At 42.4% G+C, this 64026-nt stretch overlaps 1 protein-coding gene across 4 annotated transcripts; it reads left to right on the top strand.

Annotated features, from left to right (window-relative positions):
• The first annotated feature begins 8346 nt into the window (after positions 1–8346).
• On the top strand, positions 8347–54850 carry TRIT1 (tRNA isopentenyltransferase 1). 4 transcript variants are annotated; one of them, XM_041738855.1, is made up of 12 exons: positions 8347–8535; positions 29364–29504; positions 35073–35171; positions 35880–36025; positions 38872–39014; positions 40660–40771; positions 41149–41261; positions 41507–41584; positions 44628–44737; positions 45059–45176; positions 47987–48166; positions 54447–54850. In XM_041738855.1, the coding sequence occupies exons 1-11, from the start codon at positions 8362–8364 to the stop codon at positions 48136–48138; spliced, it is 1386 nt and encodes a 461-aa protein (XP_041594789.1). In that variant the 5' UTR covers positions 8347–8361; the 3' UTR covers positions 48139–48166; positions 54447–54850. The 4 variants fall into 4 exon arrangements, 2 of the variants coding, with proteins under 2 accessions (XP_041594789.1, XP_041594790.1); XM_041738856.1 differs by lacking the exon at positions 47987–48166; XR_005985300.1 differs by lacking the exons at positions 44628–44737; positions 47987–48166.
• The last annotated feature ends 9176 nt before the right edge of the window (positions 54851–64026 follow it).

Below are 64026 nucleotides of genomic sequence, written 5' to 3'. Positions count from 1 at the left end.
GAACAATTCCTACAAATTAGATTTGACTCAGAATAGTACACCTAAGGAACCACGAACCCGACTCAAGGACACACGTGTGGACAATAAGGGGCAGCTGCAAAGCCACCCTTAGTGTAGAAAAGAAAGGTTAAACAATAAAAGGCCAACGCGTGTGCTAATTCCCACCCCTGTGGAAAGCTATTTTGGGGGCACTGAGACAGGTTGAACTATTTTAGATGTGCTGAATTTGTCTAAAGTGCTCCCGGGATTAGGATATTCCAGAATACTCACTTTTGGAAGGAGGAGGAGAGGATGGGGATGACTTTATTGCTCTGGAAGGTGATAGGAGGGAGTGAGAAAGAAGTTCCTTTCTGAGGATAAGCTAGCCAGTTGGAAGATGATTGATGAGTGGGTGACTGGGGAGGGGAGGCGAGGTGTCTAAATGTGTCAGCGAAGATCCGCCGGGGTGTGAGCATTTCTACTTTAAGCCTGGTGGGCGGGATCCCTGGGTGGCCCAGCGGTTTGGCGCCTGCCTTTGGCCCAGGGCGCGATCCTGGAGACGCGGGATCGAATCCCACATCAGGCTCCCGGTGCATGGAGCCTGCTTCTCCCTCCGCCTGTGTCTCTGCCTCTCTCTCTCTCTGTGACTATCATAAATAAATAAAAATTAAAAAAAAAAAAAAAGCCTGGTGGGCAGCTCTTATTAATGTCTTTATTTGGAACTACTGCCAAAGGGATCAACTGTATTCACGTTTCCATTCTTTGGACCAGGAAATGTAAATATGTTCTTAAAGTCACTAATCAGGTGAGTTATTAAATAATTAGCCCCAGTGCCAGGGGCCCAGTAGGTGCCCAGGAAGTGTTGGATTGCCTTTAAACTTGTGAGAGGTGGTATGGATAAGTGGTCTCCCACACCCAGCAGATCTGAGTTCCAAATCTGGCTCCACATTTCCCAGCTGCACCTTTGCCACCACCTTGGGCAAATTATTACCTTCTCTGTAAAACAGCTCTAAATAATAGCTGGGGTGTTGTGGGGTTGTTATGAGCAATAGTAAGTGCTCAGTAAATGATTAGTGTAATTCAAACCATGTAGCAAGCCACACCTTGCTAATACAGATTAGTCATATTTGAAAAGTGATAGAAGCGGTTGGTGAAATAAGGAATCTTCTGAGCATGAGTACTTAGTCATCTGGGGAGCCCGAGCTAGGCACAGGGGGAATGGCGGGCATGACCTGAGCTTCTGGCTGGCCCACAGCATCCCATGACCCACAGTAGGCAGGAGCCGTGAGTCTGTGATGGTGTTGCACGGATGGGCCTTCCATGTGTCCTTACTGGGCAGTGTGGTAACGTCAAACTGAGCCAGAGTCAACTGATCCCAGTTAGCCAGTTAAACCCTCAAATGCCTGTTTTGTTCAGGCAGTGACTCTCAAACATGAGTGTGCATTGAGAATCTACCTGCCCCAACCTGATACAGTAGGTCAGAGCCAGGAATCTACAAGCAAGCAGGGAGGGGAATCCTGAGGTCACACTTAGAAGAACTTTGGAATGAGAAGTTGGGGCCAGGTCCTTTGGAGATTAAAAAAGAATAGCCACAGAAGGTGGTTTGATGGCTTAGTAAAATGGTTAAGAACGGGGATTTGGGGGATCCTTGGGTGGCCAGTGGTTGAGCATCTACCTTTGGCCCAGGGCGTGATCCTGGAGTCCTGGGATCGAGTCCCAAATCAGGCTCCCTGCATGGAGCCTGCTTCTCCCTCTGCCTGTGTCTCTGCCTCTCTCTGTGTGTCTTTCATGAATTTAAAAAAAAAAAAAAAAAAAAGAATGGGGACTTGGAGTTACTACCTGTGTGATGTTGGGCAAATTACTCAACCTCCCTGAGTCCTAGTAGTTTCCTTCCCTGAAATGGGTATAATATTAATACCTACCACATAGCACTGTTGTAAAGATTAAGCAGGTAATTATATGTAAAACACTTAGCATGGTGCCCGCCACAGTGTGAGAGCAGTGATATATGAAGCTAGGTTCCTCATGGAAGTTTATAAGCGTGTGAACACAATCACGAGATAAGACACTATATGTCTCAGGCAAGGGCTACAAGCCTCAAAGGGGAAGAGAGCACTTTGTTTGGAGTCATTAAGAAAGTTCTTGTTGGGGATAGTGTGACTGTAACTGGAACTAGAAGTCCCTGCAGCATCTAGCTAAGTGGAGAAGAGGAAGGTATTCTAGGCTGAGGGAATAGTTTGGGTGCGGGATGGGGGAACTGGGAAGGTTTGTATGGAATCTGGGAATGGGGAAGAATCCGGTTTGATGTGCTGTCTTCTGGGTGTCTCATTTTTTGCAAAACAGGAGTTAAGCTGGATTTCTAAGAGGACCTTTGGGTTGGCAAACATCCTTTGAAATAGGGAAGTCAGGGGAGGAAACTGACTGTGGTTTGGGACACCGTGAGGTTTGAGGTGATGGGGTCATACAAAACAGAGCACCCAACAGGAAGTTGAGGATGTGATACTAAAGCTTTAGGAAGGGGTTTGCAGTGAAGGTACAGATTTGAGACTCATGAGGATATAAAGATGATGAAGGCCCAACCGGCCATGCCATGAGAAAGGGAAGGGACCAGAGACACAGAGGACTTGAAAGTGCCAGGAAATCAGGACTGGAAAGGAGCTCTTCATGGCTCTGTATCTTACTGCCCCCTCTTCCCCCACTCTGACCTTATAGCCTTCAGGGCTTCGCTGTGGATGTGCAGGCCCTCTTAGCTGAGAAGACGGGAAGTGAGCTCCCTCTGAGAACATTCTGATGGACTCTGGAGAAAACCCTATAACTTTACTTTGGGCGTAACACAAACCATATAACATGATGAGCTCCACTCCCTTGAGAGGGGAGCTTCACTTGTTTTGAGCAATTCTGAGCTCCCAAATTTGAATCGACAAATCGCCAATGGAAACAGCAACCAATGAAAAAGTATTCTGATTACTCCCAGGCACTCTGCTAGGTCATATTTTGTCCCTCACCCAACTCATGTCTATCCAGAACCCATGAATGTGACATTTGGAAATAGGATATTTGCAGATGTCATCAAGATGATGTCATACTGGATTAAGGTGGATTCTAATCCAGTGACTGGTGTCCCAGGGAGGGAAAAATTTGGACAGAGGCACACACAGAGAAGATGGCCATTTGAAGACAGAGACAGAACTGGAGTCATTCTGCCACAAACCAAGGGATGCCAGCAACCACTCGAAGCCAGAAGAGGCACTCGAAGCATCCTTCCGTAGAGGGAAGCTTGGGACTGGGGCCCTGCCAAGCCCTGGATTTGGGGCTTCTGAGGTCCAGAACTGTGAGAGAATAAACTTCTGTTGTTTTAAGCCACACAGTTTGTGGTAATGTGTTATGGCAGCCCTAGGAGATCGATGCAGGCACCAAGTTTACCATGAGATAATCCCACAGGATATAGTTTATTTGGAATATGTAATTAGTATGGGGGTCAGGCTGCAAAGGCACCTAGGGTTGCATAAAAAGCTAGTGTTTGTCTTCAACTTTCTTCTCTTGCCTGGGAAACATGCTTCAGACCTCCCGTGGCATGTTTCTCCTCCTGTCCTATTAAACATCCTCTAGATTTCCATGTTGAACATTTGAGCTTTCTGGATGTTTCACTGTGGATGGCCCTTCCACTCTAATGGCTTTACCTTTAGCCTTCTCCCTATACTCCTTTTTTCTAAAAATATTTTAAACATTTTTAAAAAGATTTTATTTACTGGGGCACCTGGGTGGCTCAGTGGTTGAGCATCTGCTTTCGGCTCAGGTCATGATCCTGGGGTCCTGGGATCTAGTCCCGCATCGGGCTCCCCACAGGGGCCCTGCTTCTCCCTCTGTCTATGTCTCTGCCTCTCTCTGTGTGTCTCTCATGAATAAATAAAATCTAAAAAAAAAGATTTTATTTATTTATTTGACAGATATATAGAGAGAGCACAAGTTGGGGGAGCAGGAGAGGAAGAAGCAGGCTCCCTGCAGGGAACCCTGCGGAACTCGATCCCAGGACCCTGGAATCACAACTTGAGCCAAAGGCCGACGTTCAACCACTGAGCCACCCAGGCGCCCCTAAAATTTTTAAAAATAAATTATTTAAAATAGAGGACAGGAAATAATAGAATGAACACTGGGTCTTCACCCAGATATCACCTTTGCCTCTCTGCACTTCCCTCTTTCTCTTTTTTTGCCATGCTCCCATGCCTATTTCACCCCCTGTATTGTTCTCAATTTTTTTTTAAGATTTTATTTATTTATTCATGAGAGACACAGAGAGGCAAAGACACAGGCAGAGGGAGAAGCAGGCTCCATGCAGAGAGCCTGATGCAGGACTTGATCCCAGGATTCCAGGATCATGCCCTGGGCTGAAGGCAGATGCTTAACTGCTGAGCCCCCCAGGTGTCCCATGCTCTCAATTTTCTAAAGAAGGTGAGGCAGGTGCAGAGGTTGTCTAGCCTGACTATACATCCGTCCTACAGATAGACACCGTACAACACATGCACACACGGGGGATAATGATGAGGTGGCTGGCTGGGGACTTTAGTAGGGGAGACCAAGGATTATTACCCTCCAAGTAATTTGAATATCCCTAGTTCCTTATTCTTACATTTTAGATATGTTCTTCTGAAACTGAAGTTGTCTCAGCATTTTTGCCTTTTCAATTAGAATTTCTTTACCCCAAATAATCTATAAGCAGTGGAGTATGGGAAATGGGCTTCTTCATCTTCCACATCTAGATATACAATTTACTTTAAGTGAAAGACTCCCTTTCTTCTTGAGTTATCTTTCAGAATAGATTGAGCTGTTTGCTATTTGGCCTCACAAAAGGGGAAGTGGGGGGATCCCTGGGTGGCTCAGCGGTTTGGCGCCTGCCTTTGGCTCAGGGCATGATCCCGAAGACCCGGGCTCCCTGCATGGAGCCTGCTTCTGCCTTTGCCTGTGTCTCAGCCTCTTTGTGTGTGTGTGTGTGTGTGTGTGTGTGTGTGTGTTTCACGAATAAATAAATAAAATCTTAAAAAGGGGGGGGAGTGGGGTCAGGGCTAATATCTGGGCATGACTACAAATAGCTTTCTTTTCTTTTTTTTCTTATGATTTATTTATTTATTTGAGAGAGAGAGAGAGAGGGAGGGAAGGTAAAAGGGTCATGGAGAATCTCCAGCAGACTCCCTGCTGAACAAGGAACCTGATCTGGGGCTTGAACCCACAACCCTGAGATCATCACATAAGCTGAAATCAAGAGTGGGACACTCAACCAACTGAGTCACCCAGGGGCCTCCAAATAGCTTTCTCAACTCCTTTTGTCACCTTTTGTCTCCTTATTGCCCTGAAAAGCTTCCCATTTGAGAGCTTTATATTGTTTTAAAATAAATTCTTATTGATTCTTGATCATAGGCTTCCCATTTCCCAATTTTCCCTTGAATTTAAACTTACCAATTAGGATTTCAAGTTACAAATTATCTTGAATGGAACTATTAGTATAATTTAGAGTTCAGAAGACCATTAGGAGACAAACAGGTACAAATGAAATAGCCTAAAGGTATTTAAAATATATGGTCCCATTCTCTTTTGGCTGGATTGGTAGAATTCAAACAAATGGAAATGGTACGATGTTTTTCTCATTTCTCCTGATTTGTTTTGGACCATGGGCTCCATTCTGATTTAGGAGTCTTTCCTGCTCAGCATTTCAGTGATAATTCTCCCCATGGTCTATAGGATCCCTGTTCTCTTTGTTTCTATAGCAACAGTCCCGTGTTGCTTGGCTAGAAGCAATTTTCTGCTGCTGTGGTGAAGCCCCATTTTTTCATTCCTTTCTCCCCAGTTGCCTTGGTAACCAGCTTCTCCCTCTTTGGGTCTCTCAGTGGTAAATTCCACTCCCCTCTTTTTTGCTCTCTCTAGTAACAGTCACCTGGTCATGACTTGGACAGTGCTTTCCTATCTGTGAGTGAGCATACTCTGTCATGGTCAGATTGTCATCATGAAATTAGCTCCCTTTTGCTTTATTTGCATCATTTCTCCTGCCTGCCATCTTTCTAGTGGTTGTCATGGTAACCGTACCCTCTGAAAGTCTCCAGGCAAAGGCTCTACAGTTAACAACCATCATGTGAGAGTGTCTGCCAATATATGGCCACACATCTCGATTTTAAAACCAGCCCCAGGCGGGTACCACAAATTGGCGAGAACAGGCTTTTGATCAAAGCAGACTGGATTGAGAAAAGGAGGTACAGGGTACTCTGGGTTCTGATGTACTCCAAACAATACATGTGGCTACAAGGTTCAGGATGCAGAAGTGGCCATTATGCCAGCAGTGATCCAAGTGATTGAGAAATGTATTGGCAGTTATTCCAGGCAGGCCTACATATGCTCTAAACTTCCAGCGGTAATTCCTCTGGCCCAAGGGATCCTGGTGATATGACCTGAGAGCTGGGCACAGCCAAGTAATCTCAGAGAGAAATAAATTAACCCTTAAATTGGCTAACAAGGGGTTACTAGAATAGATGTTTGGGTACTTTTACACAGTACTGAAGATTTCTCTGCCCTTAGGCTGCTGTTCTTACCTCTTTAGTGAGGCAGATGGGGTGTTACCATTATAATAATACGTGTTCAACAAATGGTAGTTGTTCTGTGCTAGTGTATTGTAGCAGGTACTTTTTTTTTTTTTTTTAAGATTTTATTTATTCATGAGAGACACAGAGAAAGGCAGAGACACAGGCAGAGGGAGAAGCAGGCTCCATGCAGGGAACCTGATGTGGGACCCCGGGATCACGCCCTGAGCCAAAGGCAGATGCTCAACCACTGAGCCACCCAGGTGCCCTACAGGTACTTTTTTTGAATTTTATCCTTATGACGATCCTGAGAGGTATTAATGATAAAAGTGAGGCTAAGAGGTAACGTTAATTGTGTGAGGTCATGCAGCAGCTGATAAGTAGCAGAACTAGGATTTGAACCCAGGTCTCTGATTTCAAAGCCCCCCCCCCCCTTTTTTTTTTATGATAGTCACACACAGAGAGAGAGAGGCAGAGACATAGGCAGAGGGAGAAGCAGGCTCCATGCACTGGGAGCCCGACGCCGGACTTGATCCCGGGACTCAGGATTGCGCCCTGGGCCAAAGGCAGGCGCTAAACCAGTGCACCACCCAGGGATCCCTTCAAAGCCCTTTCTTTTTTTTTTTTTTTTTTTTTTTTTTTTAAATTTTTTATTTATTTATGATAGTCACAGAGAGAGAGAGAGAGGCAGAGACACAGGCAGAGGGAGAAGCAGGCTCCATGCACCGGGAGCCTGATGTGGGATTCGATCCCGGGTCTCCAGGATCGCGCCCTGGGCCAAAGGCAGGCGCCAAACCGCTGCGCCACCCAGGGATCCCTCAAAGCCCTTTCTTAAAGGTTGTGGGGTTTCCTGAATTTCAGGCCTCTGATCTGTACTTTAATCTGAGGGTTACCATTCCTTTATCCTTTCTGCCTTCCTTATTTTCCCTCTTATTTTGCGAGTTGTTTACTTTTCTCTGTTCTCAACCCATCTCTTGCATCCTTTCACTAAAGAGATGGAAGATTTTGTCCTGCCTTCTGATTACGTCTGGGTTTGCGTTTTGGGATAAAAACATTAGAGCGGCTGCCCTTGCCTGAGAACTGGGCAGATCTGATCCTGGAAAACACCACGCCTCTAGCTCACTGGCTCCAGCGCTAGGTAGGGAAACCATTCTCCTCTCCGTTTAACAATTATTGGGTGTCTTTTCCCCATCGGACGCTCTGCTAGGCACTGGAGATTCAGCAATGGCTGGGTAGAACCTGTTCCTTGCCTTTATGGAACTACCAGCCTGGGGCGGAAGTCAGACAATGCAATCAGTATATAATTTTATATTGTAATTAATGGCATGAAGAAAAGAATTGGGAGTGATTTGAGATAGAATTGCCGTTCCGCATTTAAGAGGAGATAGCTTAAAAATCATTTCCGGCAGCCCAGGTGGCTCAGCGGTGTAGCGCCGCCTTCAGCGCAGGGCGCGATCCTGGAGACCCCGGATCGAGTCCCGCATCGGGCTCCTCGCATGGAGCCTGCTTCCCCTCTGCCTGGGTCTCTGCCTCTCTCTCTGTGTCTCTCATGAATAAATAAATAAATTCTTAAGAAAGAATCGATCTTTTGAATACATTGATTATCAGTTGCTTAAAAAAGAGAGAGAGAGAGAGAGAGAGAGAGGTGACAGTTGAGGCTCTGACACCAGCTAGTCGGGAACCTCTCAAACTTGAAACCTAGGTCTCGCTCCCCTCACCTCACTTCTCCTCCCCTCCCCCACAGAGCCTTAGGGATGCGCCGGCGCACTACCGGTTGCCATGGGGACAGCTGCTCCGCGCAAGCGCAGATATCTTCAAGATGGCGGCGGCGGCGGCTGCACGAGCGGTTTCTGTGGGCTCTGGGCTCCGGGGCTTGCCGCGGACGCTGCCTCTCGTAGTGATTCTCGGGGCCACCGGCACGGGCAAATCCACCCTGGCGTTGCAGCTAGGCCAGCGGCTCGGCGGCGAAATCGTCAGCGCCGACTCCATGCAGGTATGACGGTGCGGCGAGCGCCGGGCCTGAGGAACGCGGAGGCCATTTGCGGGCGCCTCAGGTCGAGCGGATGCCCTGTGGCCTGGTGGGAGTGGGTGAACCCCGAGGCTTGTGGGGCGGAGTGGGTAAGTGAAGGGAACCCGTCATGACTGGAGATGCCCACCATGTGCCAGACGTAGTGCCCGGCGACCGAGTCAGCCCTCCTCCCCCTCACGCCTCACGACGTTGCTGTTGGTAGGTAACTGTCTCCGTTGACGGCTTGAGGGAATTCGCCTAGGCAGAGGGAACGGCGTTCCCCGTGGCGCAGAGCGAGTACGCGAGGAGGTGGCGCTTGAACCTACAAGGCTGACGGGCGTCCAGGAAATAACCTGTTGAATGAAAATCATTGCAGAGCTTTTGCTATTTAGGGTACTCGGCGACGTGGGTGTCAGTCGGGCCCCATCTGTGAGTGACTCGTGCGGGAAATGGAACAGGGTGCATGGATGTTCAGGAGACCTGCGTTCTAGTTCCGAATCTGCCGTCGGCCACGTGAGCTTAAACGCCTCTGTAAAGTGGGAAGGGGAATGCCACCTCCTTCACAGGGCTTGGGGCTCGATAGGTGAGAGCAGGAGTTTTCAAATGAAGAGCAGGGTCCTGAGGAAGGCCAGGGCCAGGCACTTGGTAAATGGTTTATTGAGATGTTTAACCTGTTGGCCGCTGGGAGTCAGGCCGCTTTGTCCTCTTCCTTGAGTTAGAGGGAAGCCGAGAAGGGAGTGTAGTACCCGCAGCACCTGGGTGCATTTGTGCTCGCGGTGAGAGTGGGTGACATTTTGGGTAAATCGTTGATGGAGGAACCCTATTTGTTGAAGATAGTTTGCAGTTAATGGCTTTTTACAGAGTATATAGGTGCTTAATATGAAATGCCTGGCCCTGAGTCCGGCACCTACCTGATGGGTATTAAAGCGAGGAGGGGCATTCCTTCTCACGCTACACCCTGTAAACCTCCGCGGCATGGTTTCTACCTTTATTAGCTTTTTTTTTTTTTAATTTTTTAATTTACAAAAATTTTTAAAGATTTTATTTATTCATGAGAGACAGAGAGTGAGAGATTGAGAGGCAGAGACAAAGGCAGAGGGAGAAGCAGGCTCCATGCAGGAAGCCCAATGTGGGACTTGATCCCAGGACTCCAGGATCATGCCCGGGCCCAAAGGCGGGTGCTAAACCACTGAGCCACCCAGGGATCCCTCTTTTTTTTTTTTTTTTTAAAGATTTTATTTATTTATTAATGAGACAGAGAGAGAGAGAGGCAGAGACACAGGCAGAGGGAGAAGCAGGCTCCATGCAGGGAGCCCGACGTGGGACTCGATCCTGGGACTCCAGGATCACGCCCTGGGCGGAAGGCAGGCACTAAACCGCTGAGCCACCCAGGCTGCCCTACAAGTCAGATTTTATAGCAAGCCATACAATTTCTGAGATGGGAGAAATCAGTGAAGACTGTTGTAGTCAGTCATGGAAAGCTCTCTGAAAAGGGACTTGAAAGATGGGTGAGAATTTTGGACGGATAAGAGAGAAGGAAAAGGCGTTATGTGAAAGGAACACAAATGAAGATTTAGAAGGTGAAGTGGGCATAGTGTGTATGTAGGGTAGTGAAAGAAGGGTGTTCATTAGGTATTGTAGATACTGTGGATGGAATCGGGGATGAGTAATGTGATGAAGACTGTAAGAAGCATTCCTTTGTGAACAGTATGCATAATGAATTGGATTTGAGAGTGGGTGTTAGGAATGCAGGGGAAGGGAAAGATGTAACTTTTTTTTTTTTTTTAAAGATTTTTATTTATTTATGAGAGAGAGAGGGGCAGAGACACAGGCAGAGGGAGAAGCAGGCTCCATGCAGGGAGCCTGATGTAGGACTCGATCCCGGGTCTCCAGGTTCCCGCCTGGACTGAAGGCGGCGCTAAACCGCTGAGCCACCTGGGCTGCCCCCGTAACTTTTTTTTTTTTTAAGACTTATTTATTTGAGAAAGAGAGCACACACTCTTGAGTGGGGGTGGGAGGGAGAGAGAAAATCTCAAGTAGACTCCTCACTGAGTGCGGAGCCCACTGTGGGGCTTGATCCCAGGACCCTGAGATCATGACGTGAGGTGAAATCGAGAGTCAGACACTTAAGTGACTGAGCCACCCAGGTGCCCCAAGATGTAATATTTTCGAAGGTATTATGTTAAAGTGGGTTGGTCACTGATTCCTGAAAGAATACACACAATGTGACTTATGGTGAGCCTGGACATCAGGAAGATTTTGTAGAGCACAGTGGGAGTGGCAGCAGGACATTCAAGGGGAAAGTCTACTGGGTGGGTGGAGAGTGCCACAGATGTGACCCTGCTTCAGGATTCTTGCACTTACTATCTCTGCCTGGTGGAACTTATTTAACCATGTGGCTCACTTTCTCTCTTTATTCACATGTCACCTTACTGAGGCCTTCTCCGATCATCCTATTTAAAATAACACACCACTATTCCCTGTTCCCCATTTTCCTCATATACCATATCCCCATTTTCCTCATCATCCATGTCAGGAGAGTGTTCTCAGTAAATCATCTTAGTTTTACATTTATTTTTAAGTAAGTTAGTGGGTTCTGATCATGAGTGTTGTATACAGTGTTGTAATAGCTATTATTCATTTCTCAGAAGTGTTTCTTTACTCGTAGTTTGTGTACTATAAGGTTGAGTTTGCTAGAGGTTTTGTTGGCTGTAAAATAGGTCATGTCAGTGGGACACTGTGCCATACTGGTGATGTGGTGGACCTTACTTAATATTTGATGAAAGATTTGTTGACTTGCCTTATTGAAATCTTGATCCAGGGTAGCCTGGGTGGCTCAGCGGTTTAGCGCCGCCTTAGCCCAGGGCATGATCCCAGTCCCGGGATCGAGTCCCACATTGGGCTCCTGCATGGAGCCTGCTTCTCCCTCTGCTTTAAAATCTTAAAAAAAAAAGAAAGAAAGAGAGAGAGAGAGAGAGAGAGAGAAAGGAAGGAAGGGAGGGAGGGAGGGAGGGAGGGAGGAAGGAAGGAAGGAAGGAAGGAAAAGAAATCTTGATCCATTCAGATTTTTCCTGTGGTTATGTAAGTACCTGGAATATGAGACTTAAAAAATTTTTTTTTTAAAGATTTTATTTATTTGTTCATGAGAGAGAGAGAGAGAGAGGCAGACACACAGGCAGAGGGAGAAGCAGGGGAGCCTGACTTGGGACCCAGGACTCCAGGATCACACCCTGGGCCCAAGGCAGAGGCTCAACCAGTGAGCTACCCAGGCACTCAGAGACTTAAATTTCTTTCATCTTAGGGATTCCTTGAGAATTAATGTAGGAAAACACTTTGAAGATTATTGAGCTTTCTGAACTGGCTATCGATTGTGTTTAGTTTTGATTATACCATGGCTATTTGACCTCTTGGTCTCCATTGGAAAACTTTGACCTTTGATTTTAGTTTTCAGTCCAAATAATGATATAAAGTACCTATGCCCCATTTATGTGGTTGTACACAGTTCTTCATTTCTACCTTTGCTTACATGCCTGTTAACCTGCTTTGCTTGTTTTTTATCCGAAGGAGCGAGATGGTGCTTTTCATTGACTTGAGGTTAACTCAGAATTTTTGGTAACCATGTGAACAAAATGACATTTAAAAAAAGAATTGAAGTATAGTGGATGACACACGTTATATTAGTTTCACGTGTACAAAATGACATTCTTAATGTTGTATTACCAGCTCCTTGAAACCATTTCGAATAAATACAGAGGCAGAATGATAATAATAACTTAAATTTGTATAGCAAATTTGTTTATAAAATAGTTACAGATGCTTTTTATTTTCACAACAACCTTGTAAGGTAGATATTGTCATTTCACAGGTAAGGAAACAGGCTTTGCAGTAAGGTCTTCCAGTAAGTAGCAAACCTGGAGTTGAATATAGGTGTTTACTTTCCATGCTTGCTGCCTTATCCCCACAAAGCCTTGCCCTTTAGATGGGGCAGGAGCAGTAGTGTTCAGGCATTAGAGAGTATTTCTTTTTTTTTTTTTTTTATTTTATTTTTTATTTTTTTATTTATGATAGTCACAGAGAGAGAGAGAGGCAGAGACACAGGCAGAGGGAGAAGCAGGCTCCATGCACCGGGAGCCTGACGTGGGATTCGATCCTGGGTCTCCAGGATCGCGCCCTGGGCCAAAGGCAGGCGCCAAACCGCTGCGCCACCCAGGGATCCCTAGAGAGTATTTCTTAATATGTATGACTCTTCTTTCACAGGAGTGCTACATTTTGAGTAGGATATAAAATGTATTTTAGGATTCGTATTGTGAATCATAGTGTGAATTCATAGTGATGTCTTCAAATGGAGTTTGAACTTAGTGGTGGCCACATGATGCATTGCTTAGGAGAATAAAACTTGCTGCAGCTAAGAGAAATAATTTAATGTCAGTAATTTAATGATACCTGGAGAGAATGTGTACTGAAACAAAGGGGAAACATGGCCTTGTGGAGAGCCTACTTGGAGCAGTAAACTTTGTTGTACAGCCACACAAAGAGTGACCAAATGCAAAGTGTGATAATTAGTTCTTTCAAGGTTCCAGGTCGATCTTTAAAAAAAAAAATATTTGCATTTTAATAATCCCTTTTGGAATGATGTCCAGAATTTTGTATTTCATAAGTGTACTAGTAACTCAAAAGGGATTCTAAAACACTGTTTTATTTTATTTTTTTAAATAAATTTATTTTTTATTGGTGTTCAATTTACCAACATACAGAATAACACCCAGTGCTCATCCCGTCAAGTGCCCCCCTCAGTGCCCGTCACCCATTCACCCCCACCCCCCGCCCTCCTCCCCTTCCACCACCCCTAGTTCATAAAACACTGTTTTAAATCTTAAATTGTCTTGCACTTTGTACTTGTTTTGTTATATCTTTGTCTTACCTTGACTGTAGGGTGATTTCAAGGCAAGCCCTGTTGAGGCAGTTCCCATCCAGGGAAAGTGATTATTTTTGTAAACATTGAATAAGTAAGTGCTTTAAATATTGAGGTAGCTTCTTTGAGGGAAAATCACAGTGGACTATTAAGGGTAGGATGTCTAGGGTGAATACATTGTCATGGAGCCTGATAGATAATGACTTGCTCTTGTAGCCATGTGGCATTAGAAGGTCCTGCCTGGCTTCTTGCTTCCCATTCTCAAGCACTTAATTTGTTGAGTGGGATATTAGAAACACTTTCTGAGGAATTACTTGTTTAGGGACTCTTGCTGGATTCTGCTTTGAATTTCTGCATGGCAGTTGTGACAAATGTGAGAAATTAAATACAAATATTTAACTTGAGTTTGGGGCACCTGTGTGGCTCAGTGGTTGAGTGTCCGCCTTCAGCTCAGGTCATGATCCTGGGGTCCTGGAATTGAGTCCCACATGGGCTCCCCAGAGGGAGCCTACTTCTCCCTCTGCCTATGTCTCTGCCTCTGTGTGTGTGTGTGTGTGTGTGTGTCTGTCTCATGAATAAATAAATACAATCTTTAAAAAAATAATAATTTTCTGAGTTCTTCCAAACCCCAATTTCACAAATTATAGAAACTAAATATTGTTAGCAGTAAGAGTCTAAATTTAAGGAGGGACAGGTAATGCAATCCCTGTTTTCCAGGATGGAAAAACTGAGGCCCAGAAGATTAAAGAGCATGCTGGAGATCACAGTGCAAGACACTGGTACACCTGGGAATTGGATCTGGGTCTTGTGACTCCTGTGTAGTGTCTGATATATTGCAGGAAGATGATACTGAAGGTCTTCTTTTCAGTCTGAGTCTTTTTCTTGGCATGTAAATTCAAGGTACAATGCATTGCCTTCAGTCACTGGATGAAACATTGTACTGAGAACCATGAAGGCACTTGCCAAAAGATGTACAATGACTGCCTGGAAATACAGACTGCCAACTATATGCCAAGAGAAAAATAAACAAAGTATTCTATTTGGGTTTATAGAGAGGAAGTATCTCTAATGCCTTAGTTTTTCAAGTCCTGTGGAGAAGCAGTAGTCATACATAGGAGCACAGTTCCCTTTGTGTTTGTCTAAACCTACAAGAGGAGAAGCAAATGATTTTTGGCAGTCTGGCTATGATCAGGCTATGTGTCATCTAATGGATGTGGAGTTCTGGGTTCTTTTTGTCTGCTTTGGGATATAATTTAGCAGCAGTATCTATTTATTTTATATATATATAAAGGTATCATTATATATATATATATATATATATATATATATATATATAAACCAAAGGACTGTTTGTTTGTCTGATAGTGCTCAAGGGAGATCTGGGATGCTTGGGGGAGGGATATGAAAGGAGAGATGGGAGAGTGGATTACAGTGGCTTACTAGGACATGAAATAAAAGTAATAAAAACCTTGTTAACCAGGAGAGATGGGAGCTATCTGGAGGCTATTTGCCGTGACTGACAGAGATCTTAAAAAAAAAAAAAAAAAAAAAAGACTGAGCCCGACAAGAGGCTAAGAAGGAAATCTCAAAATTTTTGACTCATATAAAAAATCTATGGGTTTTGGGATGCCTGGGTGGCTCAGTGGTTGAGCATCTGCCTTTGGCTCAGCGCGTGATTCTGAAGTCCCAGGATTGAGTCCTACGTCAGGCTCCCTCCATGGAGCCTGCTTCTCCCTCTGCCTGTGTCTCTGCCTCTCTCTCTGTGTCTCTCATGAATAAATAAAATATTTTAAAAAAACTATGAGTTTCTACATCTCTTAGTTCACCTCCATTGTCACTGAGTTTAGTTTTCCTTAGGCTATGGTATTAAGCCTGGGTGGGTTTTTCATATATATGTATATTCACTTTCTTGCAGCTGTGGAAAGAACTGTGGAATCAAACATCCTATGTTATGTGAGGAAAGAGAAGTCACTACTGGCCAAATGAGAAACCATAGGAGAGCACAGATGGGACTTGTAGGTTTAGGTGTGTGAGGAGAAGATGGTGCTCTGATGCTTCAGTGCCTGGGGCAGGGTGTTGAAACAGCTCTTCTTTAAAAGGAATATACTTGGGGGAGCCCAGGTGGCTCAGTGGTTTAGCACTGCCTTCAGCCCAGGGCGTGATCCTGGAGTTCCGGGATCGGGTCCCACGCCAGACTCCCTGCATGGAACCTGCTTCTCTCTCTGCCTCTCTCTCTCTCTCTCTCTCTCTCTCTCTCTCTGTGTGTGTGTGTGTGTGTGTGTCTCATGAATAAATAAATAAATAATCTTTAAAAAATAAAAAATAAAGGGAATATACGTTCAAGGGGTAAATGTTATTTGGGATATACAGGAATTGCCCTGTGTGATTTGTATGTACTTGTATGTGGCTTAACCAAATTGGTTTTGGTTTCTTGTGTAGTTTGAATTTTTTAGATAAATTTGAATCAAACTGGAGTCCTGTTTGCCTCATTACTTACCTTTTGGGCACTGGTTCTGCCCCCTTCCTCATTGTGGCATCCAGAGTTCAAGCTCTTAACCATTATACCATGAATAATCCTCGTCATCATCATAACAGCATAGAAAACAATAATAGGGGGATCCCTGGGTGGCACAGCGGTTTGGCGCCTGCCTTTGGCCCAGGGCGCGATCCTGGAGACCTGGGATCGAATCCCACATCAGGCTCCTGGTGCATGGAGCCTGCTTCTCCCTCTGCCTGTGTCTCTGCCTCTCTCTCTCTCTCTGTGACTATCATAAATAAATAAATAAATAAATAAATAAATAAATAAATATTAAAAAAAAAAAAAGAAAACAATAATAGTATATATGCCAGGTACTGTTCTAAAAGTTTGACACGTATTATCTCATTTAATCCCTTCACCATCGCCTTGTGAGGTAGGCACTATTATCTCAGCCCTACAGAAAATTAATTTCTTGAACCCTCACCTCTGTACTATTCTATGCTTTTTTCCTCCACCTCCTCTTATTTGTCCATTCATTCTGCATCCCAGTTTTTCCTCTGTACCACTGTATACATTTTATTTGGCAGAGGAGGAAGACTATTCCTGCCTGACAAAAGAATAGCATGAACAAAGTAATGGAAAAATAAAAGCGTATGGTGTGTTTTCAAGGAGTGACCAGCAATTTTCTGGTATAGAGGATACTTGAGGGACGGTAGTAGGAGGTGAAACTAAAAATAAAGGACCCTGTGAACAAACTGTAGAGGCCTTTGAAAGGAATGTGGTGTGTGTGTGTGTGTGTGTTAAATATGGGAGTGTTAGTAAATGTGTTTCATTGGGTAACTCTGGTTAGAGAATGGGTTAGAGAGGGATAAACAGCTTAGGATTCAGTTACATTGGCCTGGGTGAGAGGGGCTGGAGTTGAACTGTGGCTGAGAAGAAGAGGAACCATTTTGACATTTTGGAGACAGAATCAATAGGATTTTGGTTATTGAAATGGAAGTGGTTTTTTTTTTTTTAACTTTTTAAATTTATTTATTTATTTATTTATTTATTTATTTATTTATTTATTTATTTATTATAGTCACAGAGAGAGAGAGAGAGAGAGAGGCAGAGACACAGGCAGAGGGAGAAGCAGGCTCCATGCACCGGGAGCCCGACGTGGGATTCGATCCCGGGTCTCCAGGATCGTGCCCTGGGCCAAAGGCAGGTGCTAAACCACTGCGCCACCCAGGGATCCCGAAATGGAAGTTTTTATGAGAAAAAATGATAGAGAACAAAGCCTTTTGATGTTTAGAAAGAAAGACATGCTTCCTGAAAAAAATGCAAATTAACACAGAAAAGTACAAAGGAAATACCACCATAGTCTTAGCATCCAGAGATAAACATTTTAACATGTTGGTGTACATTCTTTCACACATTTGTCTGTGTATTTGTGCACATGTGTTTACGTGTTTTTTTTCCTCCGATTTTATTTTGGTAAAATACACATAAAATTTACCACCTTAACCATTTTTCAAAGTGAACTCTACAGCTGATGTTAGGCTCAAGTTCAGACCCTGAAATCAAGAGTTACATGCTGTACTGACTGAGCCAGCCAGGCCCTTCTATCTTAACCATTTTTAAGTGTACAGTTCAGTGGTATTAAATGCATTTGTAATGCCGTTGTAACCATCATCACCATCTACGTCCATAATTCTTTTTTTTTTTATGTCCATAATTCTTTTCATCTTGTAAAATTGAAACTCTATACTCATTAAACAATACCTCCCCATTCCTCCTTTCTCCCAGCCCTTGGTAACCACCATTCTACTTTCTATGTCTATGATTTTGACTGTTCTTAAGTACCTCACATAAGTAGAATCATACAATATCTCTCTCTTTTGTGACTGGCTTATTTTACTTAGCAAATGTCCTCAAGGTTCATCCATGTGTGTATGTTTTTACATAAATTGACTCATATTTCATATTATTATTTTTTTTACATTTCATATTATTCTGTATCCGCCCCCCCCCCCCAACAATATGTTATGGATAGCTTTATGTGTTAGTGTATGTACATCAGTGGTCTCAATCTGGGGTCATTTTGCCCCCCAGGGCACATTTGCAATTTCTGGAGACATTTTTGGTTGTAAAAACTGGGGAGGAGGTAACGTAGTAGTAATTGTTGAAGTATTATAGATTTACACAAGAGTTTCAAAGATAGTACAGAAAGTTCTTGTATATCCTTCACCTAGCTTCTAAAATTAGCATCTTAGGGATGCCTGGGTGGCTCAGCGGCTGAGTGTTTTCCTTTGTTTGGCTCAGGGCATGATCCCGGAGTCTCGGGATTGAGTCCCACATTGGGCTCATTGTGTGGAGGCTGCTTCTCCCTCTGCTTCTCTCTTTATCTCTCATGAATAAATAAATAAATAAGATCTTTAAAAAAATAAAATTAGGGATCCCTGGGTGGCGCAGTGGTTTAGCACCTGCCTTTGGCCCAGGGTGCGATCCTGGAGACCCAGGATCGAATCCCACGTCGGGCTCCCGGTGCATGGAGCCTGCTTCTCCCTCTGCCTGTGTCTCTGCCTCTCTCTCTCTCTCTGTGTGTGTGACTATCATAAATCAATAAACATTTAAAAAAATAAAATAAAATTAGCTTCTATCATCTTGGTACTTTTTTTTTTTTTTAATGATAGTCACAGAGAGAGAGAGAGAGAGAGAGAGAGGCAGAGACGCAGGCAGAGGGAGAAGCAGGCTCCATGCACCGGGAGCCCGACGTGGGATTCGATCCTGGGTCTCCAGGATCGCACCCTGGGCCAAAGGCAGGTGCTAAACCACTGCGCCACCCAGGGATCCCTGTATTGTAAGTTTTAATCCTTGGTGCAGTCTCATGTGTTGGAAGTATTTTTTCAGTTGGTCATCTGTCTTTTGATTTATATGACTTTTTTGCCATATAAATGTTTTATTTTTTTTAAAGATTTTTATTTATTCATGATAGAAACAGAAAGAGGCAGAGTCACAGAATGAGGGAGAAACAGGCTCCCCATAGGTAGCCGGATGGACTATTCCCTGACCAGGATCACACTCTGAGTCAGATGCTAAACCACCAAGCCATCCAGGTGTCCCAATATAAATGTTTTAAATTTGTATATTCTTATATAGGTTTTAGGAGTATAAAAATTTAATATTCTTTTAGAGAATGCTATAGGGGTGTCTGGCTGGCTCAGTTGGTAAAGCCTGTGACTCTTGATCTTGGGTTGTGACTTTGAGCCTCACGTTGGGTGTAGAACTTGCTTTAAAAGGTGAGAATGTAAAAAAAAAATGATGAGAATGATATAATAGATTTATAATTTATTGAACTATTGGAACTTACAGATGTGTGTAAAAAATGTTGTTGATGCTCTAGCATAAATGAAGGTATACCCAAGGCCTCTTTGCCTTTGCTGTGTCTGTTGCTCTTCCCTTGCAGTCCCCTATACATATGTAACTGCAGCTGAAGTATGGGATTCTGCATTGTCCAGGCTGGTAGCTACCCAGCTACCCAATCAGCAACTTTACTCTCCTTTTCTGGGGTTTACATCTTGCTAGTGCCTCACACAATACTTAGAACATTGGTTCTCACTCTCAAGTGCACATTCCAGTCACCTGGAGAGCATGAAAAAAACAGATTTATAGTATTCGGTAAGTGTCTGTTGATTAGAATTAGATGATTTGCCTAACTTTTCAGGTGCTGATATTCTTCCTAATTTACAGTCTTATTCCGAGGTCTTCATTTAGCCTCTTTAGCCTGGTAGACAGTTTTATTTACTGGGAAAACTGGGTTTTAGTCCTAGCTTTGCCACTAACTCACTGTATCTATAACCTGGGACAAGGTACTGTCCTCTCTGGGCTTTAGTTTCCTCTTTGGCTATATTAGGGAGGGGAACTGATTAGATTAGTTCAGGGATGGGCAGCTTTTTTCTATGAAGGTCCAGATAGTAGATATTTAGACTCTGTGGGTCATATGGTGTCTGTCTGTCACAGTGTCTAAAGCTCCTTTTAGTTCTGGCATTTTGTGGTTCTCTTCTTTCAAACCCTAGCAAGGGGTCTCACCTAGAAGAACCAAGGAAAGTCTTGTTTAACTACCACCAGTTAAATATAGGTAATACCAAGCCTTATATAGTGCTTACAGTTTGCCTGCTACTCTTCTAAATATTTCACCTATATTAACTCTAATCTTCAGAATAACCCAGTGAGGAGTGTAGGTGCTATTATCATCCCCATTTTATAGATTAGAAAATGAGACACCACGAAAAATTAAATACTTAATTAACTGCAAAATGAAGTTGGATAGTAGAGCCAGAATTTGAACCCAGGCATAGCTCCATTATACTTTATTACCTCTCCCTAACTTAGACATAGACCTCTAAATAATATATACTCTATCATAAGGATCTTAAGTAAAATATTATTGAAGCCCTCAAAAGTGGGCCAATATCGAGGCTATAAAAGTGGCCATGAGAGGAACTTTATTAATAATTTTATTTTCTTAAAAGTGGCCATGAGAGGAACTTTATTAATAATTTTATTTTCTTAAAAGAGCCCTTTTGTTTCTGTCCCAGCATTATAGTCACATGGCATTGTCTTTTTAGTTATTTTTAGTATTCCTATCATTTACTTTTCAGAACCATGAGGGGGTTCACTGAATGGAAGCAGTCTTCTCCTCGGTTTCTGGAATTTAATTTCACCTTAATAGTTTATTACTTCAAGCAAGCAAACAGACCAGAGTCAAATGGGGATAAAAATTCTACTGGTAAGAGACAGCAGAAACAGCTTGTGCTATAAGCAGAGTATCCAGGCTTTAGTTGTATCTCTACTGCCAGTCAGTTATATGTCTAGGGAAGCTTTCTGAGCCTCCATATTCTCAAGTATAAAATTTCAGGTGATTGGACTAGGTGGATGATCTCTGAATTTCCTTAAATCCATGCTTCACCAGAGTTTACAGGTGGACTTCTAAGCAGCCACTGCAGAGGCTCTCCATTGCAGAGTTTCTCAGGCTTTAACTTAAAAGTTATGTGCCATTTTTTTTTAAAGATTTTATTCATTTATTAATAAGAGACACAGGGAGCGAGAAAGAGAGAGGCAGAGACACAGGCAGAGGCAGAAGCAAGCTCCATGAAGGGAGCCTGATGTGGGCCTCCATCCCGGGTCTCCAGGATCAGGCCCTGGGATGAAGGCAGTGCTAAACCGCTGAGCCACCCTGGCTGCCCCTTTATGTGCCAGTTTTGCATTCTCTACCCTGATCTGTCTGTATTTATTTAGATGTAAAAATTTTTCAAATTCTTTTTACCATTTAGTTAGATTGATGCTCTCCAGGAATGCATACTTACTATGTATGCACCTCTTAGTTTGAGAAGCATGGCTTTATATTAAGATTCTAGTCCCTTTTCCTTTTTTTTTTTTTTAAGATTTTATTTTTAAGTAATCTCTACACCCTACATGGGACTCGAACTTACAACCTTGGAATCAAGAGTCCCCATGCTCCATTGACTAAGCCAGCCAGGTGTTCCCCCCACCCACCTTTTTTTCTTATATACAGATAGCCATTGGAAGAAGAAAAGTCATGATCTGCACTGCAAATTCCAAAGCACTCCTCTCACCAGACTGACTGAAGGCTTCTCCCACTTTCTGAGCATCTTAGTCTGTCTGATTTAGTCAGCATGTCTGCAGTTGAACTTCTGCCAAACAAAGCTAAAAGGAGTAGTTGCCTGATATAATGTTCCTGTAGCTTGCTCATTCTTTCTTAATAAAGTGTAAAATTTTTTAAAAGTCATCTTTTTATTAAGAAAGAAAAGTTAGGCAAGAGGTTGACCTTTTCCCTACTCTTTCATTTCTCTTCAGTTGAATAATCAAATTCAGACTCCTTTAATCAGAAAGGAAAATCAACTTTCTGGTGTGTGCCAACATCCTTTAAAATTTTTTTTTCCTTTTAGCTTCCATGCCAAAGTCTTTTTTTCTGAAGTTTGGACTGTTAGAATTAAAGAGGATGTTGGGAATGAGGAACTTGAGGTTCCAGGAAAGAAAGCTCACTTCCCCAAAGTCACAGAGCTGATGTGTATAGAACAGAGATTAGCAACATGGTGGGAAGAGAACAATATGAAGTCAGAAGATGTGGATTCAAAGTTTGCCTCTGCCGCTAACTTGCTGTGTGACTTTGGTCAGGTTACCTAACATGTCTAAGTTTTCATTCCCTCATTGTTAAAGTGGAAGCCAACATAACTTCATAGGGTGTGAAATTTTTAAAGATTTTATTTATTCATGAGAGAGAGAGAGGGAGGGGGGGCAGAGACACAGGCAGAGGGAGAAGCAGCCTCCATGCAGGGAGCCTGCTGAGCTGCCCGGGTGTGGACATAAATTGGAGGACTTATACTGTAAGGATAGAAAGATCAGTGAGGAATCCGATGGAATGAGCAGTCTGGTTGGGAAGTCATAAAGCCTTCAATTGGTGTGATGATAGTGAGCATTTTAGGAACTATTTTGCATAAAAGTGGAGAGATTGGAAATGTGGGGAGAGAGATGGATACAGAGGTACTAGGATCACTTCGAGGGTTTTGGTTTGATTATCTCATGGTTCACTCAAGTATGGCTGGGACAATAAGGAGTTCAGTTTTGGATATATCAGGTTACAGGTGTCTGGGGTGATGTTGCTGCTGCTGCTAAGGATGATAGCTAACGTTTATTGACTGCTTCCAAAAGGCAGGCCCTGTTCCATATGCTTTGCATGTATTAATTATTTAATTCTCACCGTAACCTTTTGAGGTTAGCTTTAAGATTATCCTCACTTTATAAGTAAGAAATCTGAGGCACAGAGAGGTTAAATAACTTGTCCAAGGTTACATAGCCAGTAATAGTGGAGCCAGGACTTAAATCCAGGCAACCTGGCTCCAGAGTCCTTACTGTTAACAACTTCACAATATTATATATTCACAATATTATCAATCATCTCATTGATGATGAAAATGTCCACTAGGCAGTTAAATATACAGGTCTGGCATCAAGAGAGAACTAGATTGCAGATATGGATTTTAGGAGTTAGCACAAAAATGGTTATAGAAGCCATGAGTGTCAGACAGTTCACAGTATAGGAATGACAGGTAGATGCCCTAAAGACAGCCATTTCTCAATATTGTTACCATGACAGATATTGCTAACAGATCAGGGGTTGGCTTCAGTAAGGAAACTGAAGGGGCCAGTGAGATTGGAAGAAAAGTGGGAGAGATTGCTGCCATTGAAACTCCAAAGGAGAATGGATTATGGAGAGAGACTAGTAGTATCATATTGTTGCTTTTTCATCATGTGTTTTGAAAGTTTAGTAGAAAAGTGTTAATTTGGCAGCCAGGGTTCATTAGTGATCTCAGAGAGTGGTATCCATGGAGCAGTACAGGGGCAGCCAGCAGAGAAGGTAGGGTGATTGTACTGATTCATAATCCATGATTGTGGTTTTCAAAGCATATGTAATCCATAGAGGCAAGAAAGTGATTGAAGGACTTCAGGATCTAATTTGGATTAGGAAGGAAATGAAGTCCAAAGAAAGAAGGAAAGAAAAACAAACAAGGGGGAGGAGCAGCTTTTCCTCATGCTTGTAGACAGCACTGTTGGGGAATTAATCTGCACTCAGAGCTCCATGATCTGCCTAGTGCTCAGGATCTTGCTGATGAACATATTCAGTAGGACTACCCTACAGAATGACAGCCTAAAGGGATGGAGACTTAAATGAGTAGGACCTTTAGCAGTACACTTAAAGATTTTGGGGAGTTTCTCCAAGGTAAAATTTCTTTGGATCAGGGTTTATCCTCAGGACCATTGACATTTTTGAGCTGGATAATTTTTTTGTTGTGTGTGTGTATGGGGGGAGGGGGAAGTTGTCCTTGCATTGTAGTATGTTTAGCAGCATCCCTGACCTACCCACTAGATAACAGCAGCACGTCCACTCCCGCAGTTGTGACAGCCAAAAATATTTCTAGACATTGCCAAATGTCCCCTAGGGGACAATTTACTTTCAGTTGATAACACACCTCTCGATTCTGCTGGTTTTCCTCTAGGTCTCTGCTGTAAATTTCACTCACCTTCATTAGCGCCTCTGGGCACTTTAGCTTTGTTGGTTTGGAGAGTTCGGGTTATTTTAGTTTTGTGGCCTTTTCCCAAGACATTTTCAATCTGGAAATAAACTCTGAATAGAAGTGAGACAGAAGCATATTTCCTTCTGGTACAGATAAATACCTAGAACATTCATTAAATGGTTAGTGCTTATGAGATTTATAGAAGATGGTTACAGTCAAACTTTAATGTCTCAGAAACTTTTATACTGTTTATCTCTTTATAGTATAGTTATTTGTATCTGTATCTCTTGCTAGCCTGGACTCCTTGAGGACAGGGACCCTTTTTAAATCTTTGCATGCCCTGGGGATCCCTGGGTGGCGCAGCAGTTTGGCGCCTGCCTTTGGCCCAGGGCTCGATCCTGGAGACCCGGGATCGAATCCCACGTCAGGCTCCCGGTGCTTGGAGCCTGCTTCTCCCTCTGCCTATGTCTCTGCCTCTCTCTCTCTCTCTCTCTCTCTCTGACTATCATAAATAAATTAAAAAAAAAAAAATTAAAAAAAAAAATCTTTGCATGCCCTAACATCTTGCAGAATACCTGGCACATAGTAGACTCTCAATAAATGTTTGCTAAGATAAGTCAATTATGTTGATAATTGGCTAAGTAGGTTAAACTTGTAATTTTTCAGAGTATTTCAGTTATCAGACCTCACAAAGAGACCAGAACTCCCTTAGTATTGACAAAATCTGAATTGTACAGAGAGAAGCATTTTATCCAGTCATTTCTATGTACACAGATCATAGGTGTCCTCTGGGAGAATAGGAAATGGAACAGAGTGACATGCTGCCTTTGGAAGGTAACAGATCCTTTAAGCTCTTCCTAGCACCCAGGGCTGTCTATTCTATAGGTAGAGTCTCACTGCAACTATAATTGAAGGCTGGAGAATAGGTGAAATATAAGGCAATCAGCTACAAACCTAACTTACTCTGGTAGGATGATGTTTTCTGGGCAGGTAATAAAATAAGCACAGTTGTGGGATTTATAATATAAATATCTGTATGGGCCAAATGTGACATTTACAAAATTGATTGGTTTCTAAATTTGATTAGATATTTATCCTTAGTGCAGATGTGTAAAATGTGTTGTGTTTTTGCTTTTTGGCTGGGTGGTATGATTTTAATTGGTAAATAATGTATGTCTTAAAATGCATAATTCTTGGGGCTTCTTGCTGGTTCAGTTGGTGGAGGGTACAACTCTCGATCTTGGAAATAGAGGTTCAAGTCCCATGTTGGGTGTAGAGATTACTTAAAAATAAAATCTTTAAAAATGCATAATTCGTAACTGTACAATTCAGTAAGTTATCAAAAAAGTGAAAATCCCTGTGTAACCAAAACTCAGTTCAAGAAATAGAACATTACCAGTCTTCTCAATAATTTTAAAAGTTATGGTATGATCTAGCAATTCCACTTCTAGGTACGTATTTAAAAGAATTGAAAATTTCAAATTTTTGAAAATTTCACTTCATTGCTAATATTCACTGGTTTGTCATTCTACCAAAAAATCTGTCATCCAAGTTTTTTGTTATTGTAAAATATACATGACATAAAATTTACTATTTTGCCATATGTTAAGCATATTCACATTGTTCTGCAAACTTCATCACCCTCCATCTTCAGAACTTTTTCAGCCCAAACTGAAATTCTGTACCCATTTTACTTTATTATTATTTATTATTACTATTGTTATTATTTTTTAAAGATTTTATTCATTTATTTGACAGAGCACAAGCAGGAGGGACAGCAAAGGGAGAGGGCTCAGATTGTGACCTGAGCAGGTGCCTGCATCCACATTTTTTAAAAGAAACTTTTTGTTAGGGAAATTTTCCAACATATAAAAAAGTAGAGTGAATACCAGTTGAACTGCTGTGTGTCTCACCTCCCTTCAGCAGTTAAGAACACTTGGCCAATCTTGTTTCAGTTATTAGTCTGCCCCTCCTACCCTGTTACTGGAACCCAGATCCCAGTCATGATATACTTTTTTTTTTCCTGTTGTTAAAAGCAGCAAATAAACTTAAAATTTTTTTTAAAAATTTATTTATTTATTTATTTATTTGAGAGCGAGAGAGAGTATGTGCAAGCAGGGGAGGGGCAAAGGAAGAGGGAAGGATAGAATCCTCAAGCAGAGGGGCACCGGGGTGGCTCAGTTGGCTAAGTGTCTGCCTTTCGCTCAGGTCATCATCCCAGGGTCCTTGGATCGAGCCACTGTGGGTTCCCTGCTCAGTGGTGAGCCTGCTTCTCCCTCTGCCCCTCCCCCTGCTCGTGCTTTCTCTCAAATAATAAGTAAAATCTTTTTAAAAATGTAAAAAATGAAATTAAAAAAAATCCTCAAGCAGAATCCCTACAGAGTCCAGAGCCCAAAGCAGGGCTCGATCCCAGGACCCTGAGATCATGACCTGAGCCAAAATTCAGAGTCGGTCACTCAATCAGCTGAACCAGCCAGGTGCCCCAGTGATCATAATTCTCATGTCATTATTAACAAATATCTTTTCAGCATCATTCTTTCTCTCATGCAATGCAGATATAGATGTACTTTACATATGCCCTTCATCTACCCTTGCCTTCTTGCTTGTTAAAAATTTATTCATGGGTAAAATGAAAAAATACACAGTAGCTGTGGTCACAAGTTGCACAGTTATTTGTAAGCTCAACTGTAACTGTTGAAAGAAGTCATATTAGAATGGAAGACTGAAGCAACATCGTTATAGATGTAACTTTGGATCAGCTCTAATTTCTTTTTTTAAAAAAACGTATACTTTCATTCATATGTACCTCAATATGTTGTATACCTCAAAGTTAAGGACTCCTTTTTTTTAAAAAAAACATAACCATAAAGCTGATACCTAAAAATAATCCTTTTATCATCAGATATCCAGTTAGTATCACCTATGTCTTTGTGCCCAGTTTCTTTTAATCTAGTGGTACAGGAAATGAAAAGTTGACAAAGATGACACTCAAAGATGACAATTTACACTGGTAACCAAGATGTACTTTGTGTGATTTACAGTTTTTAGTTTGTTAACTCTATAAGCAAGACATCTACTTTCCTTAAATCACTAATACTCTTTTCTTTCTGATATTTGTTGACGTTTATATATACCATAAACAGTACAACAGACCACTTCCTTTAATAAATATGGTGAGCCTCGTTCTGGGGTTGCCTTTAGTATTTGTTGATGTTTTTGTTTAAACAAAAGATAAAAATAAAAAATAAATAAAATAAACTTACCATTTCAAGGAGTTCTAGAACAGGGACATCTGGGTGGCTCAGCAGTTGAACGCCTGCCTTTGGACCAGGTCGTGACCCTGGAGTCTCAGGATCAAGTCCCACATCGGGCTCCCTGCATGGAGCCTGCTTCTACCTCTGCCTGTGTCTCTGCCTCTCTCTCTGTGTGTCTCATGAATAAATAAATAAAATCTTTAAATAAATAAATAAATAAAAGCTTAAAATTTTTTTTAAAAAACATACACATAAAGGCAGGACTCAGGATGAAAATTTATATGTTTACATTTTGGCTTTTTTGGAGGTGGGGGTGATAATTGTGCATTTACAGCTATGCCTTTCCTTAACATTAATCTCTGTTAAAAATGAGAATCCATTTACAAGGTTCAGAAAGTCTCTACTGACAAAATCAGGTTGTTGTTTAAGTTCTTTAACTAACATTGATTAGGTCATTTGGAATTCAACAGAGCCAACTAAAGTTTGTGGGGAAGAGGGAGAAGAACACAGAACACAGAGTTATTAACTCCTGTCCCTCCTATAGTTTTCTTAATTCATGCAGAAGACTGCTGTGTACAGTATATGCTGTGGCACCTTCTGATGTCAGAAGGACATCTTGTTCAAGATACACAGAAAAGCACACCCGATGATTTAAGATTCCATCAATATTCAGGTGTAAGAATGGATGTCTGTTGTGAGTTAATGGCAGAGCTGGTTCTTTCCTATGGCTCTTTATATTTCTTCTGTGCGGGGGTTTTACTAATTAACATTTTTTTTGTTCCTTGAAGATAGTGTATATCCTTGTTGGGTAAACAACCTCAGTAGTTAAGAGCATAGAAGCTTCAGAGTGCTAGTGACACTAAACTTCTCATTTCTCTTGCATTGTGATAGTAATAGTAGTGGTTGTAATATAGGTAGTAATATAATGACCCTGTATATCATATGCAAAGTGTTAGGGAAAAACCAAGTGCTTTTACGTGTATTAACTCACTTAATCCACACAACAACCCCATGAGATGATACTGTTATCCTCATTTTACTGATGAGGGATTGAGGCAGAGAGAGGTTAGTAACTGACTACTCCACAAGTAAAAATAACTGGTGAGTGGCAGAGCTAGGAATTGATCTGAGGCAGCCTGGCGCCAGCGTCCTTCCTCCTAAACCATTATACTGTACTGTACTTAATCGACACCCATGTAAGTAAAGGGAAATGTGAGATAAAAAATGCTTTTAACATCTTTGTGGGCTCTATGGAACTTATTATTTGTTCATTCAATGCTCCCTGTAGAATCAGTGATTACAGAGAGAACATTTAATCTCAAAGCATTCATCCCTATTTTCAAACTAGTATTTTCAGATCTGTTCTCCATCTGAGACCTTGCATTTAGAAAAAGTACATTTGAACTTTTTAGTTGAATTGGCAGATCAAGAGCTTACAGACAGGATATTGCCTTTGAGTATTTAGACTGTATGTGCTGACCCCCTGAAGCAGTAATTTGGTTAGATCACAATGTTTCCATTAGAGTACAGCAGTATTAGGGGTTCTGACTTCAAAGTGTGTCTGTGTGTGTTTTATATGTATCTTTGTAAATAGGCCACTTCTCTACAAATGGAGCCAAGATTCTAAAAATCTTTCAGAGCCATTTAAATCCAAGAAATATCTAAGCATTTGAAGTAGAACTATGAGCCATGCAAATGTTACCTTTCTGGAGACTTGTGATAAGTAAAATAAATAAAACAACCTGCCCATTTTTAAATGCTTGCAGAACCTAAAGAACGTCCAGTTAATCCTGCGGAATTAGTTCTTACTTGACCATTGATTTACATACACTTTTTATCTTTAAGTCTAAGCTAATAGCCACTGTTTGATAAGAAAGCCAGTGTTCTGTTTTCTTTTGCTTCCTTTATCTTGGGTGTTTGTAGGTCTGCTATTCTCTCAACACATATGCTTAGAAACACATCTGTTCTGGTGCTTTGGGTCAGTCCCGTGTTTGGCTAGAGGGAGGAACAGATCACCATTGCTACTTATGAAGTTTGCGTTTTATGGAGGCAGGTGACTTTCTCATGCTAATTTTCTTTCCCTTCCCTAGGTTTATGAAGGCCTAGACATCATCACGAACAAGGTTTCTGCCCAAGAGCAGAGAATGTGCCAGCACCACATGATCAGCTTTGTGGATCCTCTCGTGACAAATTACACAGTTGTGGACTTCAGGAACAAAGCAACTGCTCTAATATCCTTATGAAAGAGCAACTAGATTTGGTGGGTACAAGGCAGCGCAAGCCAAGAGAGAAGTTTTCTTTTCAGTGAGTTTCTTAAAACCAGGGGCACCCAAGACGTAACAACCAATAGATAGCATCCCCATCAGAACTATATGGATCAAAAATAGAATGCTCTTGCTTCTCAGAGTCATCAGACTGCAGGATCAGCTATCCCTTAGGTGCTTATTAGAAATGCTGAATTTGGGCCTCACTCCAGAACTACTGAATCAGAATCTACATTTCACAAGAGTCCCAGGTGATTCATATACATATTACAATTTCAGAAGCAGTTTTAGTGAAGACAGCACTGATTTAGGAATTAGAAAATCTGTTCTCTAGTTCCAGAACCTTTGGAACAAGTGAATTTTATTGAGTAGAGCATTTACCCCACCCAGTTCCAGTTTCTCATCCTTTAAATGGGGATGCAAAATCAATTTATAGATATAATGGAGTTACTTACATTTAGAATTGAATAGGGATTGTTGGGTGAGGACTGCAAAACAATAAAAAAAAATTTTTTTCCTATGATCAGTGATCTTTGATTGATTAATTAGGCTCTATACCCAGCATGGAGCCCAACATGAGACTTGAACTCACAACCCTGTATTCAAGACCTGAGCTGAGATCAAGAGTCCGATGCTTAACCAGCTGAGCCACCCAAGGTGCCCCTTGTTTATTTTAAAATTAATTCCAGTACAGTTAACATATAGTGTTACATAGTTTCAACACCAATAAATTTTGAAAAAAGAATACTATAAGGGAGACTGTCCTTATATTTTAAGTGTCCAGACTTCCAGGTGGGGTGCCTGGCTGGCTCTATTGGTAGAGCATGCAACTCTTAATTTCCAGGTTGTGAGTTCAAGCCCCACATTGGGTTAGAGATTACTTAAAAAAAAAAAAAAAAATTGGACTGCCAGATATTAAAATATAAGGAAAATTCATAATAGTTATAATAACATGGAACTTAATACTAGACAAATATATGACACAGAACAGAAAACTCAGGTACAAATTCAAATGGATATATATATTTACCTAATGATCAAGGTGGCATTTGAGGAACGCCTGGGTGGCTCAGCGGTTGAGCATCTGCTTTGGCTCAGGGCATGATCCTGGAGTCCTGGGATCGAATCTCACATTGGGCTTCCTGCTTGGAGCCTGCTTCTTCCTCTGCCTGTGTCTCTGCCTCTCTCTCTCTATGTGTCTCTCATGAATAAATAAATAAAATATTTTTTAAAAAGATGGCATTTGAAACAGTAGAGAAATAATATAGTAGTTAATAATTATTCCTGGAATAGCTAATTTTTTTGGAAAAAATAAAATCACAATCTCATATATAACATTGCAGATGGGTCTCAGAGTTAAATACATGTATTTTTAATGAAACTTTGAAACAAATGGGATAATATAGAATTGAGTAGTTATATGATTTTAGAGTAGGGAAAAGTTTTTTTGGGGGAAAAAGGGTTTTTAAATGGATTTTTAAACTCAGTTTTTCTTTATTTTACTATGTTAAAATACAGAATTTACCACTTAACTATTTTATTTTATATTTTATTTTTTCAAGATTTTCTTTTTTTTTTTAAGATTTATTTATTTATTTATTCATGATAGAGAGAGAGAGAGAGGCAGAGACACAGGCAGAGGGAGAAGTAGGCTCTCCGCCGGGAGCCTGACGTGGGACTCGATCCTGGGACTCCAGGATCATGCCCTGGGCCAAAGGCAGGCGCTAAACCGCTGAACTACCCAGGGATCCCCTATTTTTTCAAGATTTTATTTATTTATTCATGAGAGACAGAGAGCGAGAGAGAGAGGCAAAGACACAGGCAGAGGGAGAAGCAGGTTCCATGCAGGAAGCCCGACGTGGGACTCGATCCTGGGTCTCCAGGATTAGGCCCTGGGCCGAAGGCAGCGCTAAACCACTGAGCCACCCAGGCTGCCCACCACTTAACCATTTTAAAGTGTACATTTCAGTTGTGTTGAATACATTCACATTGTAGTGCAACCATCACCACCATCCATCCATATAACCTTTTTTTTTTTTTTTTTAAAGATTTATTTATTAGAGCACAAGTGGGAGGGGCAAAGGGAGAGATATGAAGAATCTCAAGCAGACTCCCTGCCTGATGTGGGGCTCCATCCTAGGACCCTGAGATCATGACCTGAGTCAAAACCAAGTGTCAGGTACTCAACCAACTATACCACCCAGGTACCACCACCTCCTTTTTTAAAGGAAAGTAGCTAGCTTTGAGTATGTATGAATTAAGAATTTGTGTTGGCAAGAATGTGTGTCTACCCTAGAGTAACCTTGCCACGAGTATAACTGGAGATAGATGGTAGATCTCATTCATAGCACCATTGCTCTTAATGGCAAAAACAAACACCTAGATTCTTACTTACAGAAGAATGTATAAAATTTGCTTTGTTCATATAAGTGGTTTTTCAGCAGTGAAAGTGAATATATTGTAGCTGCATGCAGCAATTGATGTGGGACAATTTCAGAAACATTATAAAATATGAGAAATTCTAGAAGGATGCATATACATTCATACCATTTATTATAAAAGTTAAAAAGCAAGCAAAACTAACCAATGTATTTTTTAGGGGGTTATATATACATAAGGAATAACATAAAGAAAAGCAAGGGAATGATAACAAGAAAACCAAACAATTCAGGATAGCAAATCTCAGGTTTCCCTGCAGAGAGGGGAAGTGTAGGGGGTTGGAATGGGAATGAATACACAAGAAGCTTCAAAAGAATTAATAATATTCCTTTTTTTACCTTGAGTTCATGAGTATTTATTATTAGACTTCATAATGTATGGATGTTCTTTTGTGTATATTAAATATTTTATAATTTTTAAATATTTTTTTTTAAATTTTTTTAAATTTATTTATGATAGTCACAGAGAGAGAGAGAGAGGCAGAGACACAGGCAGAGGGAGAAGCAGGCTCCATGCACCGGGAGCCTGACGTGGGATTCGATCTCGGGTCTCCAGGATCGCGCCCTGGGCCAAAGGCAGGCGCCAAACCACTGCGCCACCCAGGGATCCCTATTTTATAATTTTTAAAAAATTAGCCCACTATAAACAAAATTAAAAAACAGACTATAAGCCAGAGGAAAAATACTTGTAACCTAGGAAAAGTGAATAGTTCATATCCTTAATATATGAAGAACTCGTATGAATCAGTATGAAAAATTCTTAAAGGGCTTGAGTAATAATTCACAAAGGAAGAAATATAAATGATGGTAAATGGAGAAAAGGGTTTTATCCTTGCTGTTTTATCTGCCATGCAGATCAAAATAGTGAGATCATATTTTTTTGCCTATCAAATAGGCAGATATTAAAATGTAGATAATTCTTGCCCTACCTGCTATACGAGACAGTTGTATCAGATGAAATAATATATATGAATGCCCTTGGCAAATTAAAACATAACACTGAATGTATGTTGTTGCTTTAAGACAGTTTGGTTATTCAGAAAGAACTTAGAGAAAGTGGAGTTTTCAGAGGGCAGCTGGGGATGACTTAATCATCACTTACAGGATCGGATATTTTGGAGTTTAGGTAAGAATCTAAAATCAGAATGTCAAAACTGAAAGTACCTTAAGAAATATCCAGTTAACCTTGTTTTGACAGGCTAGGTAAGGTATTAGATACTAAGGCCCAGAGAGAAGGATTTTGTCCAGTTGTTTCATGGCTTGGGCAAACAAGTTAAACCTTTTCCCACCAAATATCTCCTATCCCATTCTCCTTCTCTCTTTTTCACTCTCTCTCTTTGGCATCTCACCATTTCCCCCTTCCCTTTTTACTTTCTTTGGTCCTTCTCCCTTTGTCACTCATAGTATATACTTGAATGTTTATTATAATTACTGTAATTGTGTATGCTCCTTATACTTAATAGGGGGAATATAGTATTTCCCCCCCCTCTCTTTTTTTATTTTTATCTTTTTAAAGATTTTATTTATTTATTTATTCATGAGAGAGAGAGAGAGGCAGAGACACAGGCAGAGGGAGAAGCAGGCTCCATGCAGGGAGCCTGATGTGGCACTCGATCCCAGATCCTGGGATCATGCCCTGAGCCAAAGGCAGATGCTCAACCGCTGAGCCACCCAGGCGTCCCTCTCTCTCTTTTTTAAAGATTTTATTTATTTGGGAGAGACAGAGAGAGAGCACAAGTGTGGGGGAGAGAGAGAAGCAGGCTTCCCAGTGAGCAGGAAGCCTGACAAGGGGCCAATCCCAGGACCCAGGGATCACGACCTGAGCTGAAGGCAGATGCTCAACCAACTGAGCCACCCAGATACCCCAGTATTTCTCTTTTTAAAAAACAAATAGAAAGGGATACCTGGGTGGCTCAGCGGTTGAGTCCAGGTTGAGTCTTTGGTCCAGGGCGTGATCCTGGAGTTCTGGGATGGAGTCCCACATTGGGCTCCTTGCATGGAGCCTGCTTCTCCCTCTGCCTATGTCTCTGTCTTCTCTGTCTCTCATGAATAAATAAATACAATTTTTAAAACAAAACAAAACAAAAGGGAAACAATGTTTCTTCTTTAAGATCCTTGATTTGTAATAGCTTTCTTCCCACCCCACCCAGCCTCTCTGGGGTTAGTGGGCTTCTGATAGAAAAGAGGTCATCTATCTCTGGGCGCACAGACAGGCTGGCAAGGGGAAGAAAGGTATAAATGAGTCAGTCTTTGTCTAGGTCGAAAGTCTCTTTTTATCAATTATCCTCAGAAGCAAAGCCCTCCATAAAGCAGATAATTATCTGTTCACCAGAGATTCTAAAGAGAAGAATTTAAAGTAGTGGGGATATAAAAACAATAGTGGCTCAAGTAAATTCAGTGCTTACTCAATTGAAAGCAAATATTTCGGGCATCATGGTAGGGGATTTATATGCCTCGTCACATTTAATGCTCCTTAGACTTCAAGAGAATTTTACAGGTGAGAAAACTGAAGCTCAGGCTGAATAACTTGTCAGAGTTGGAGCTGGTAATTGAGATCTATTTGTCTTCAGAAGCTGTGCTTCCCAGTTTGCTGGTGGAGTCTCAAGTGGGGCTGAAATGTGCAGTATTACCATGTAATGGTGGGGACTGACTGAGTCTAGGAATCGTGGTGTAGGGAAACCAGCTTGTATTCTATTGTAGAAGGCAGTCACAGAATGGATGTCACCTTGGTGGCTTCCTGAGCAGCTCACACTTGTTTCTCTGAGAGCCCTTGGGCTTGTGCTCATTAAACTGATTTGGAATACCAAGCAAGCTTTGAATTGTAGCAGCGAGGCCTAGAAACTTCTAGAACTGAAAGGAATTACCATCATGCATTTGTATGTGGTTTATGCAAGTCCCTCCAGAACTAATGGGAAATGTTTCTGGGAACTCATGGGAGAGGGTGAAGACTGGTATCAGTTCATCTTGGTTTCCACCCTTTCTTCTCTGTTCTCCAGACGAATAAATGAGTGTGGTTTCTTGCTAATATCCTCCTTCCCAAGTGAGTCAGGATGCTCTTCTTGATATTAAATATTGTGATGTCTTTCTTAACATTCACATTGAAGATATATTTGCCCGAGACAAAATTCCTATTGTCGTGGGAGGAACCAATTACTACATTGAGTCTCTGCTCTGGAAAGTTCTTGTCAATACTAAGGTATGTTTAGTTCCTTTATAAGTCACTGAGGAAATGGGTTCCTCTTTCTTGCCAGCTAATTTTAGTGGGAGGAAAGTTGACTCTTGTCTATTTCTTAAACTCAGCAACTGTAATTTTCTTACTTAATATTCTGAAGCAAATGCCACCTCCATATGTGAATTGTGCTCCTCCAGGGTGGCCTGAGGGCAGGGGCTGTGTGTGGGAAAAATGCTCCCCTGTGAATTAATTAGCATCTCCATGTAAGTTAACAGTACATCAGTCTGACTCAGCATTTCCTGGCTGTAACAATCTGTACATCAGTGAGATGCCCAACACTAACCTTTCGTATGGAGATGCTATTGCCTAGGGGGAGGCTTTGCAAACTGTATTGTGCAGGCAATCCTGATCCAGTCTGGTCACTTACTGAGAAGACTGGGCTCCTAGATATGTTCATACAGATGTGTTAGCCCTGGTTCCTGTTTGTACTTCTGACAAGGAAGCAGGTAACTGAGTACTTCGCTCAGCAGTAAGTCCTTTGTGTGCTGTGGTCTCACAACACTACCACGGTGTATTGGAATTTTCTATCATCTGTCTCTCACTATATGGCAAGACCTTCTGATTTCTCTCTGTTCTGTATTTCTAACTCCCAGCAAAGCACCTGGCATATATACTGTTGCAATGCTTGTTGAACCGTTGAATTAAATTTACTTCTAAATCTTCTTTTAATAGCCCCAGGAGATGGGCACTGAGAAAGTGATTGACCGGAAAGTAGAGCTTGAAAAGGAGGATGGCCATGCACTCCACAAACGCCTAAGCCAAGTGGACCCAGAAATGGCTGCCAAGCTGCACCCGCATGATAAGCGCAAAGTAGCCAGGTAAGAAAGCCTGGGCCTACTGAGCCGAGTCCCTCTGGAGTTGGGGAGCCAGTTTTTCAGTGCAACTGGGTAATGAGAGGGGTTTGGTAATAGCAGGAATTGGAGATTGGTGTGTTCCCAGCCCAGAGGTCATGAGGCCCTGAGGTACTGCCTCAGTCCAACTCTCTCAATAAATAATTGCATCCAACTTTGTTGTTCATTTAAAATGTATAATACAATAGAGTTTTCCCTAGGGCCTAGGTAATTGTGCTTCATTTTCTATTTGATCTTTGCTTGTATAACAGTTTTCATATAAATTTTTTCTGGCATGCAGTTGGTTTACATTGTGATTTGAGTTTCATAATTGATGGTATAATGCTGAGTTCTGTCCCAGCAGCTTTCCCGCTGGGAAGTAGATTTTATGAACCTGTCTCGTAGACCTGCTCACCTTCACATATGGAGGTTTTCTTGAAGAGGTGGTGAATGAACTCATAAGGTCATGTTTTCTTAGTTTTTTTTTTTTTTTTTTTTAAGATTTTATTTATTTATTCATGAGAGGCACAGAGACACAGGCAGAGGGAGAAGCAGGCTTCCTGCGGGAGCCTGATGCAGGACTCAATCCCGGGACTCAGAGATTATGCCTTGAGCCAAAGGCGTGAAGACACTCAACCACTGAGCCAATCCCTCTTAGGTTGCTTTGAAATCACAGTCTTGTGTGTTAGGTTTATTTTTCTGCAGTGTTGGGAGTGATACCATATCTGGCAAAGTAGAGGGTCTAATGAAGGATGGTTGATTATGCAGATTAAATATTATAGAACCACCTGGTATTGATAGGGATTGTGAAATAGTCCACTTAAATGAATGTTCTAGATTAGTGTTTCTTAATCCTTTTTCATTATCCCCCACCACCCTACATGTACCCAGTGCCTTTTTAGAAATTTTTTCCTAATTGTACTTCCCTCCCTCCCTGTTCTCCATGAAGTTTAGTACTAAAGAATAATATTTCTTTGGGTATGATTGCCCTCAGAGGGTCATACCACTGTAATATCTAAGTTTTTTTGCCCCCTTGAAAGCAGTATCACCCCGGGTGATAATGCATGTTCTAGATAAATGAAGTTTATACCTTCAGTATCTAAACATTTATTTTAAAACATTTTAATAGGGATCCCTGGGTGGCGCAGCGGTTTGGCGCCTGCCTTTGGCCCAGGGCGCGATCCTGGAGACCCGGGATCGAATCCCACATCGGGCTCCCGGTGCATGGAGCCTGCTTCTCCCTCTGCCTGTGTCTCTGCCTCTCTCTCTCTCTCTGACTATCATAAAAAAAAATAAATAAATAAATAAAAATAAAAATAAATAAAAATAAAAAAAAAATAAAAATAAAAAAAATAAAACATTTTAATAGGGCAGCCCCGGTGGCGCAGCGGTTTGGCGACCCCTGCAGCCCAGGGCGTGATCCTGGGGACCCTGGATCGAGTCCCACGTTAGGCTCTCTGTATGATGCCTGCTTCTCCCTCTGCCTGTGTCTCTGCCTCTCTCTGTGTCTCTCATGAATGAATAAATAAAATCTTTAAAATAAATAAATAAAATAAATTAAAAAAAATTTTTAATAGAGATCTTTCAAAAATTTTTAGAAAACAGAAACTTAATGATGAACATTCATTTTTATATTGTTTTATGATGTGATTCTAGAGCTTGGTCTTTATTATCCTCTCCTTTTATTAATGAGTTCTTTTTTATCACCTCTCCTCATTTTGCTACTTCTAAACTAGTAATGAGCCAAGAATTGTGTCCTAGTAAGAGTCAGTAGGTTCTTTTTTTTTTTTTTTTTTTTTTTAAGATTCTATTTATTCATGAGAGACACAGAGGCAGAGGGAGAAGCAGGCTCGATGCAAGGAGCCCAATGTGGGACATGATCCGGGATCTGGATCACGCCCTCAACCAAAGGCATATGATCAACTGCTGAGCCACCCAGGAACCCCAAGTCAGTAGGTTCGGAGCAAGAGATCTAGTCTCTTCTTTAGAGAGGACTGGAGGACTTTGTTCATCTTTCTTTTAGTTTGAGACTATATCCTAACCTCCAGATAAATGAGATTATCTATTACAATTTTTCCTCACAGGTCCTCTTTGAGTGAGCATTGGTACAGAAACATAGGGGGCCTCTACTCTTGTGTTAGGGATTCAGGAAGTAGAATTGGGTCAGGGAGGGAAAGATCACTTTCAAGCTGATAAGTTGCCAACACTCAAGAGTGGTGTAGTGTAGGTATGAGAGTTATATTACCTGCATAATCTAATAGAGGCAGACAGAGTGGATGGTGGCTGAAGAATAAGTATCTGAGTTCTTTCTTCAGTGGTCTTTGTGCTAGTAGAGTACCAAATCAGTCAGAAGTGCTCTTCATTAATTCTAGACCTATGTTAAAAAAAAAAAAAAAAGCTGGATATACAACAGCTTGATGAGCTGGATATACAACATACTTTTGTACTGTGGGAAAGGCGTTCCAGCAAGACTGGACTTGCTGGCTTGTAACAGTCTCCCAAATAAGCTCTTTTACTGCTTACCTGAAGGTGAGTGTGTCCCATTCTGTTTGTGTAGAAGAAGCCTGTTGTTTCTGAACCTGAGTTCAGAAAAATTAATATATGTTTACAAGAATAGTATTAGTCTTACTTTATCTAAAATTTTCTTTGGAACTGTTTTCTGGGTAGCTATAGGATTGGAGTGACTCCAGGCCTTCATGGCTTTGGGGGCTTATCAGTGAAAATGAGAAAGAGGTGTTTGTAATAAATAACCTTTCTCCTTGTCTCATTTGAGAATGAATATTTTCTAATGGTTTTTATGGGTATGCCCCCCCCCCCCCCCTTAAATGGCTTAGGAGCTTGCAGGTGTTTGAAGAAACAGGAATCTCTCATAGTGAATTTCTTCATCGTCAACATGCGGAGGAAGGTGGTGGTCCCCTCGGAGGCCCTCTGAAGTTCCCTAATCTTTGCATCCTCTGGCTTCATGCTGACCAGACAGGTAAAAGCCCTTTGATGCCTTAGAGTCCATCTGAGATAGAGCTTGTTATAATATGTGATTATATGTATATAAATACGCATAAGATGCCCAGAACCACAAGTGGCTCATAATAAGCACTAAACAAGTGTTAGCTATTAATTTTATAATTCTTGTTCTTCATTAACTTAGTAAGGCACAGTGCCCTTCCCCTAGGTATCTGTCTGGAAAGGGAAGAAGGGTAGCCCTGGCACTAGGATAAGATACCAAGGGTGGGATAACATGAAATGGGTAGGGTGGGTAAGAGACTGCCATCCAGGGAAGGTCTGAAGAGAAAGAGAAGGAAGGCTTTGTGGAAGGAGGTCTGCCTCCCTGGATTGATGAGATGGAGGCTGCATCACTGATTATTCTAGAAGCAGCAGGCCTCAGAAATGGATATGATGGTTAATTAGCTAGCCTGATGATATTTTTTGGGTTTTTTTTTTTGTAAAGTATGGTAATGCCCTGTGATAGTACTAACTTCTTCATCCAGCTAACATTTAGTAAGCATCTCTAATAAAGTGCTAGATATGCTGCATAGTCCTTGGATTTCAGAGATGAATATGAGACAGTGCCTGGTTTTTAGGAGCTCCTAGTCTAGTGGGGCAGCAAAGATAGATACTACTTTGTGATAAATTCTGGGCCAAAAAGTGCTGTAAGGCCACAGAGAAAGGATGATGAGCATTCTCTTGAGGGCAGTCAGAGACCCACTTAAGACAAATTAGTTAACCTTCTTGTGCCCCAATTTTCTTTTCTGTAAAATGGAATTAATGATAATAATATATATATATGGATTGAGGATTAGATGAATTATAACATACAAAGTGCTCAGTTGTGCGTAACACGTGGTGAGTCCTTAATAAATACAAACTTTCTAGGAAGATAGGAAAAAAGGTTACTGTTACTGCAGGCTGAGAAGTAGTGATGGCAGATAATGTAGAATATGGTTGAAATGGTGAAAATTTACTGTTAAATTAATCTCAGGTACAAGTTTATAGAAAAAGTTAATTTTTTAAATGAAATTTCTGTAAATAAAAACATGTATTGCAATTTAGCATAAAATAATGGAATCTGATTCATAATAAAGCTGACCACTACCTTTGATCATAGTAAAGTTTTTGACCACCACATCTGAATGATTATGACCCCTGATTCTGCTTTGCTCCTTTGTTTGGTTCAGTAGTTCAAGAGGTACCTAGGGTGGCTTTGTATTAAAGTTTCTTATTCCTGTCCAAGGTGTCATCTGACAGTTCTTAAATATAAAAGAACACAAAGTTAAAGTAACAAATATGATGGGAAAAAATAAAGGTAAAGCAGGGGTCTCAGCTGCCTCTAAAGTAAACAATGAATATACGTTCCATAATAAAATATTTGTCCTTCTTAGTTGCTATAATTGTATGCTTTCTCTTTATGTAATAAGACATGTGCTTCATTTTGGCTGTTTTGTATTGAAGTTTGGTCTTAAGTATGACAAATATAATATGAATTATTCTATAATCCTTGGACTTTAAATGCCTTCTTCCATTTGAATAAATGCTCCTCTTTGTGGCAGCCTGTCCATTCATTCACTGTGTAAGTGTCTAGGGCACCTATGACAGACTAGATTGTTGATGGGCTAATGTGATTGAAGTTCTAGATGAGCGCTTGGATAAGAGGGTGGATGACATGCTAGCTGCTGGGCTCTTGGATGAACTAAGAGATTTTCACCGACGCTATAATCAGAAGAAAGTTGCAGAAAATAGGTGAGGATTTGGCCGTTTCTTCAACCTGCTCTCCCTCCCTTGCATATGACCCAAAGGCCATAAATAGAGTACTGGCTTTGGACCTACTTGTTTATTAGCCTTTGTCCTTGGCGTTGGCAAGGCTTGTTGCAAGGAGGTCTGGTGTACTTGTTACAGTTGCACTTTTCTAATCTGTCAGACATTCCCAGGAGTTCATTTTCAAGGGGACTAACCAGGGAACTGTTGGGGTGGGGGGGTGGAGGAAGAATTTAGAGACAGTAGTTACTCAGGATCTCAGTTTCTCATCTATGAGATGAAATGGCTTAGCTAGATCCTCTCTAAGGCCCCTGCTAGCTCTCAGATGCAGTGGCTCATCGCTGATGCTCTCCTATTCCCAGCCAGGACTATCAACATGGTATCTTCCAATCCATTGGCTTCAAGGAATTTCACGAGTACCTGGTCACTGAAGGAAAATGCACACCAGAGACTAGTAACCAGCTCCTAAAGAAAGGTGTGAATTCCTCCATCTAACCTAGACTTGGACATCCTTGGGTGGCAGAGTACCTACTGGTATGATCTGAGAAAGAGCTGAGACCAAAGAGTCCCAAGTGGCCTTCAGCTCAGAATTGAGATTTTTGTTTACCAAGTGTACTCCAGGGTGCTGCTATGGCTGATTTTCTCTTTTCCTGGGCTGGGAGGGCTTGCCTTTTGCCTGGGTCAGAACTTGGAGGTTACTAGATCTACTTTGTCTTTCAGGTATCGAGTCTTTGAAACAAGTGACTAAGAGATATGCCCGGAAGCAAAACCGATGGGTTAAAAACCGGTTTTTGAGCAGTAAGTCTCATGTTTTTCCTTACCCCTGGGTTTGTTTCCAGTAGAGTATAGATTGTCCTCAACTCACCGCAAAAAGGAACTTTAGTTTCTGGACCTGTCCTGAGCTTTGGGGACCTGATCTGGGAGAGGGTCTACTGCATAAATGACCATGCTTTTTTGTAATGTGTCAGAAAACAAATGAAATCTTTCCAATGAGAAGTTGAACACATGGGTGTTGGCTACAAACACATAAGAACATAACAGCAGCATCGTCCTAGGGTCGGTGTTCAAGGTTGATTTTAGCTTCAGATTTTGTACCTTGAGTGCAGTCAGATTTCTGTAGGTAAGCTTTCCTAATTAAAGTGGTTCTGGGGTACCCGACTGGCTCAGTTGGAAGAGCATGTGACTCCTAATCTCAGTGTTGTGAGTTTGGGCCCCATGTTGGGTGTAGAGATTTCTTTTTTTTTTTTTATTTTTTTTATTTTTTTTTATTTTTTATTTTTTTTATTTTTTTATTTTTTTAGGGTGTAGAGATTTCTAACAACAAAAGAAAGCTTAAAGAAAGAAAATCGTTCTTAGGATACATGAGCAGTATAAAAAGCCAAACCTTCACCAGTTCTCTCAGTGTTGCCTTCACATTTTGGTATGTGGTGCTTCAGAGTTGCTGCAGGTTTGCCTTCAATTGAACAGCACTTTTATTTTTATTTTTTTTTATTTTTTTTTTTATGATAGTCACAGAGAGAGAGAGAGAGAGAGGCAGAGACACAGGCAGAGGGAGAAGCAGGCTCCATGCACTGGGAGCCCGATGTGGGATTCGATCCCGGGTCTCCAGGATCGCGCCCTGGGCCAAAGGCAGGCGCCAAACCACTGTGCCACCCAGGGATCCCTGAACAGCACTTTTAAGCAACAGGGAAAGAAATTCTCCTTCACTTGACCCTGTTCTGTGTCCTTGACATTAAATTTGGTGCCATACATATATTACTAAGCCTGTGAGATAGGTGCTATTCTTTCATTTTTGCAGATAAGGCAATGGAGGCTTCAAGGCATTAAAAATCTTGCCAAATATCTGCCAGCTGAATAAGCAGTATTGAAAGCAGGCCTGTCCCCCTACCCACTCCCCCCGCCCCCCGCAATGTATTCTATAGCATGCTTCTTGTTTCCTGTAGCTATAATTTCAGCTAGACAGCATTGGTATTGGGCCTTGGGTAAGGAATTTTCTGGTTATGAGCTAAAAGATTAATTTAAAGGAGATTAAATGAAACACCAACTTTATCTTATAGGCACTCTTTAAATATGTTTCTGAATCTTCCCGTTTGCCTTTTGCTGTTAGACTTCTGCTTTCAGTTATAGATCAGGACAGCTGAGGCCTCCACTGTCTGCTCTTCAGGGTCTCTGAATAGAAACACCTCAATCCATGTTGTGACCACGGATTGTTGCATTTCTCTCTCCTGCTCTCACTCTCTGCCAGACCTCTCCAGAGTAGTTCTGGCACCAAGAGGCTCTTTATACTTCTTTCTACTTACCCTGCTTTCTCTGCATGTCCTGTCAGATAGGAGAATTCTCTACTTCAGCTAAAATCAAAATTGAATCGCATCAACTGAAATTCACTATAGATTTCTAATGCAGCTTCTCTTCTCTCCAGGGCTAACAATTAGTCTGCAACAAAAGCTGTTTTTTGTAATGATTTGAAACTTCCTCCTGTGGTAAAGCCACAATAACTCCCCCATCTCTGAGTCAGGAGGGATTGATGGCACAGTGCATCATCTGCCCATTCCTCATTCATGTGTATGCCGGCACAGTCCTGGTGCTAGAGTGAAAGGCACAGCTGCCTCGTAAACCAGGAGCCGTGTGTGATTGGCCAGGGCTAGTCTGCTGGGACATGGTTCTGGCAAGAAGCCAGGGGGACTTCCCCGCCCCAACTTGGCCTTGGACCCAAGCCAGAAATAGCAGCTGGGAGCCGAGAACTTGTTGAAAGGTGCTTAGACAGGGCACAGAAGCCCAACAAAGGACTCAGAGGGGAAAGGAAAATATAGAGTGGCCTGGAAACAGGTGCAGAGCTTAGCCAAGGCCAGGTGTGCTGTGGATGCTGCCTGCACCCTCCCAGTCTCACCTTTCCGTGTGGTGGCAGGTGCGGCCCAGTCCATTTTATGAAAAATCTTACTTGTGGTTGGCACAATCAAAAGGCCAGCACCTGCCAGCCGTTGGCATCCTAAGGACTTTGATGTTTTTGTCCCTGGGGAGATGCTTTTTTGTCTTTAGGCAACTGACTTGACCTAGCTGTGGAAGGCAATTTAGTGTGTCCATAGACAGGGGAGGCTACCACCAGAGACCAAACAGGGTTGGCTCCAGGGGACAGAATGCCTGTAGCTGTACTCTAGGCTGTCTCTAGTCGTCTCTCCATTCAGAAGTATTTACCAAAAAATGTTTCTTGAATACTCCTCTAGATCTTGTTCCTAAAAGAAGGGGCTCAACTAGTTTTAATTTCATGGCTTCTTTCTTAAAGTTCTCAGATTTAGTGGCTCATTGACTGATACTCTTCTGTTCCCAGTCCCTGATCATGGGTATGGTATCAACAAATTTCATGAGGGCCGTGCTGCTGAAGGGATATATACAAACCTGAGACTAGTGTCTGCTCCTAAAGAAAGCTGCGAACTCTCTTGCCAGAAGAGCAGTATCACTGTTAAGATCATAGGCAACTTAGAACAGGCATTTACTTAGAGCTGTTAGTTTATTTACTCCTATGGTATGCTATCTTCATATGGTTGCGCATGCAGTAGTCACTAGAGCTGTTACTCTGTTCTGTTTTTTTTGACCGATCTGGAAGATCCTGTCTCTGGAAGTCTTTGGATTATACAGCTAGACTTGTTGGCTACAGATGTGAACCTTCTAGGTCATTCTTGGATTGTATGTAGTTTTTTGGTTCATGTTTCTGGTTAGAATGAATGGCATGATCAGAATGTTTATTCTTTGGCCCCATATATTTCCTTTGAGGATTTTGGAGTCCTGGGAGCAGAATGGATTGGGTCTTTGAGGCTGACCTCTCACAACTTCTCTTTGTCATTAGGACCTGGTCCCAGAGTCCCCCCAGTATATGGCTTAGAAGTGTCTGATGTCTCGAAGTGGGAAGAGTGTGTTCTTGAACCTGCTCTTGAAATCGTGCAAAGTTTCATCCAGGTGATTATTAATCACAGTGCTGTGTGTTGTCTGGCTTTCAGAGAGTTTTCCTTAGCTGGCACCTTTGTTGGCATGTCAGGGAACCAAGCTTTCTTTTCCATGGAATAGAGCAGAAGAGCTGGCTGCCCTTAGATCCCTGGAGGCTGTGTTTCTACTTTCACATTTAGAAAGGTTGTTGCTAAAATCTGTCCGTAGTCCACCAGAACAGGGATGAGAAAAAGGAATCTTGGGAAAATCCCACTCCCCTTAATATCAGAGAATGAGATCCAAATCTCTTTTGAGTTGATTGCTTCTCTCCCCTCCCCCTCCTTGTTCTTTCAGGGCCACCAGCCTGCAGCTGCTCCAGTAAAGATGCCATGCAATGAGACAGAGAACAGGAGAAGTCATCACATGTGTGACCTCTGTGATCGAATCATCATTGGGGACCGTGAATGGGCAGGTAGGATCTGGGGAGGGGCACGGAGACATTTGTGAGGGTGACTCACAGTGACTTTGTGAAATTTAAGGTCTTTGGTAGGTTAAATGCTGGAGTCTGCTTACTTGTAAAGGGATGGCCAGATTCCTCCAAGAGCCCCTAAGTACTCACATTTCATGGCAACTTTCCCATTTTGAAGAGTTATCTTTATATTCTGAATTGCAAAGGAAGATCATCTGCCTTCCAATTTCAGCTAGAGTAGATATTTTATACTGACAGGTCTGTAGTTAAGTTTCCAGAGCCCCTTTGACTTTCCTGATCCTACCTTATAGGAGTTTCTTGGCCCCTCATGTTTAGAACTCAGTGCGGGTGAGGTGGGATTGTAAGGGAAACTAGCCAACTCACCTAAGAGACCAGAGAAGCAGAAACAGCTGAGAGGGGAGGAGGACGTGCAATTACTCCTCCTGAGTACATTCTTTGAAAGTGGGGGTCTCTGATAATCTTTAATGTAATATATCGAAATGGTGGTGATTGCTAAAGTTGTAATAAAAAGCATTAAGAGAACCTGTGAGAGCAGGAGCCACTGGGTGGCTCAGTCGGTTAAGCATCTGACTCTTGGTTTCAGTTCAGGTTATGATCTCAGGGTCTTGGGATCCAGCAAGCAAAACCCCACCCCACCTCCACCCCCTCGTATTGAACTCAGCACTCAGAGGGAAGTCTGCTTGGGAATTCTCTCCCTCTGCCTGCCCTACCCCCCACATACGTACACACACTCTCTCTTTCAAATAAATAAATCTTTAAAAAGAGAGAGAGAAGCTGTGAAAGCAAGACTTATATAGAGAAAGTGGTCAGAGGGTGATGTCTTTAAAGGTACTCCTAAATAAATAAATAAATAAATAAATAAATAAATAAATAAATAAATAAATAAATAAAGGTACTCCTGACCAACCAGCATGGGCACTGACCTAAGGCTCTCTGTCTTTTAGAGCCTGGGTCTGCTCTGCCATAGTCACACTGCACTCCCCTGTCAGCTTCTTTTTTCTTTCTTTCTTTTTTTTTTTTTAAGATTTTTTTAATTTATCCATGAGAGACACACAGAGAGAGAAAGGCACAGGCAGAGGGAGAAGCAGGCTCCATGCAGGGAGCCCGATGCGGGACTCGATCCTGGACCACTCTAGGACCACACCCTGGGCCGAAGGCAGGCGCCAAACCCCTGAGGCACCCAGGGATCCCCCCTGTCAGATTCTTGTAGTCCTCTGGTCAAAGCCCAGAAAGGGCCAGGGCCTCCAAGTCTTGAGTTTACACTGTATTTGGAGACTTCTTAAAAGGTCACTCCTTTTGAGCACAGTAGGGCTTGTAGGATACCCAGTAGCTGGAATCGTTCTGTTCAGAGTACTGCCTTTCATGAGATTCTCCTAGAAATAGAATTTTTTCCACATACCAACCAATAGAACGATTAGTTCTATTAACTGGTAACACTGGCAAAATGAACTCCATTGTCAGAGACTGGGAATGGCTGTGATTTGCCTTAACGGCAGAAGAAGCCTCGATTGTCACTGGTTTATAATGATGAAAGGGGAAGAGAAAGAGAGTGTCTGATTGTTTTTTCTAAAGGAAACTTAGTGGTTCGATTTGTCGAATGTCCTTCAGGGATAGCCTTAAAGAAACAACATTTGTGAGCCTTTGTGAGCTTAGCTTGTGTGAGCCCTTCTATAGTGCCATCTGTCAGGTCCCTGCTCCCATCTCCTGCTGCCGTGGAGAGCCAGGCCAGAAGCCCTTTTTTTTTTTTTTTTGCCTTAGGCTCTAGCTGGAGAATAAAGCTGACTTTTTCCCCCCCCAAGTAAACTTTTCTTCTAACCTCTTTTTTTAAAATTCTTTTTGCTGTGAAACCCTTAAAATGATGGTTTTTTAAAAATTCTTTTTGCTGTGAAACCCTTAAAATGTTGTTGTTTTTTTAAATATATATCAAAGATCATTTAATCTAGTCATCTCTCTCTTTAGAGGCTTCCAAAGAAAATTTCCTTGAAAAAGAATAAGTGAAAAGAGGCTAATATGAGTTGGTCAGAGGGTGGGAACACTCTTTGGGGTGAGAGGTCAGAAATCGTTATTAGGCAGCAGTGGCCTTTCAGCTTTACTGATTCTGTGGACACTCGAAAAGGACCAACAGAGAAGAATGCTTCCTGTTATCTGCCTGGAGCATTGTGTGCTTGAAGAATGTGAACCTTGTGAGTTAGTCATTCAAATGGCTTATCTAGCCTAGGCATAGGGGATGTTGGATCAGGAGGGGCCACCTGTGTGAGCGGGGAAGAAGAGGAAAGGACAGCTCTGGGTTTGATGTGGGACAGAGCATCTGTCTGGCAATATAGACAAGGATTTGGGTTTGTAACTTTTTAGTTGAGTGAGTTGAAAGGTAATCTCTCTGAAACAGCTCTGTTGTGTTACAAAAATGGAGTCTGGAGCTCTGATTCTGGAAAATTTGGTCTCTTTTGAGCTATAGATGAGCCAAAGTACTTACCTACTGTGTGTACTTGGACAGAATCTAAGTCCTCAGTGAACTTCAGTTTCCTTCTGTATAAAAATGAGCTGAATAATACTGTCCTGCAAGATTGCTGTGAGGATTAGTGATGTAAAGCACCCAGCAGGGTACACTTAATGCATGGTAGCTTGCTGGCCATGTAACTTATCCTTCTTTTAAAAATGCTAAGCAGCTATACCAGTACATGTGTTGGTCCTGTTATTATTTTTTTTAAAAAGGATTATATAGTTAATTTTTATGCTTCTAGGATTGATTCTAGAAAGTTCTAATGAGTTGTTTTTGTTTTGTTTTGTCTTAGCACACATAAAATCCAAATCCCACTTGCACCGACTAAAGAAGAGAAGAAGATTGGACTCAGATGCTGTCACTACCATAGAAAGTCGTGAGAAAGAGCTTAAAGAGAAAGGATCCCTAGGACAGAATGAGAAAGAGCTGGAATCTAGTGTTTAAAGAGACATGTCTAGTAGCCTTTGCACAGGTAGAGACCCAGTTTAGGAGGGAGGGTTATGTCTATGTCCCTATCTGGACTGGGGAGTGCTCTGCAGAAAGCGCCCACCATTTTCTGCCTTCAGTGGTGTAGTTTTAATGTTCTCTGTCATGGAAATAGCAGGGCTTATTAGCTCCTTGTTTGGCTGATGTGCCTGTTAATGATGATTTGGGGAAGGAATTTTTTTCTTTTAACCTTAAAGTTCTATTTTTGAAAGAAGCACAGATTGTACTTTTTAATACTTGTGAAGATCTTTTTGGTGGGGATCCCTGGGTGGCGCAGCGGTTTGGCGCCTGCCTTTGGCCCAGGGCGCGATCCTGGAGACCCGGGATCGAATCCCACATCGGGCTCCCGGTGCATGGAGCCTGCTTCTCCCTCTGCCTGTGTCTCTGCCTGTCTCTCTCTCTCTCTGTGACTATAATACATAAATTAAAAAAAAAAAAAAAATCTTTAAAAAAAAAAAAAAAGATCTTTTTGGTAATGAGTATCTGAATTCCCTATAGTCTTTAAAAAAGAAGTTTTATGTCCCTGACTCTGGCTAAAAATATCTCATTTACGATGACTGAAGTATTATGGGCCACAAATCGGGAGTTCTGGATTTGGGTGAATGGCAGGAAAGGACCAGCCCCAGTGAGAAGATTAAGTGAACTCAACCACTAGTTCTTGGAATTCCACTGAGAAGGAGAGAAGAACGTGGTCATGACATGGCACTTGAAAACTAAACACTTTGACATTTTGTTGAGTTCTTCCTGTGTGATAATTACTCTCACTGCTGTCTTTACATTAAGTTAGGAGCCTATATTTTTATTGAAAGTTAAATTTAAAAAAAAGTTTCCAAGAGTCTCTTTATTTTTTTAATTTTTTTATTTTATTTTTATTTTTTAAGATTTTTTTATTTACAACAGACAGAGAGAGAGGCAGAGACACAGACAGATGGAGAAGCAGGCTCTGTGCAGGGAGCCTGATGTGGGACTCGATCCCGGGTCTCCAGGATCAGGCCCTGGGCCAAAAGCGGCGCTAAACTGCTAGGCCACCAGGGCTGCCCCTGAGTCTCCTTAGTCCTTAAAACACTGTATATTCCATGTCTAGTTTATACACTGTAGGCTCTGTTGTCAACATACAGCCTTGGGGCACTTGGGTGGCTCATTCGTTTAAGCATCCTACTCTTGATCTCAGCTTAGGTCTTTTTTTTTTTTTAAGATTTTATTTATTTATTCATGAGAGACAGTGAGAGAGAGAGGCAGAGACACAGGCAGAGAGAGAAGCAGGCTCCATACAGACAGCCTGATGTGGAACTTGATCCCGGGACTCCAGGATCACACCCTGGGCCAAAGGCAGGCACTAAACCACTGAACCACCCAGGGATCCCCTCAGCTTAGGTCTTAGTCTTAGGGTCATGAGTTCAAGCTGTGCATTGGGCTCCATGCTGGGTGTGGAGCCTACTTAAACACACACACACACACACACACACACACACACACACAAAACAAAAACATCATAGTTTTTTCTGAAGCTTAACATTCTTCATATGATCATGCTGTCCATTCATTATTTAGAAAATGTTTACTAAGTACTTCTTATATTCCTGGAATACATAGGTTATTGGAGATGTGTGATTTCCAGCAATAGAGTATATGTATGTATGCATTTAGCGTAAAATTAAGTATTTTTATGTTTACAGTTCAGGATCAATTACATCCATAGTGCTTTGTGACCATCACCTCTATTTCCAACACTTTTTCATCACCCCAAACACAGTGTATCCATTAAGCCATAACCCCACTCAAGTAGTATTTTATTTGTTCAGAATCTACTAGGTAAGAGGCTAGAGGGAATACAGAGATAAAATGAGATGCTGTTCTTGTTTTCAGGGAGCTTTGTTCATACTCTACAAATAGCCAGTCTAGGGAAGAATATCTAAAGGTCGTAAGAGGTGGGTAGCATGGTACTTTAGAGGGGAGGGCAGGGGAGGGAGAGGATCATGGAAGAAGGAGCATTTCTCCTGGGCCTTTAAATATTTTATTTATTTATTCATGAGAGACTCAGAGAGAATGGCAGGGACATAGGCAGAGGGAGAAGCAGACTCCCTGCAGTAAGCCCCATGTGAGACTCGATCCCAGGACCCCGGGATCACGACCTGAGCCGAAGGCAGATGCTCAACTGCTGAGCCACCAGGCGCCCTCTCTCCTGGACCTTTAAAAGCAATTCTTGGTTAGCTCTGTGTAGGAGGAGAGGGTAAAGAACTATCAAACTCGGTTGTCCTTTTTTAAACAGTGTGCATTTCATAGCTTTACCTTTTTTTTTCCTTCTAACATTTTTTTAAAGTTTAATTTTAAAAAAGTTTAATTTTTTTCCACTAGTTCACATAGTTCAAAAATCAAAATAATACAAAAAGACATTCACTGAGGGGCATCTAGGTGGCTCCCTCGCTCTCAAAAATATTTCTTTCTTCCAATGATTTTACTTATTTGAGAGAGAGATCATGAGTGGGAGACGGGGGCAGAGGCAGAGGGTGAAGCACACTCCCCACCCAGCAAGGAGCCTGGCACAGGCTCCATCCCAGGACCCTAAGATCATGACCTGAGTGGAGGGCCAAAGCCCAATCAACTAGCCACCCAGGCACCTCTAAATAAAATATTTTTTAAAAAGGGCAGCTCAGCGATTTAGCGCCGCCTTCTGCCCAGGGCCTGGAGACCCGGAATCAAGCCCCGCGTCAGGCTCCCTGCATGGAGCCTGCTTCTCCCTCTGCTTGTGTCTTTGCCTCTCTGTTTGTTTGTCTCTCATGAATGAATAAATCTTGGGGAAAAAAAAAAAAAGATGTTCATTGAGAAATCTCACTCCCATCCCTATCCCCTCCTCTCGAAATAATTATTTACTAGTTTTTTAGAACTAATTGTTTTTAGTGCAAAAATGAACAAATTTTCCATTACCCAAAATATAGCATTTAGCACATACAGTCTTTAATATGTCCCCTTACCTTGTGACAGGTAAACCTGGTTAGCAATATCTGGAGGTGCATGATTTCTCCTGCCACGTCTGTCAGGTCTCTTGTTTTGGGCCTTACCCATCTACCCTAGACTTCCCCAGTTAACCTCAACAGGGTTCATTTACCTTGTATACTGAACTTCATTCAGATGCCAGGGTTGAGGCCAAAGCCAGTCTGACAAATTCAGCCAGCAGATACCTTAGAACTTAACACGTTCTTGGTGCATTGCTAGACTCAGCGGATACAGTGGTGATCCAGAAAGTTCACACTGATTAAATAATTACAGAATTAAAAAAAATAAAGTATTAACAGAATTATAGCTGTTTTAATGGCTGCAAATAAAGGACATTGCTGTAAGAGCAAGTAACCCAAGGACCTGCCCCCCATGTTGGTGTATGGGAGTGTGTGCATGAGTTGGGGGAGGGCATACGTGGCATGGCACAGCATGACGCCAGGGCGGGAGTTAGGAGCCAAATCTGCAGATATGGAACCACATGACCTGGAAAACTTGGTTTCTCAATATGACTGCAGTGGCCTCTCCTCCCTCCTTCCCCACTCGTATGTCCTGGACCCCTTGAGTTTTATTGACCTTTACCCTTTTTTAACGACTTTGGATTTCAAGAATAAATTTTTCTAAAGTCAAGTCTCTATCCACCCCAAGTTGTTCCTTTTTTTTTTTTTTTTTAATTTTTTATTTATTTATGATAGTCACAGAGAGAGAGAGAGAGAGAGAGAGAGGCAGAGACATAGGCAGAGGGAGAAGCAGGCTCCATGCACCGGGAGCCCGATGTGGGACTCGATCCCGGGTCTCCAGGATCGCGCCCTGGGCCAAAGGCAGGCGCCAAACCGCTGCACCACCCAGGGATCCCCCCCAAGTTGTTCCTAATATTAAACATAACACAGATTTCCCAATCAGGGTTTGTCTGTTTGTTTATTATTATTATTAACTACTTCAGGAGCTAACAGAGCATAAAGTTACATCTTCCCACTGGAAGTGGGGATGAATACTTAACTGTGAGTCAAACAAGCGCTTTGTACTGTTCTTTTCCTTCCCACCTACTCCTGGGAGGGAGATGCTGTTCCTCTTCCCGCTAACCGGCGGGGAAAGGGCTCCACACAGGAGGACCACAGCTAGTGAGCAGCCGCCTGGAGTTGAGGCACTATGAAGCTGGGTGTAATTTTAGGAGGAGCCTTAGTCTCTGAAACGCTCTTCACTCCAGCCACTAAATATATTTTAAAGCAATAAAGTTTTGGTGGAGAAGCAGGAAAAACTAGTTTTAATAACCCTACCTCAAAAAGCCTTTAATCCTTTCATCTGAAATACCTGGAGCAGCACCTTCTCTTTGAACCCACTGCTATCTCTATGGCAATTGGAAATCAGGAATTTCCTGAAAGAGACAAGCCAAGCGCCTAATATTCATGAAGTACCTATGAAGTATAAGGCCCTGTGGTTGTGCCCATTGCCCCTATTCTTAGAAACTGTAAGCTCAGCAAGATGGAATTCCTTCACCGTCAGCAGAGAGCCTAGGGAAGAGGAACACTCACCAGAAATCAGCTTGGTACCCCGGTCTGAGGCATTGCACTGAGGTAGATTTCCCCTTCTCTGCCTGCTGCCTGCTGCCTGCTGAATGACCTTGCTCTTGAGTGTAAGTTCTTCCCAGTAATTGTCATAATGTAGACCTGGAAGGATCCTCAGCACCTTTTTGTGCAGTTGGGGAAATTGAGACCCAAAACATGGCTGTTCCATAACCATAGAGCAAGTTGTGGCAAAGTCCAGACAAATCTCAGCTTCCCTCTGTTAACTACTACTAAATACCTCATTTCAAATCTCATTTGAGAACTGGGAAGGACCATGGAGACCAGCTCTGGGCTATTTGTTCAGCCTGGAGGGAGGATAGGGAGTGCCATTTTGTACCATCTGGCCTCAGCTAATCCCCAGACAAGCAGAGCCCTTTGGTCCAGGTGCTCAGAGTCTCCAGGCCACAGCAGTGCTATCTAAATGGCTCTGGTAATTAATTCCAACACTCAGCAAGCTATTTAGGTCCGTCTACCTCTGTCAGTAAAAAATTTTTGCCCCAGTTTTATTGAGATAAAGTTGACATAAAGTAAAAATCCTGACTAGGCTTTACACTTCTTGTAGCTCAGGTAATGCTGTTTTCAAGAGGGTAGGAAATACTTTGAAAATCAGAGAGCTGGATTCTTCGTCTTTAAAATATTTTGCTTGGGGCATCTGGGTGGCTCAGTCGGTTACATGTCTGCCTTAGGCTCAGGTCATGATCCCAGGGTGCTGGGATTGAGCCCTGAGTTGGGCTCTCTGCTCAGTGGGGAGTCTACTTGTCCCTCTCCCACTGCTATGCTCCCCCTACCCCCTGCCCATACCCTCACTCTCTTGTTTTTTTTTTGCTCTCTCTCTTTCTCTCTCAAATAAATAAAATATTCTTAAAAGCCCACAAAATATATTGCTTGATTTTTAGAGCTAAGTAGGGAAACAGTTCATTTATAGTCTAGGTCCATGGTTTGTTCCTTTGTAACTGTCAGTAACTGTATTCTTAGCCTCAGTTCCTACAAAGTGGTTTTTCTACTTAAGACACTACATTAAAAACGACAGAAAACACTAGAAGGCAAGCTTGTAACCTGTCTATATATCCCCAACATCTAGAAAGTCAAATACTTGTTGAAATAATTACACAAAAGCATAGAAGCTAAGTGGGTCTCTACATAAAGATGTTTTAAAATCATCAAATAAGGGGCAGCCCGGGTGGCTCAGCAGTTCAGCGCCGCCTTCAGCCCAGGGCCTGATCCTGGAGACCTGGGATCGAGTCCCACATCGGGCTCCCTGGGAGGAGCCTGCTTCTCCCTCTGCCTGTGTCTCTCATGAATAAATAAATAAAATCTTTAAAAAAAATCATTAAATAACCAGGATGACGAAATCTTGAGATAGTAGCCACAGGAAGGAATTTCATTATTTGATCATCACCTGCTTGGGCGGTTAGGGCCATTTTCTAAAAAGATAGCTAACTGGTCACTTGTCAAGCTATTCTGAATATGTACAAAGGAAGCTGCATGGTTGTATCAGTTAGGATAAAAGGCTAAGCTGCTATAACAAAGAGGCTCAACAATACAGTGGCTTAAGAGACAAAGAATTTTGTTTCTTTCTCACATAGCAACTTTGAGGGGGAGTTAACATTTCTGAAGCCAGTGGTCCAGGTCTGCAGGACAGCTGTGCTCCAAGCAGCTACTCAGAGACACGGGTTCCTAATATCATGTTGCTTTTCCATCATCCAGGGGACACTGTCATTTTATCACCTGCATGAACGAGGCTGGATCACCGCTGGTTCCAGCCAAGGGGAAGGGGAACCGGCACCCAGAAGACAGCCCCCAGTGGCGTCCCTACTTCATGCTTCTCATTGGCAAGAACTTAGTCCTGTGGCCGTCCACACCTACCTGCAAAGGAGGCTGAGAAATGTAGGCAAGTCACAGACCAAGATAAAATGGGAGAACAGATTTTGGTGGGCACTTTGCCGCCTCCACTAAACACTTGTGTCATGGAAAGGAGCACTGGACTCCAGGCTGCTGTAACTAATTAGCTCTGATATCTCGCTGGGGGCAAATCTATTTCCCCATCTGTGAAATCAGTGAGCTGTATGAGCTGACTGCTGAAATATTTCAAAAAGTAAAGCTGGACAAGATCTTGGCTGAAAAGATTTTTATTTTTTTTTAAGATTTTTTTTATTCATGAGGACACAGAGAGAAAGCAGAGACACAAGCAGAGGGAGAAAGCAGGTTCCCTGTGGGGAGCCTGATGCAGGACTCGATCCCAGACCCTGGGATCATGGCCTGAGGCAAAGGCAGACGCTCAACCACTGAGCCACCCAGGCATCCCAGGCTGGCAAGGTTTTTAAAGATAGGTTAAAAAGAATATTAGAAGGCATATGAGACTGAAGGAGCCTTGGGGCCAGGGGCTAACACCCTAAAGGTGGTGGGGAGGGATGATGGGTATTTTAGTGGCCTTGTGGAATAACTGGGCTAGAGGCTGGGACTACTTACCTGCACACTTTTTTGTGTGGAAAAAAACAACATCTGCTCTTTGTACTTACAGCTCAACACTTTGCTATCTAGCACACTTCCTTGGTGACCTTGAGAAAATTGCTCAAGCGTCCTGAGTTTCCTCATATATAAAATGGAATTATTGCCTCCATTCCGGGGAACATTGTAAGGATTAAGTGAGGTCCTTTGGAAAACAGCATAGTTGTTGCCATTTACTGGCAAGGCAGTGCCCCGTAAATGATAGGTGTAAATTGGATTTATTTGCTTCATTGTGGAAAAATTGTTAATGCCACCGAAGTGTTGGTTTATGGTGTAGTGTCAGTTCCCAGAAGTTATCAGGTCAAGCTCTGACTTAAAACTGATTAGTTTGGTTGTCCACAGTGCTAATGTCTAAAAAGAATGCCTCCTGCATTATCTACCACCTATTAGATGTTATTGTTTTTTTTTTTAATTTAAAGACATTGTTTTAAAGATTTTATTTATTCATGAGAGACAGACAGAGAGAGAGAGAGAGGCAGAGACACAGGCAGAGGGAGAAGCAGGCTCCATGCAGGGAGCCCGATGTGGAACTCGATCCCGGGACTCTAGGATCATGCCCTGGGCTGAAGGCAGGCACTGAACCACTGAGCCATCCAGGTGTCTCCCCACCAAAATTTTTAGAGTAAACTTTACACCCAATGTGGGGCTCAAATTCATGACCCTGAGATCAAGAGTCTAATGCTCCATCGAATGAACCAGCCAGGACCCCTATTGTTTTTTAATGCATATGATTTCTTCATGGTTTAGTTCATTTCCTTAAACTGTGTTCTTCACCTGAAATGTTTTCTGCTACTTTTTACCTAGTGAAGCCCTATACATCCTTAAACAAAGGCTCACTGGCACCTCTTAGAGGCTTGGTGTCTCCTCCTGTGTGTTCCTGTAGCAGTTTTGTTTTGTTTTGTTTTTTTAAGTAATCTCTGGCCAACATGGGGCTTGAACTCACAACCCCAAGATGAAGTCTCACATTGAGCCAGCCACATGCCCCTCCACAGTGGTTTTATATGAAACATTAGGATGTACTTATTATATAGCAGTATGTGCCAGACTGGTCTTAAGTACTTTACATGTAATAACTCATTTAGTTCTCACAACAGCTCTGTGAGGTAATATCATCATTATCCCTATTTTTCAACTGAGGAAACTGAGTAGAATGAAGTGATTTTCCTTAGGCAAGCTGGGGTTTGAAACTAAGCAGGTGCCTCCAAAGTCTGTGTGTGTGTTTAATGTTTTTGTTTTTTGTTTTTAAAATTATATTTATTTATTTGACAGAGAGAGAGAGAGAGAGAGAGAGAGAGAGAACAAGCAGGGAGGATAGGGAAAGGGAAAAACAGACTCTGCTGAACAGCGAGCTCTATACAGGGCTCTATCCCAGGACCCTGGGATCATGACCTGAGCTAAAGGCAGATGCTTAACTAACTGAGCCACCCAGGCACCCACAGGTTTTTTAAATGTACAAATTATTTACATCCCAACTACTTATAAGAAGGAATCAAGAAAAAGAAAAAGCAAAAAAGATTCCCGAAGATCTAACCCTTCTAAGATATTTATTTTAGTTAAGACTAATGATTACCAATAAGCTAAACTCTGGGGCACTTGGGTGGCTCAGTTTGTTAAGCCACCAACTCTTGATTTCAGCTCAGGTCTTGAACTCAGGGTCGTGAGATTGAGCCCCACCTTGGGGCATCCAGCATAGAGCCTACTTTAAAAAAAATGAAATAAGCCAAACTAATGGATGCGAAAAGGTGAATTTATGATAAGATTACTTGGGTGTCTCACCAGTATCAAGGACAGAAAAGCCCCAGATGTAACCAGTACTACCTAATCTGATGCTGTGGTGACTCCTGTCTCTTCTCTCCTTGCAAGCGGACTTTTTCTACATGGTGGGAGATAAGGTTGCTTTATCTCTTAGAGCTCTTACATCGGAGAGGTTATGCTGATTCTTTGTCTAAGTTCAAAAGTGCTGGGACATATTACACCCATCAGGATGACTCCTATCAAAAATCAGAAAATAACACATTGGTGAGGATGTGGAGAAATTGAAACCCTTGTGCATTGTTGATGGGAATGCAAAATGGTATAGCTGCTATTGAGAACAGTATGGTGGCAGTTCCTCAAGAAATTTAAAAAATAGAATCACCTAATTATCCAAGAATTCCACTTCTGGGAACAACTGAGTCCCAAAAGAACTGAAAACAGGGTCTTGAAGAGATTTTCGTACACCCATGTTCATAGCAGCCTTATTCACAGTCACCAAAAAAATGGAAATAACCCTCAAATGTCCCTGGACAGATGAATGGATAAAACAAATGTGGTATATACATACAATGGAATATTATTCAGCCTTAAAAAGGAAGGAAATTCTTTTTTTTTTTTTAATGTTTTATTTAAATTCAATTTGCCAACATATAGTATAACACCCAGTGGGAAGGACATTCTGACACATGGTCCAACATGGATGAACCTTGAGGATATTAAGCTAAATAAAATAAGCCAGTCACCGAAGGACAAATAGTGTGTGATTCCACTTATATGAGGTGTCTAAAGTAGTCAAATTAATAGAGATAGAAAGTAGAATGGATTGCCAAAGCCTGGATATCAGAGGAAATGGGGAGTTGTTTAATGAGTATAGAGTTGCAAGTTTGCAAGAGGAAAAGGTTCTGGAGATTGGCTTGTGCAACAGTGTGAAATGTTCAACTTCAATTTCAATATATACTTGAAAATGATTGAAGATCATAGATTTTAGGGGTGCCTAGGGGCTCAGTCAGTTAAGCGCCCTACTCTTGGTCTTGGCTCAGGTCATGATCTCTGAGTCTTGGGGTCAAGCCCCACATAGGGTTCTATGCTCATTGGGGAATCTGCTTGAGATTCTCTCTCTCCCTCTGCCCCTCCCCCTGCTCCTCTCTCTCTAATAAAGTGTTTTTAAAAAATTATAGATTTTATGTTATGTATATTTTACCACAATTTTAAAAAAGAGTCCCAGGAAAGGGATTCATTAGCTTAGATTGGGTCTGGTGCTTATCCTGAGGCCCGTTGATCAACCAGGCTAGGGACAGAGTTTTGAAAGAGTAGCGCAGTTCCCATGGAAACCAAATGGATGGAGCAGAGGTGAAGCGATTCCCAGAAGTAGGGTGTGTGAGTTGGAAGGGCAGGGCAAGTGGACAGACAAGCAGTGGGTATCCACTGCGGAGTTCCTGCCTTCTAGTCAGCAGGACACTTGTTTTTGTAGCAGCAGGGATGATAAGTGCTAACTCCACTGGGGAGCACTTGCCATCATATTTATCATTGGACATGCCATAGTCACTCCTGACATATTTATAGCTTAGTACAGTTTTTTAAAAAGATTTTATTTATTATTCATGAGAGACACAGAGAGAGAAGCAGAGACACAGGCAGAGGGAGAAGCAGGCTCCTTGCTGGGAACCCGATTCAGGACTCGATCCCAGGACCCCGGGATCATGACCTGAGCCAAAGGCAGACGTGCAGCCACTGAACCACCCGGGTGCCCCAACTTAGTACAGTTTTAACAAAGTTACATATCTCCTTAGTCCTTGCCAAAAATCTCTCAAGAAGGTTCTGCAAACGAAGAAACAGACTCACACTATTTAAGTGACTTAACGTAGAGTTGAGGTCAGTTCATTTGTAAGCAACTAAAAGGCAATCTGAATTAATTTAGATATAAAGAATATAAAGAAAGATTTATTGGCTCATGGAACCCAAGGACAAGTTGAACAACTGAGTCCCTCTGAAGTGCAGGTAAGATGTAGTTAGGCATCGGGAGAATCTGCCATCAGGGACCCCACATGACCAGCACCGTCTCTGCCCCTTTCTCTTCTGTGCATACTGACTTCACTTTTTTCTCCATGCAAACAACTTTTCTTCAAATGGTCACTGGAAGCTTCCACATCTCCCATCTTCTAGCTTTGTCCCCTTGCAACAAAGTACACCTGACTCGCAAGCTTAAAAATCCCAAGGAAGGACTCCTGGTAGCACTGGATTCTGTTGTTCCCGCAGCATGAAGCAGGAGAGCCAGTCACCTAGGAACACAGCAACCCCCTGTGGCACTACGTGACTAGTGGGGTGCCTCATAGGCTCAGTCGGTGGAGGACGGGACTCTTGATCTCAGGGTTGTAAGTTTGAGCCCCATGTTGGGTGTAGAGGTTATTAAAAATAAACTCTTTAACAACTTTTTTGTTGTTGTTTATTTATGATAGTCACACACAGAGAGAGGCAGAGACATAGGCAGAGGGAGAAGCAGGCTCCATGCACCGAGAGCCCGACGTGGGATTCGATCCCGGGTCTCCAGGATCGCGCCCTGGGCCAAAGGCAGGCGCTAAACCGCTGCGCCACCCAGGGATCCCTAAAAATAAACTCTTTAAAAAGAGAACAATGTGATTAGAAAGAATGGGACAGTGGGGAAAACACTTTTTAAGAGGGTGGCTGTGGGATTGATGCTGATAGACCAAACAATGGGTGTCCCCCACTGAGCCTCAGAGCAAGCAAGTGCATATTAGGGGACCCCAGGCCTGAATGGGCAATAGCCCTCAGTGGCACTCACTAACTACTCAGTACTTCCCCCACACAAGGAAGGGCCTATCTTTGCAGGTCCTGGGGCCAATGCATTCTCAGGTGTGAGGCTGCATCAGCCTCTGAGTCACCAGACTTGGGGTGATGAGCCACCTGATGCAAGATTTAAAGGAAACCATTTAGGCCGATGCCTCCCACCTGAGCTTCCTCGTTAGTACCAGGGGATCAAGGGAGAAAAGACCTTCATATAACTTATTTTTGTGGATTCAGAAACACCTCTGTGTCCTCCTAGAAGCACACGATGAAGTAGAGTTGCATGAAAACCAGTATTTCTTAGCAGCTGGAAGGGCCAGCCCACCCTCTCCAACCTTTCACAGAATCTTCACATGCTTTTAGAATCTACCTTTTCTTTCTTTCTTTCTTTTTTTTTTTTTTTTAAGATTTTGTTTGTTTATTCATGAGAGACACAGAGAGAGAGGAAGAGACAGAGGGAGAAGCATGCTCCCCGTGGGAAGCCCAATGTGGGACTTGATCGCAGGACCCTGGAATCATGCCCTGAGCCTGAGCCACCCAGGCGTCCCTAGAAACTACCTTCTTGCTACTGACACTCATAGCTTTCGATTGTTTTAAACGTCAGCATGTAAAGGATGCACAGAATTCAACGATCATCTGGTTTGGTTGTTTTCAAACTAGTTGTGGCTATGGATCTTTCCTCCCACCGCCCAAGTAAAACCTTACCCAAACTCCTGATACACAATCTAGATAGAAGCAGACTGGCTTGGAGTCTTGGCGGCTCACAGGGACCTCTGGACCCTCTGATTCGGGTCTCTCCCCCTGCAGAACACACTCTGAAAATCACTGATCTAGATTAGCCATCTTGTTTTGCAGATGGAGAAATTAAGGCCCAGAAAGGTTAAGTGGGTCACCCACAAGAGCACCAACAGTTAGCAGAGCTGACTGGCATCGACAGGGGAGAGCTCGGTTCTTGTCTCATTGAGTCAAAGAATGAAGAATGAATCTCCTGGACGACAGAGAGTGAGCAAAGCAATAGAAGTTTATCAAGCAGAGATACAGAGAAAGCTCTCAAAAGTGAGAGGGGTCCATATGGGTTTGCCACTGGGCGTTTTATGGTCTTTTATAGGAAACTCACCAGGGAACTTGGTAAATTTCTTGTCAATATCAGAGTAGATTTATAAATATCATATCTATTTAGAACAAACCTGGTGGACTCCTAAGAAACAATATGTGTCTCTTTTTTTTTTTAAGATTTTATTTATTTATTCATGAGAGAGAGAAAGAGAGAGAGAGAAAGAGAGAGAGGCAGAGACACAGGCAGAGGGAGAAGCAGGCTCCATGCAGGGAGCTGGATGTGGGACTCAATCCTGGGTCTCCAGGATCAGGCCCTGGGCTGAAGGCAGCGCTAAACCGCTGAGCCAGCCGGACTGCCCAAGATGTGTCTTTATAAATATCCTGAGCACAAACAAGGCCTTCCCTTCTCCCAGGTTAGTATCTCCTCCATAACGTTTCTTTATATCTGGGATTTCTGTGATTACTTAGTAGCCATTAAAGGGGGATACTCCCTAACATTTTGGAGCTAGCGAGCCAGGTTTATTTTTCTGATTTTACTGTCTTATCTCTGTTTTCTTGGGATGGGTAGGAGACTGACTCCTACCCTAGTCCTCCTAGGGACTTCCCCTTACCTCTTTCTGCCTACCCTGTCGGCCCCTAACTCGTTCCTACATCAGCATCCCAGTCTCCTTGCTTAGGAGTCGGAGTCTTTCCACTGAATCATGCTGCTTCTAGCTATTTTATGACAGCTTTCCAACAGAAGTACTTGTATTTTTCTTCAGGTGCACAATACTTTCATCAGGGGTAGGAACTGGTCTGACACGAAGGCAAGTAGAGGACTTTGGGACCCTAAGCTAACAAATAGATAAGAGCTTTATAATTAGGAACTTTTGTTTGTTAGTTGGTTCAACAGACTTACTGAGTGCTTACTAATTACTGTTCCAGGTGCTAGAGATGTATCAGTGGATGGGATAATTCCTATCTTCAGAGAGTTCGAGTCTCCCGTGCTGTTTCCAAGGATGTGCTAAATACTATTCTAGAGAGGTTCAGGAAACACACATGATTGTACCTGACCTGGTTCAGGGGCATCTGGGAAGGCTTTCTGAGGAAATGGCATCTAAGAAAACCCAGGAAAGTCATGGGAGCGAGCCAGGTGGGGGAGAAGGGCCTGTAAACCTTTCACCCCAAGAAAACAACATCATGTGTGTTTACTGGAGAGATGATGCTGGTGCAATTCAGAGAATGAATTGGTTGGAGACAGCCAAGAGGCAGGGGGATGGTAAAGTGGGTTGAATTCATAGGACTTGATGGCTGCTTAAGCATCAATAGTGAAGGATGGGAAGGGGCCAGGAAGAAAGCTTTCTCACCCAAGCAATTGATTGATGGTGGTTCCTTTGGCTGAGATGGAGTGTTCTGGGGGGTGCTTGGGTGGCTCAGTCAGTTAGGCATCTGCCTTGGGCTCAGGTCATGATCTGGGGGTCTTGGGATTGAGCTGCTTGGCAGAGAGACTGCTTCTCCCTCCCCCTCTGTTGCCCCCCCCCCTCCCCCGCTTGTGCTCTCTCTCTCAAACAAATAAAATCTTTTTAAAAAAATGGAGTGCACTGGAGGACGAGCAGGAACCCTGGGCAGAGTTCACTTTGGGACTTGAGATTGAAGTGTCTGCGGAGAAGCCTAATGGAGAGTAGTAAGGAACTGGATATTCAGGTTGAGCCCAGTGAGAATTCTGGGCTGGAGATAGAGATCTCTAAGTCATCAGTGTGGATGGTATTTGAAGCTGTGGAACATGAAGCCACTGGGTGCGTAGTGAGAAGGGAAAGGTCTAGAACAGAGCTTGTGGGACATGGACAATTGGGAGAGGGGAGCTTGTATCAGGAAGGGAGGCGTTGCAAGAGCAAGGAGAAACCAGGAGGCTGGGATCCCAGAGGCCGAGTAGAAAGAGCCGAGAGAGGGGAGCAGTCAGCAGGCAAGAATGTGTAGAGAAGCCATGTCTGATAAGGAATAAGAAGTATTCAGCGGCTTTTAAGTGATGAGGACATCGTGGTATCCTTGGTAAGAGAAGACTCAGCCGATGGTTAGAACGTGGAAGCCACATCTCAGTGCTTTGAAGAGTGAGTGGGAGGAGAGTGGCCGTCGTGAGGGTGGTCTGCTGCTTAAGTAGTGAATGGAAGGAGAGAGGGTAGCTGCTGGAGGTTGAAGGGTTGAAGGAAATTGTTTTCCTTTATTGCTGAGAGACTTTTGCATGCTTAAATGCTACTTGAAAGGGATTAGCAGTTCCAAGTACTAGAAAAGGTTTCCTCCCTTTTTGAAGGATTGGGGACACCTGGCTGGCTCATTCCATAGAGTGTGCAATTCTTGATCTCAGGATCACAAGTTTGAACCCCACCCTGGGTGTAGAGATTACTTCAAAAAATAAAACCTCAAAATAAGTAAGTAAATAAATAAGTAAAATAGATTTGGAGGAATGTTGGTACCGAAACAACAGAGCTCCTTCTTGATGCTCTCTACAGCTGGAGGTAGGGTAACCTACTGGGCCCGTGTGTCTGGGACTTTCCTGGTGTTACCACTGAAGGCCCCGTGTCCTGGAAAAATGCCTCAATCTGGGCAAACCAGGATGCTTCATAAGGATAAATAAGAAATATTCTGGGGCACCTGGGTGGCTCAGCTGATTAAGCAAATGCCTTCTGCTTAGGTGGTGATCCTGGGGTCCTGGGAACAAGCCCCACGTCTGACTCCTTGCTCAGTGGAGAGCCTGTTTCTTCCTCTCTCACTGCCTCTCCCCCTACTGGTACTTGCTCATTCTCTCTCTCTCTCTCAAATAAATAACGTATTTTTAAAAAAGAAATATCCTGCAGTTGCAGAGAGAGTGATCTATCATTTCTCTGAAGATTTAGAAGAGCTACCTACCTTAGAAAAAGACCTGTTGCAAGGAACAGAAGGTCAGAAGGTAGGTAGGTAGTACCTGACTGGTATTTCAGTCAGAAAGTCCACCATGAACTTAGAAATAGCGATCCTGCAAGTGGAATAATCTGAGATAAGAAAGGAGGAGATTAACACTGGCTCTTGAACTAAAAATCTCACGGAAGCAACACATGCCAGGTTGAGCACAGTAGGTCTACTAAATCCCAGAAACAGACTTCAGATGATCTCCGAGAACACGGACAAAACTGATGAAGATAGGAAAATAAAA

This window comes from Vulpes lagopus, chromosome 23 (assembly GCF_018345385.1).
Source record: "Vulpes lagopus strain Blue_001 chromosome 23, ASM1834538v1, whole genome shotgun sequence".
Lineage (NCBI taxonomy): Eukaryota > Metazoa > Chordata > Mammalia > Carnivora > Canidae > Vulpes > Vulpes lagopus.
This window is presented reverse-complemented; position numbering and strand designations above follow the sequence as displayed.

Bases quoted from the DNA above. Each gene is read 5' to 3' on its own strand.
- TRIT1 (XM_041738855.1), top strand. From the start codon at position 8,362: ATGGCGGCGGCGGCGGCTGCACGAGCGGTTTCTGTGGGCTCTGGGCTC. The intron at 40,772-41,148 runs GTGAGGATTTGG...TCCTATTCCCAG, and splicing joins AAGAAAGTTGCAGAAAATAG to CCAGGACTATCAACATGGTA. The intron at 41,585-44,627 runs GTAAGTCTCATG...CTTTGTCATTAG, and splicing joins TAAAAACCGGTTTTTGAGCA to GACCTGGTCCCAGAGTCCCC.